The 72,089-nt window shown below is 42.4% G+C and overlaps 2 protein-coding genes across 2 annotated transcripts; both read right to left on the bottom strand.

The window, feature by feature from the left end:
* Positions 1–316: 316 nt before the first annotated feature.
* Positions 317–11,275, bottom strand: alkbh3 (alkB homolog 3, alpha-ketoglutarate dependent dioxygenase). The gene is made up of 10 exons (XM_070907578.1): positions 11,186–11,275; positions 10,599–10,679; positions 10,288–10,397; positions 10,127–10,161; positions 9,933–9,980; positions 8,375–8,478; positions 6,429–6,517; positions 5,999–6,208; positions 4,257–4,355; positions 317–1,676 (listed from the first exon to the last, which is right to left on the bottom strand). Exons 2-10 carry the CDS (start codon positions 10,672–10,674, stop codon positions 1,551–1,553), a joined length of 897 nt encoding a protein of 298 aa, XP_070763679.1. The 5' UTR covers positions 10,675–10,679; positions 11,186–11,275; the 3' UTR covers positions 317–1,550.
* Positions 11,276–11,919: 644 nt separating this feature from the next.
* Positions 11,920–31,181, bottom strand: hsd17b12a (hydroxysteroid (17-beta) dehydrogenase 12a). The gene is made up of 11 exons (XM_070907034.1): positions 30,961–31,181; positions 20,018–20,064; positions 19,319–19,394; positions 17,603–17,710; positions 16,631–16,695; positions 16,477–16,521; positions 15,998–16,032; positions 14,977–15,058; positions 14,736–14,801; positions 13,657–13,806; positions 11,920–13,285 (listed from the first exon to the last, which is right to left on the bottom strand). The coding sequence occupies exons 1-11, from the start codon at positions 31,136–31,138 to the stop codon at positions 13,145–13,147; spliced, it is 993 nt and encodes a 330-aa protein (XP_070763135.1). The 5' UTR covers positions 31,139–31,181; the 3' UTR covers positions 11,920–13,144.
* Between the last annotated feature and the right edge of the window lie 40,908 nt (positions 31,182–72,089).

The following is a 72,089-nucleotide window of genomic DNA, read 5'->3' on the forward strand; positions in this document are numbered from 1 at the left end:
ATGATTTGAATAAAACCATAATACGAAATGCTCAACGACTGTTTTTCATTAAACAATCTAATCACATCTTTTGTGTATAATTACAACAATGGTTGCATAATGTCTGCAGTCTCAGAGATCTGAGAGAGAGCAATTCACTGTGTCCTGTATTTTGCAAACATTATGCACAGATTGCAGCATATTTTCATGACAAACTTCCTATCACAATGTGGTATTTTGTTTGAACTTGCCTGTCCCATATAAAATCTGGAGCCCTGTTAAGTGAAGCCTAATTGACAAAAATCTTCTTTTTGGAACATAAGACAATAGAAGAGAATTCAGAGTAATTGTTTATTTCAGAACAGCAATCAAGGACACGTCTTGCATCTCTTTAGAGTTACAAAATAAACACAATATCCCATCATGTGGGCAGTTAAAGTAGTGTGTATCCCCCCTTCAGACACATGCTTTCCTCAATTGCAATTTTAAAGTCAATATCATGTTGAAATACAACACAAAGTCTATTTTTCCCATAAAAAGTTGCTCTGGTGATCTTCCAAAATACCAATAGTGTGCGTATTGTTGTCCTATCTGTTACACTAATGTGCACTTTCTGTTTCTTCAGTTTATCATGTTTATTGTCAAGCTCCCTTTATGGCAGTGGGATTCTTCTGAACCTTTACCGCTGTGTGCCATAGCAACGGGTCGCTATAGCAACTTTTTGATGTCTCTGTATTATGCATGGCCTTCTTGATTTAGTTTGCACTATGCAATGTGAGACTGGAAAAAAACAGTAATCCAGTAACGTGACAGCACGTCTTTAACGATTCTGCTTCATGAGATGTCAGAGGTGAAAAACATGAACTACCTGTTTGAGGGACTGGTCAGACAAATCCTTGTTCAACAGGACAATTAACTAATTCCAGTCCTGATGGAGCTGTAATTGGCCTAAGTGGCCACTTTACTCATTCCTTCCCTTTTTAGAGCAATTACATTCTCTCTAAAAAACTCCCCAACATTAACAAGAAATCATTTACATTTTAGAGCATTTCACCAAAAGCCACTGCGCCGTGAGCACTCGGAGCGCTGTCCTTCATAAAGACACCTTTCTTGACATTTGGGTCAAAATGACAGTTTGGCATACTAACCAAAGATTTGATCAATTGTTGTCTGTAATGAACAGAAACAACAGTCTGTGCTGAATAAATAAATCGCAGAGCTGACATGTTATCGAGCCTTCATTATCACCCAGTCTTCTGCTTAGCTTCTCTGAAAACACTGCTATCTGATAATCACCACTGGTCACGACTGCAGTGTTATTATGGTTTGTGTATGAGACAGGTGAATTCAGGCAGAGCTGTTGGAGGACGCTGTTATTCATACTGTGGCCTGTAACTCAGTGACGTGTTGTTTCAAACTGCTGAAATTGCTTGCAAGCTCACTGAGAAGGACGCCAGCGTTCACACACTACCTAGCCTTGTTTGGCAGAATCTCTCCATCGTTCATTGGCGTAAGTCTTGTTCACACTCTCACAGTTTCCTCAGCCTTCAGTACCTGACTCTGAGGGGAGTTTACGGTTGCTTGGCTGTGAATTGTAGCTTGGTCCCTGCCCTGTGGCCCTCCGGCTCTGGGTAGATAGTCCTGAAGGTCAGGTTGATGCGTGGGCCTCGGTCATGGTACTCTTTAGCCACTTGATGCTGGTGGAGACAGACAGACACATAAAAGATGTATTTTACATTTACATGTCACATGTTATGTGTTGGTCTTTTATCCAGAAAGAATCTTAAGAGTCTTGCTCGGAGACTCTAAAGTCGCACATTAAGGAGAATGATCTCAAACGTGCACACACTACAAGATTTGAAAATAATGGTGCATCACACACTACAGGATATTATTAAGATTATTGTGCCAGAGGGAGCAATGCACCGCGTCCTCATGTAATCTCATGTGATCTCAAGGGGAAGCAGACAAACGAAACGGAGACTGCAACAACTTGCTCTAGTGATGCTTTGCAGTGAGAAAAAACTAAAGCAGAAGGCTAAACGAGAAAATGGCTGGGGAGACGCAGTCAACACGGGTTGTCTATTCTTCAGCGACAACTGGAGGTGCGATTTTAGTTTCAATATCTGTCAACAGCAGCATGCTAGCTAACGTTAGCCTCAAGGGTTACAACAACACCGTCAGCTGCTCCAGGACTTATCTAGACTGGTCTCTCTCATTGGCTACTGTGGTCCTGCACTGAAAGTCCTGGATCTGTAAACCAACTTCCATTCAAGAAAAATAATCTATACGGTAAAAAGTAAAGTCTGTTGTTACCACAGACTCATACACGCATTCAACTGAGATTAGAAAACAAACAAATATGAGAGCACAAGGAAAGAAGATCAGTAGTTTCCAAAACACAAGGGTATTTTTGTTTTGCAGCTGACCTCTGCACTCAACACACAGGTCAACCAGAAACTGTGAAAACATACAACAAACACCATTTTCTTATCATTTGATATTAAAGTCACTAAAGTCATTTATTGCCCTTTGCAAAAAAAATGCTAAAATGACACAAACACACAGTCCTCCCTCACCTACATCTCTAAAGGCGGTGAAAGGTTCACTTACACACAACAGTTTTAAAAGAAAGAGTCCGGAACAGGCAGAAATAACCCCGTATCCTTTTTCAAAGCAGTGAAGTCCTTCAGCAGGATTGACAGGTTTAGTTAAATATTTAGCACTCACTTCCAAACCTCTCTAACTGAGCCAGGAGGTTTTATTAGGGAGACTTCGACTGCAGTGACAGAGACAGAATTAATGGATGGTGTGATCTTCTGTCTCTGGAAGATCTTTAAAGGAGAGATGAAACCTTTGTTGAGATTCTCAGGGAGGTGTCGCCATAAAACACCTGTGACCTTCTCCCTTTTTTCTCGTGTTAAGCTCAAACCTCTTTCACTGTCTCTGTAGTTCTCCTCCCCCCTTCCTCTTTGTTTTTGTCCCACTCCTTTTAATTTCCACTCACTGTGACAAGCTACATTGTTTTAACACAAGACATTGCTAAAGCAGCGTATGAAATATAAAAAGCCAAAACTATGACTAACTTTCTAACTTTTCCAGCTGCCAACTGAAAAACCATGGCAACAACACTAACAGCAAGAAACCTTTTCACCACCAAAACTGTGGGGTGGCTCTGGCAAAGAGATCGGGTGGTCAAATCTTTTCAACATAAACTTTTATGGATTTTGTGACAACATACACCAGTGGTGATACAATTTTAAAATATGTTCATGTTCTGTCTATATGTTTACAATACAACAGCTCGCCCATAAATTCTGCCTTTACGACATTTACAATGTTCAGTTTTTGTTATATTTATATCAATGACATTATTGTTTCATCATTTATGTTTCATCTTGTTTTTATGACTGATTTTTGTTTTTATTTGAAGTAAAAACAGTGTTCCTCTCCTGCACAACAGTTTTGTTTTGCATCCTTGCCTCTTTTTTTCTGTACAAAGTTTAAAAAAAGGTCAAACTAAACAGGATGACCTATTTTAGACAGAAGTGAAGCTTTTGTCTGAAAACATTTAGTAATCATGAAATTCAAACTATTGTAATATAACATATTCTCACTGTCTCTATTACAGACACAGACTTTTCATCTTCTTTCATGCACTCATATAAACCTGGCCGCTGTCTCTGACTGTAAAACAAATGACTCTCATTAAATCTGAAGCTCCGCTGTTCTCTCCGAGCCACTTCATCTATCCTCACTGCCTGTCGGTCAGGGGAGGAACCTGAGTGCCTGGAACATGTGTTGAGTCAGAAGCACTTATACACCCACCCACACACACACTCATCACTCACAGACAGCAGCAGAGCAGGTGAGGTAAGTCTTCACCTGACCTCACCTGGCTGAGGCTGTCAAGGTATTTAGTGCACAACTATTTACTGTAAATATTGAAGGTTAAAATGAGGTAACTGATTGTGTCAGGGTGACAGGGAGAGCTGGAGTGACTTAGTGTTTCCTTCATTTTGGTCATAATCATAATTTTAGTTGTAGTAAAGTAATGATATATCTAACATTTCAGTGATTTCACTCAGCTTTTAAATTGATTTCCTGAGCATGTGGGGTCAGGTAACCAAAAAACAAACAAAACAAGTATCTAACACCACTTATAAAGCAGTCTTTAATTTCGGCCTGATTCTGAGCCGTCTGTATCCAGTGGCCGATGTTTTTATGAATGGCCATTTAGCCTGCGTGGGCCCTTGCATCTGATTGGTGGAGCCTACCTGCCAATCGTCTTGTGTGGCTCCTGTCATTAGCAGAAGTGTCCCGTGAGTCAGAGGAACCCGAATCCGCTCCACATAAGTGTAGTCACCATTCTCCTCCTAATGCAGAAACACAAAGAGAGTAAAGCACAATGTATGATTGTCTAATAAAACACACACACACACACACACACACACACACACACACACACACACACACACACACACACACACACACACACACACACACACACACACACACACACACACACACACACACAACTGGAACAATGCACTGTCACATGACTAAACACACATTAATCAAGACTAAATGTCAATGCAACTCGTCTACATCGTGACTGACGAGGCCTGCCTCCTAAGAAGTGTTTACTTTAACAGACAACTATTAAACACAGGCCTCCAAATACTCTGCTGAGTCTAACTTAAGCCTGACTTAAGCCTTCCCTCTGTGTCCAGTTTTTCACTACCTCACCTTGGCTGCTGTTCTGCACCACAGATATAGAACAGTAGATGTGACGTGTCATAAGAACTTGCCATTCCACGATGGAACCATATGGCAGCCATCTTACCTGTGCCCAGTTTTAAACGAGCTGTAATTGGAACCTATGGTGAAAGAGGTTTATGTTGTTTTTATATTCCTTGTGTTCTTCGACCAACACACCAATACTGTTTTTTATTCAAAGTAATGAGTGTAAGACAACTGTGCCTGTCTAGAATGTATAAAACTCTTGTAATTCAACACACACTGTAGGCACAAAAACTGTAAGTCACTTCCTGTTTTGCTGTTTTTTCTGGTCAACCAGCATGGGTTTGTTTTGGTGGTAAGAGGAGAGGGTGAAGATCCTGAGTGTTGTGACTGTAAATGTTATTTTTGTTGATAAAACACATTTTGTTTTGAAAGGCTTACTTTGTGCCGTAATGCCTTCAGCAGAACTCCTTGTCAACACAATTGTCTTTCATTCTCAAGATATCGTTAGTGTCCATAATAAAAATGTATGACGTTAACGTTACTAAATCTTACCTTTGAGCTTTTAGCAAAGCTAACATAAAGCAGTGTTAGTTGGTTATAACTTATCTGTTCAGCTAACAGATGAATGCTGTTGAGAGCTAACTTGTTAGCAATTGGCAATAACTTTAGACCTCAGCTGGTCCGCTACTTGGTAGCTTAAGATAAAGTTACCTGGTTCACTAACTTTTTGTAGTTTTAGTTGACCCATATGTATAGAATAAATCTCTCATCTACTCTATACTGACGTGTGGACAGTGATGCCAGCCTTCCTGCTCTGTTTGTCCTTTTAGAAAAGGAGCCAGACAGCTGACAACCATATTTGCTGCCCACAGGTGGCGATTATAAACAATACCCAGGTAAGATGGCGGACGGTTATCCCATCAGTTATGACGTAATGTCACATCTACTATATCTATATCTATGTTTTGCACTCCACTACCCTCAGTCACTTCTTTTTTATTAAGATTTACACAGCTGTTCTGCTTTATTAAGTAAAAGTAGAGGCAGGAGATGTGAGCCAAGTCTTACAGGTTTTAGACGGCCAAATCAAATACTTTATGAGACCACATTGATGAAAACCAAGAGCTGGATTTCAGGCCAAACCTCTAAATTCTTCAAAATTTTCATAGCAAGCAAAGGTGCTGGAACTATGAAGTATGTGAACAACACACTTGTTATGCTGTAGCAAGGTACAGCAAGGTAAACCAGGTTTCCTGCTCTACCATCATCTCACCGGTGGAGGCTGCTTTCGGAGGCTGAACACTCTGGTGTCGCCCAGACTGAGGGAGGCGATGGCGGGCTTGTCACCCAAGGAGGCCTCATCGTCACTGTGCCAGCCGATGCTGTCATGGCCGTCCCGATACAGGTTACACAGCAGCGAGTTGAAGCTGCCTCCGCTCACCTGTTCCACTGCCTCGCGAAGGGTTAACAGCAAAGGATGCCACTATGAAGAAAACAAAAGAAAAGAAAGAGAGTTCAGCAGATAATTAACAAAGACAGAAAGAACAAACAAAAAAATCCACCATGATGAGAAATAAAGAAACAAAAAAGAAAAACATAGAAACTAATGTAAAATAAATGTGTGGATAATGTTGTGTGAGTAGTGAGAAGTGCTTGTTTTTCTTTAGTCTTGGTGGCTTAGAGGTTTACTGAGTTTATCTAACCTGTGTGTTAGCAGCCATGGTGGAGCGAGCGTATGTATAGGGCAACTCTCCATACCAGCAGGTCAGCCTGGGCTCCTCGTATGCCTCCCCTGGAACAACACACACAAACAAAAACAACGTTACCTCAAAAGAACCAATTGAGAACACGGTCAGGACATTTTGCAGCCTGAATCTGTAACCAGGTCTATTGTATTTGCATATAGTTCTCAAAATTGAAGCCATATTTCCCATAAATCCTTTATTTACAGTCACACAGAGTATATTGGTGAAAATGTAATACCCGAGGTTTTGTACTAAAAAAATACTTACTACAGTAAATTACTGTATTTCAGAAGTAAAAATGTCAGATGTAAAAGTCTGACCAAACATTCAAAGACAATTTTTCATACTGCTACTACTACTACTATACGTTTTCATGCTACGGTTGGTACTCAAAAAGTATTGAGGTTTGATATCCAGCCTTTGCAGTGATATCTGAAAATGAATGCGGCAGTGATTTATTGATCGAATTAAAAAAGGCCACGCTGGTGATTCTGCATGTTGCATCCATTAACAGCTGATGTAGTTCGCTTGGCTGTAACGTGAGTAACTTTTGAGCATCAAACACATCCATCCCTACAGTCTATATTGCATCAGTAATTGGGTCATGACAATTTTAACTTCAAAAGAGAATGGATCCATTCTGTTTTCATAGGTGCCTCTTTTTCTAAATGACAACTATAAGTAGGGCAGACTGCTGACACAGTTTTATTCTTAATGTATTCTTTCTGATTATCTGCTGAGGTAAGGTAAGGTACGGTAAACACATAAATCCAATTTCTCCCTGTCTGTTATCCTCTGTTGGTCTGGGTGTATCTCTGTTTCTCTGGGAACAACAAGATCTCTTCTAAGAACCAATTCTCTGTCATTAGTGTATTCTGGCCAGCCCTCTGGTACGAGAACACGGTGAAACCAAAACAAAATGCTCAAGCAGACATTGCTTTTTATGGAACTGAATTATTCAGGGACTCCGGAGTATACTAATAAATATGTGTGGTCATTTATCAAATTTCAAAAGCCTTACTATACCCATAAAAAGATGCTATCAGAAGGACAAGAATAACAAAACCTTAACCCATTCACAGGATCCAACTTAGAGGCCAGTGGTCGGAAAAACTGAGTCAAGAGGGTTTTAAAACAAGACAGGAGAAATGACAGAGGACGTAGGAGAAAAGACTGGTGAAGGGTTAACATCCTTTTTCCGCTACTTCCTCTTTAACCCAAACATCACATGGACTATGTTGACAAAGTCTGAGGAGTGATGGATTGAGATTACACAACCTGCCGCTTTGCTCTGTGTTTAGAAATCATCTTGGTCACTTGTGTTTATCATGCGGTTTGTCTGCTACAGAGCTATCGCAGAGTAACACACAAGATGGACGAGAGCCAGCTGAGAGAAAGGCCGATTCTGAGAGCAAGTCTGGCTGCAGCTCAACAGCAGGCTCGCTGTATATCGTCTGTCTGGGTACAATGTGTGAGTTATTCTTTCCTTTAAAAAAAAGGAAAATGTCAACTGTTTAAAGCCTTTGCACAACTTAAGCATGAGCAAGGAGAGAGTGGCTTCAGTTCTGGCTTTTGGCAAATTCTGCAATCTTCTTAAAATATACTGTACTAACATGAATGAAAAAAAACAGGCAACAACATCTACCTCTCACTATGCAAATCCAGATGCACACTGAAAATGTCTAAACATACTCTGTTGTTAAAATAACACATTTAGAGGATTTTGCAGCCTTGGCAGAAAGGTGCACTCTATAAGTACTTTATAATTCCTATATGTACCATAAAAATGTCTCAAACATGAGAACCAGCTGCAGTGGTGGGGATACCCTGTCCACCCTCCACTTTACATTACAGGCTCATTTCAGCCCTTCCATACTGCTTATTCTTAAGCCCCTGGTACCCACCCTGTCTGTAGTTGGTCTTCTGGGACCAGGGAAGCTCTGCTAACAGCTTACTGAACATCCAGTCAGCCTCTTCTGGGGGAAGAAACGCAGGCAGCAGCTGCAGTCTGGACAGATGGAAAGACAAAACACACACACACACACACACACACACAGAAAAGTAAGGTGGATATATACAGTATGTAGCTCACATATATATAGTGCTTCTACAGGATAGTCCAAAATGGGGCACCCTGGCGGCCTTTGGGTTTAGGCCACCAATCAAAAAGTCTGCACGTGGACCTTTTCCTGTCACCACTATATGATCGACTTTCTGATAAAAGGCATAAAATTCCCCCAAAATAATTTTAAAAAGGAAAGGAAAGGAAAAATACATATGCAGTGGCTTGTGTGCAGGAAACTAACCTTTCATTCATCAGCCAAATACTGGTAATAGTGGTTTCAAAAGTTCAACATTCCCTTTCAGTATAACAGCATAATAGCTGGTTGTTTAGCCACCACAGTGTTTGATTAAATGGAAATCAAAAGTGTTTACAGTTGTTCTGAATCGCTACACTGAGTGAAAAGCTGGTCAGTTTCAGAGCAGGGCGAGGCATCGTGATGATAACGACAGTCTCTCCTGGAAGACATTCATCGTGTTGCACTCGGTTGTTCTTGAGGGAGAAGAAGTTCAAACCCTGAACGTTGGATTGTTGGTTTCGGAAAGTTCCATAAATGGTCAGACATGATTTCCGAAGGTATTCCATCATCCGTCAAGCAGTTCTGAAGAAGCATACGGCCAGTATCCTTTAGTGTCCCTTGGTGCTTAAATGCAGCACGTGATCTCAGGTTAGCAGTGGGATGAACCTCAAAATCTTATCCAGCTAAGATGTGGATGCAAAGCAGTTTAAAAAGCTAATTTTCATTACTGTTAAGACTAAAGATTAGCTGTTAAAACTAGATTAGCAAAAGAGCAATGTGCCCATTCTAGAGAAATGTTTGTCCCTTGCTCAGGGGCACTTTGGCACAGAAGGTGGCCACCAAAGATGTAAATCAGAACTGAAATATCAATCACTTTTTTCGTTTTCCTGTTTCTCTTTTCACACTTCTAAGTTTCTCTCATACATGATCAATCCAGGGTCCCAGTCACAGAATTAATCACAGAATATTAACTGTAAGGTTTTTATGGCTCTGAGTCTTAAGTTTCCTTGCTCTTGGTTGTCTGTAATTTTGGTGGCTCTGGGTATTTTTGTCTTGATGAAAGAATTAGCTCAATTCCTAAAAAGCAAATGGAAATATTCCGGTTGTCCAGCATGCACGTTACTACATATTCAGAGTCTATTAAAGACATGGCTCACTTCCATGCGTCCTTCCAAGTGAGGTAGGAGGCATTCACTAAAAGCTATTCACACTATTGCTTGTGAGATGACTGCCATCTAGTGGACTTAAAACTCAATCACAGAATACTTGTCTTTACTAAACACACTGGTTTGGTACAATCACTGTTTATTCTTCTCTTTTCCATTTGGTTTAACCATTTTTATCTGGATTATAGATTCCCTCTGAATTACACTGTACTCACCTGGACACTCCTGATGGTCCATGGCTGATCTCATGATCACCTGCCTGTCTGTGCAGAGCAAAATGATGTGTGTTAGCCAACCTGTGCATAGCATACAACCAAATAACAAGCCAAAAACAGAGAGAAGAGACAGACACAAAATAGTAACCTTGAACCTTGAAAAAGTCCAGTGACTATAGAAATGTGTAACTTACTCTATCACCTTCTCTGGTGGAACATCTCGAACTGACTGCAGTGAAGAAAATACAGAGAAAGAGTAAGAACTTCCTCATAAAACATTCTAACAGGCTGTAAAAGATCAATTGAATTACCCCCAAATTCAATGGGGACTTATTTTCTCATGTTTACAGTCTACCTTGGTGGGCTGGTGAAACTCAAATGTCTTTGGTGTTTTCTGTGGCCCAAATCCCCAAGAAGCAGCAGCTGGGTGGACACTTCTGGTTTGTTGGTTGTTTGGGACAGCACCTGGTAAAAAAAGATTTCTACATATCAGACAGACTAACAGGACTAAGAAAATGTGTTTCAGCCAGACACAAACAAAATGTTTATATCAGCATCCGGGGCTACAAATAATTAAATATATGAATAACGATCTCAGTCAGTGAGGAGCAGGCAGAGGGAGTCATATACTACCAATACCACAGTACACATTGACCCTCAAAGTACCTGCTGGTCCTGAGTGTTTTGGCAGTTGTTTGGCCCAGGAGCCCTGGACTCTGGCACGCTGACGCTTATCTGACATCACATCTGCAGGGTGAGAAAGGAAGAAGCAAGCTCAACATACCAACAGAAATATAGACAGCTGATCACTTGTGTCTCGCCTTAGAAAATGTGCCTTTGGTATTTGTTGGTAATGCTTTAGTTGTGTAGTCCTTTGTGATGGTTAGTTTATGATGTACCAGCAAAATACTATGTGTATTGTCGTCATTTCTACACTCGCCGTCGTTGACTTTTCTCATAAAAGGTCTCATTATGTACGGTAAAACAGTAATGGGGTCTTAATTAACTATTTAAACTTTAAGGTACTGATAATAGTCACAGATCATTTAAGAAATCATTATCAGTCAATAGGTATTTCAGCTAGTTAGCTAACGTTAGTGTGACTAAAATAAACCTAGCTTAAGATAGCTAGCTAGGTTAGCTACACCTTCGCTAAGTTAGCTAAATCTACTTAAAGTTGCTTCAACACACTTTGTAAAGGTCAGAATTTAAAACAAATACTGGGTTGACTACTGTTGAATTGAACGACTTACCAGAATTGCTGCTAAAACGCAACACTACATCTAGCAGGAAAGGGACAACTCTACATAAGCTAGCATGTCTGTGATTTGACAGCCATGGCGAGTGTGTTACAGAAAAATAAATCCTACCAGGAACTGAGATGTGAAAATATGTTCCGACCCGTTCTTTGTCTCTCTCTGTCTCTGAATATTTGGCTAATGTAACTAAATACATTTACTTAAGTAATGGACTTAAGTACAGTTTTGAGTTACTTGTACTCTCCACTACATTACACATACAAGGAAATATTATTTTTCACTCCACTACATTAACCTAGTTTCTTTGCAAATGTTTAGTTGAAAATATATCATAGGTTTTTGAAATATGATACATTGCTATAGATTAAACTACCCAACAGTATCTAAAGTACTTCAAAGTAGCTCCACCTTGATGACCAACAATATTCATGCTATTGCAACACTAAAAATAATCCAATAGTATGATATATACAGTGAAACACTCTGAAAGAGGCCACTCTGCATGAGTACTTCTACTTTTGGAAAAAGTACATTTTACTGATAATTATACACATTTGCTTAAGTACAGGACTTTTACTTACCCAATAACATTTTTACTTAAGAATATGAGTACTTCCACCACTGTCCAGATCTCACTTAGTGTTACTGAGCCAATAACAATATCACAAAAAGTCTGTCATTTGATTCAGCTTTTAGAAAAAGAAAAAAAAAAACACATAATACTGTGCTATATGCCAGAGCTTTTATTAACAAACGGTATAAAACATAAGTTGCCAGCAAGACAAATGTAAACAGTGCATTTTACATGTAGAAATTCAAATCTTAATTTCCAAGCATATTAAAAGACTCTTTACAGAGGAAAAGCATTCACAGGGCAGCTTAGTTGAGGCACAGGTCAGACCAAGTCATACGGGGTATTCAATTGCGCGCCAACTGTGTAAAGAGGAGCAGTTCTCTTGTTTTGCAGCAAACATTTGGTAGTATGTGAACCAGTCCGCAAGTAAATGTGAAACCACAGCTACAGCAACGATGTAAAATATTCTCTATCCCTGTTAAATCCTTTCAAAACACACCGGATGAACAAAATTAGGTTTTCCTTTGTCTGTGAAAGGTTTACGTTTTGATTAAAAGAGGCAGAAAATGAAGCAACTGTGTACTTCACATGCACATAGCACCAGTTGAATTACATCCTTTCATAATACATTTTTAACTAGTCGATACCCACTCATTGAATCTGACCAGTTCCAGCATTAATGTCAATGGAAAGGCACTTGTGTTTAATGAAACAGTGAATGATAACTATAAACTTTGGTTTAGAAATGACACATTTGTGCAACAACCCACCACAAAGTATCATATTAAATATAATGTCAACACACAATATTATAGAAAAACATAGAGCCAATGCATGATGATAACAGTTCAGTAATGCAAGTAAACTGACAATAGGAAGCAGAAGTCGCCATCTTTAAATGGCTCAATGCTTTGTAAACAGGTTGAAAGTAGTCTAAAGGTCTGCGTTTGGCTCGTGTGTTCATATGAATATAAAATAAATAATTATACATATATATAAAAAAGATGCCCACCACCATTTGCCACTGCTTACAACAGCAGGGTTAACAAATCACTAATTTTTTGGATGCATTATTTCCACCATCAGTGTCAGTGACAAAAAGTATTAATGTCTTTTGCCAAGAGCAGCATTTTATTATCGTTTCAGCTCCCGACGTCTTTGGCCATTTCTCTCCAGACAAATCACATGAGGGCAGAGGATGCTGCTCTAAACACAAAGTCATACACATGCTTTGATGTGCACATTTACTGAAGGCACAAGGTGAAATCTCAGGCAACTGGAGGATCAATCGCTCAGATACAAACACAATCTCTCTTCTCCTTAAACGCTGCACCGGGTCAGAACAGAGTGGCGGCCTGCAGATTCGTCAGCCGTCTTTCCTAATCACTCTTGAAATTTGCTCCGTTCTTCTGCTCCCGCAGCTTCCTCCTCTGCAGGTACCCGGTGCGTTGCAGACGGTTCATCCTGGCTCCCAGGAAGATGACTAAGCTGCTCGGCACCAGCTTGGTGGTCACCCAACCCTGTGAGGAAAGAAACAGCACAACAAAAGAGGCGCATGGATTTATAATCAGTTTAAACTTTAAGGCTTTAATCTTTAATTAAATGATTTGGCTAAAAATCTTTTCCAAGACGTCTTGAAAAAGGTCAATTATATTAATTTGTAGGACCTGAACATTGTTTAAGTCAATCATGACGTACAGTACATCCAATGCTCCTAATTCGATATAATAATTGAATATAAAATGTCATTAAAAGTCATCAAGGGGCATTACAATTAAGACTAAACTATTAATCAGTAGTTAAGTCTAACATTTCATAACCAAGAGCAACATTGAAGTTTACTTAATGTATTCTTGGATAGGTTCAGTATTTTGAGGTTTCCACTTCTTACCATGACAGCGTGGGGGAAATAGCCATTGGTCTGGCTCTGCAGACCCACAGTGGCGAGCTCAGCTGCCACATAGCGCTCTGGAGTGGGCTTGTCCAGGGTGGGCTTCCTGATACGAGTCATTTTCGTGGCCACGAAGAAGGGCAGCACGCTCTGCAGGAAGACAAAGGGAAACAGTGTGAAATGGTCTTCAAGAACATCTAAAAACAATAAAAACCTTCCACAGTTTAAACAAAGTTCAAATAAAACGAATCCCTTGTTCTTCCTCAGGTTAGAATAAAGTGTCCCGTTTCCTCATTTAATTGACAAACTTCAGTTGTATGATAAGTTTTGAAATGATGGCAAATCGTGTCACCACCTGAGGAGGCTGACCAATGGCACTGTAAGATGCACTTAAAATACATGAATTCTTTGCTGTGAACTGGTCTGATGACTGGGGCTGTCGGGTGAAATTACACTCCGGCTTTGCTGAGGTGAAACTGCTGTACACGCTGCAACCACAAGGTGGCACATGAGCGACTGCTACAGAGGGTGCTAAAAACAGAACAAACAAGCTTCAAGTGGAATAACATTTTCAAAAATACCTCTGCTGTAAAAATGTATATCAGAGGCATCATTCATGCATGTGTATTTCTATGTATGTGTATATGCACTTCACTTCAGGTGGGACTGACTTGAGCAACAGTTTGGATTTTGTATTTTCTTTTAAATTTAATCTGGGAGGGAATTGAATTAGGAAGCATCAGATGGACAGATCTTATATATCCTTTTTTCAGAGTCTAAAGCAAAACTAATAAAAATGTATGGATCATGTTCCTCAATTATATGATTTCCATTTTTGTTAACCATTTTAAATTTAAAGCCACAGTCCAAACTTCGAGAAGACTGGGTCTGCAGTGGTGTGGTTTGTGCTACTGTCTCTCAGAGTTCGAGCAGGAAAACAATGTTGTTTCACAGTTCCCTCATCCTAGCATCTGCCTGGCTCAAAACACTTGACTGTCCTCACAACTGAGAACACATCCTTGGGCAAAACATCCTACGCAGGGAGGAGGACTCATCTCATCAGGTAACCCCCAACTTACCTGAATGATGATGCCCTGACGCCTGTACTCCTCCTGAAGGCCACGAGAGAAGAAATCCACAAAGGCCTGCACATAGAAAAGGATGAAAGATGGATTTTAAAATGTTGGTCTGTTATCACATCCTCCAAATGGGGCAAAAAAGGGGGGGGGGGTTGGCTTGATGAAAACAACTCAGTTTCCAGAGAGAATTCTTGCTTGTTTATGTATTTAAGTGACAGACAAATACAGGTGTTGCACATACCTTTGTGGAAGAATAGACTGTAAGCAGAGGGACGGGGTACATGCCGCTGGCAGAGGAGATGTTGAGGATAACTCCTTTGGACCTGAGAAAAACACAAGGTAGATTTAGATTTTGTCTGTGATGCCAAGACAACATTTAGGGCTGCAACGGTCACATTTCAGCGTTTTCACTGAATGAAATTCCTGGACTCAAAACTATTCCAGACGTTTCACGGTTCACTTCGGTCAAATAAAGTCAGTCTGCCGTAATCCTCAATTTCAACACTGCTGCCATAACAACACAATCTACATCACAGGGCTTTCCTGAAGATGTGAAGCACTGATCCAAGAACAGTGCAATACATTTATTTTCATAAAGTCCTTTTTGGCGGGCATTTCTGCTCAATTTGAAAGGACAATAGAGAGAGGCAGGAAAGGTGGATTCAAACCCTCTGCGGAAAGGACTCAGCCTCGATATGGTACGCACTCTACAAATCCACAAACTTTCAATGATTTTCCAGGCCAGTGGGAACCCTGTGTCTATACACATTCAGCACACTGACAAGTACACACAAAGTGACATTCCACACACTCAAACTAAAAACAGTGTGGTAGTGGCCGTGTGTGTTGCCATGGCAGCCTGTTGCTGCAGTGATGTAGTGGAGCGACGCTCCTGCCTCACACGGCACCAAATGTGCCTGCTCTGCTATTGGCCAGCAGGAGTCACATAGGAGCAGAGCAGCCAATCTGGTGGGAAGAGCACTTTGTGTGAATTGAAAGCTTGTCAGCATTGCGAACAAAGGAGGAGAGGAAAAGAGATGCAGTGATGGAAAAGGCTTGGTGAAGATTTCTTGTCCCCCTTCCTGATAGAAGAGTCACCTTTATAAAGTGTCATCTTCCAAAAACTGTTCTTGGAAAACAAACAAACAAAAAAAGGTTTCTGTTTAATTTGAGAGATTCCCTGTGCCACACTGCTTTATTCACGACACGGATATTCGACTGCAGTCATGTCGCAAAACATGGAAGCCCATCATTTAACTCACCTCTCAGCCATTCTGGGCAGCACCAGGCGGGTCATCTAAAAGAACAACAACACAAGCTCAGTTAACGGCAACCATCACACAAAAAACAATGACAAAAGTCAATAAGAGAAACAAGAGGAAAGAAGCAAAGAGTTTTATTTAAAAAAAAAAAACACAGACTAAAAGTAAGAGGGAGAGAGAGAGACAGGCAGAGACCGGCAGAGAGAGAGTTGCGTGGGTGGCGAGTACAGACAGCGTTGGTGTAGTCCACCGTTGCTTTGGGAACAACTGAGACACTGCAGGTACCATGGTAGAAACAGCAGAAGAGGAGAAAGAAAAAAGAAGAGAAGGAGAAGAACAAAAAGGGGGAAAAGTGAGGAGGAAAGATTCCCACGGATCAACTTTAAACAAACACTTGGGACGAGATATAAATATGTAGTTTGTGATGACTGAATATTTCCTCCCTGAAGAGCAAAAGTGGGCACGACAGAGAAACTTACCTGGCACACTGAGGTCATGTTGACGTTGATCATATTTGTGATAAACTGAAACAGAAGGCACCGGTCAGCTAAACACTCACGTATAGAATGATATGTTCACACAGCAGAGAGGAAGGAAGCAGGTGATGGGCAGAGATGAAATAAGTAAACTCACATTGTCCAGATCAGGAATATGGAGGTAGTACTCAGGATAGGGGTAGGACACACCAACATTATTCACTGTTGAAGAGAAACAAAAGGAAAATAAGCAATTATTCTACTGTTTTCACAGAATAACCTGATGATGGATTTATCAAACTAGCTTAAAACTTCTACCATAAGGTGGCAGCAAAAGCAAACAAGATAGAAACCGGCATTTCCTCCTCACTAGACACAGCCACACCTCACAACCAGTGGAGCACAATTGGCATCATAAAAAAGGACAAAGAGTTCCTTAAATGTTCAACTTAAAAGTACAATGTGAACTCTTCAGTCTAAACGTCTGAAATGTAGACCGACAGCTGGAATTTTACTGCATCTGTGTTATTAAGATGCACTAAAATTCCAGCTGTCAGAGTCGAGATATCTGTGTCAAAATTGTGTTTTCTGAAAAGTCTCTAAAGCTCGGACTTTTAAAAAGATGCATGCCTCAAAAACATTTTTCATGCACAAAAAAAAAAAGAGAATTCATCCTTTGGGTTCTCCTTCAGTACGATGTCATGATTATTCAACCAGACCTTAAACATGACCTCAGTCAACAAAGTGCACACTGCAGTCAGTTCAAGCATCTAAATGTTGTGACTTTAAAACAGAGGTTACTCTGTTACTGTTCAGAGAGAATCAGATCACACCACCTTACATTGAAACACACCCTTCAACCTCAAAATTATTTTGAATACTAATGACTCTACAAACGTCTCACCTCCTGCTGTGAACACAATGCATTTCATGCTGCTTGAATATACAAAGCAAGTGAATGTCAAATATTTATTGTTCAGTAATGTAGGTTTTGTCTTGTACTGTCACTTAGGATCTTCTCATCTTCTCATCTTCTTCCAGATATGTCGACATGCAAATGGTGCCTGTAAGTCATCCCTGGACGGAGCGCTAGGATGGATGAACACACCGACTTAAAATCAGCTCTTACCAAGAACACCAATCTCTAGACCAGTCAGCCCCGCCTCGATCTTGGAGTAGATGTCTGCCTTTCCAAAGTCCACTGCAATGGTCCTGGTCTTCACTTTATACTGCTCCTCTGTGAAGGGAGAAACAAGTGTCCATTAATCACAACATTTTAAAATGATATCTGTGCACGGCAATGGAGCAATGAAAGTTATATTGTACAGTTGTGATATCATCAAAGCTCAAAAGGACGCATGTTTAAGATCATTCATCTTCAATCATGCATTCAGTGTGTCACAAGTCAGCCAGCATTACATGGCCCAACAACAGAGCAATCCCCCGTTTCAAAACCCTGGATTCATTCAAATGAATGGAGCATGCAGCCAGTCACTGGCAGACTTGAACTGAAGAGGGCACTGCGTACCAACAAACCAGCCGAGCGATCTTGTCCCCCTCCCCTCCTCCCTCCACTCCCTCGTCATGTTTGACGCGCCTACTGCAATTAGAATTTATTGTCCAAAGACTCGTTTAGCTGATAGGTGGCGGGGGGAGTTATAAGAGGAAAATTCCTGGGATGTGCCTCGGTAAAGTGTGTCAGTGTATGTTCAGAGTTGAGACAAGATAAACAGGAGGGGGGGGGATGTGAGGTGAGTGTGAGTGATGGAGCCTCCCTGCAATGTATATCCAGTTCAGATTGTTTATTAGTGATCACAACCACTGTGAGTCCGTGTAAAAGAAAATGATAAAAGCAGCTTCGGAGATGGTGGCAAAGAAGCAGAAATAATAAGGCTGAGGTTGCCAAATTGGAGACGTAATTTAGGGTTGCCAGGTAGGTGCGATCAAGAGTCAAATGAGATGCTTGCAGGAGAAACATTTACGACAATGAAATTATAGGTGGGACAGGTTGGGTTGCCGGGTTACATGCTAAGGAGGGCGGTTTTGTCAGACTAATCGTGAGGGAGGAGTGCCAGAGTTTGGCACGCCGCACCTTGCTCGTGACTACCCATCAGCCCCCTCTGTGGACTTGAAGCACGACAGGGGAAATTGCGCTGTGGGATACGTCAGAGACAGATGGAAAGAGAGCGAGTCAGGGAGAGGGCACTATTTGAACAGGAGGGGGGGGCCCTCACCATTCAGTCTCTGTTAAAATCTGGACACAGGCCAGCAAGGAAAAGAAAAAAAGTTTTTCCTTTCAAATGGACGCTCATTTTCTATTGGTTTGTTCATTCTGTGCAGACTTGAATGAGGAAAGCCTGGCTTGTTTTTAAACTAGGAGCAGGTTTCTTCAGGCCAGATATTTAATCTGGATCTTCACACTAACTGTGAGGCCGTAAAAACACAGCCTGCTTTGTTGGCTGCATGTTTTCCAATTCACCTGCACTCAAACAGAACAAAAGGCATGACTTGGCAGGATGCAAAGGAGTGTGAAAAAAAAAAAAATGGTATTTAGGGAATAAATGTGAATAGTGAAACTACTCACAGAATGACAAAACAGCAGAAGTTTATTTTAGATGTTTCACTCTGTGTTGCAACAAAAAGATGCAGATCTACTAACTTTCCTAACTCGTATTTGTCCTCAGGACAGACGCAGTGATTATTTTCAGGCCTGGGAAACCCTGTAGCCGACGGGGTGGGAGGTTGCGCGTCACTGGCTGCCCCTACACACATCCTCTTCAGCCCACTCACTGTGCTCTCAACCCCGAACAGGTTTCCATGATGTTCTGCACACACACACACTTACCAAGTGACCTGGCCACGTCATCCAGCTTGTCCTGGGAGCGACTGATCAACATCATGGCAAATCCTCGACGAGCCAGCTAGAAAGGAAATACCCGTTAGTAACAGATCAAGTTTGACTATATTGAGGGCAACGTCTTATAACTACAACTACAGATGGCAATTTTTAATTTCAGTATCCAGAAATCACATATTTTTGTCTCACTGCTGTGCATCGAGCAAATCTGCTTGTGCAATTCGAATTATTTGAAATGATGTGCTTAAGAGCACAGAGGTGGATTCATCATGTTGCATGTGAGAGCAGCAGTCACGTCGAGCGCTTCTACATAACCAGTAACATGCCTACAAACCCTGCATGACGTAATACACTGGATAAAATGGTGGCCTAGCGTTGCGTGACAAGCGGCTAGCTCCACTGTAGCACCAACAGCAACAGCATGAGTCAAAGGTCCTACATGACTACATTATACAGCCAGCACACCCACACAAGTATGGGCAAACACGTGGCAGGGTAGCCCCTATTCAACGTGTGCTTGTTACCTCCGTATGAGCCCTTGTTGACGAGCCTGTATTGAAGTAAGTGTGTGTGTGTGTGTGTGTGTGTGTGTGTGGCCTACGAGCGAACACGGTGTGTCTGTGTGTATGCATGAGTCACAGCTTTTCCATGAAAGAAATAAATAAAAAAAGGGTCCAGGAGCCTCACCTCCTCCGCATAGGATTTCCCGATTCCATCCGTGGCTCCCGTCACAACTGGAGAGAGACAGAAGAAAGAGAGGTTGGTTGGAGGTTGGTATAGGTTCTCTTCACAACACTCACATGATATGTAACCGGGCGAGGGTCAAGTCAATTTCTGTTCAACTAATGAGGGAGTAGCTGTTCTTCAAGGCCCCCCCAAAAGTAAAAAAAAAAAGAAAATCCCAGAATGGTTCATCTTCCTTGAGAGTAGTTGATCTGAAAGAAACCATGGCTCCACTTCTTATTGTGCATCTTGGTAAACTTACTCCAACCCTGTCAAATGCCCTCAAAGTCACATTACATCAGCAACACAACAAGTCACGCTGCACTGACTCATTACTCTAGCACATCCAACAATCTTCACGGTTTCTGTTATCTTTGCATCTTGCGACAGTCGCACATGAAAACACACACACAAAGATATGATCCTCTTTGTTCAGAGGCTTACGACACAGCTTCACATCAGGTTTGACCACTTCCAGCTCAGAGCTTTAGGAGTTTAGCCCGTGGCTCTTCACATGTGACAGACGGGACAATCGCATGAAGGCTTTCATCACGTTAAGCAAATCCGTTGGTGGACACACCCGGCAATACTATTCACCTGCTATTTAGGAAAGGCTCTCTCTCAGCTCTACAATGACAACTTTTTCCCCATGAGTCAAATAGCGTTTTCTTTTGGATGAGATGCTTACAGGGTGTCCATTCTCAAAGTGCACCCAAAAGAGAGCGTGCAGGACGATTTTGGAGCAGAGATGCATATAATACAACCCAAGATAGAATAGATAGGAGTCAAATCACAAAGATTACGCTACAAAGACAAAAAAGGGACGGAGATTGTAAAGAGGCCGAGATAAGATGGTATAGATTGAAGCAGAACAAAGACAGAAGGCAGTATAGGATTCACAAAGCCCTCAACACCCACTGACACCTCACAGGAAGCAGCTCCTGTGACGCAAGACAATATGATTTTCTTTTTTTTTTTTTTTTTTTGCACATGAACGCAGTCTTGAATCACTTTAGTATACTGGCTAATCCGATTGGAAAGGTTAAATCAAGTGTATCTGTAGTTCTGCAGGACTGAGGACGGACCACAACAGTTTGGTAAAAGCGGAGGAAAGATTTCATAGAAGCACAACAAAAGATGGTGAAGTGGCCGCAGCGTGGGGAGACGAAGACACGGAGAGGAGCTGATGTTCTTCTTGTGTTCAGAGTTCTCCTCACCTTGTCAAGCAAGCAGGGCTATTTTTAAACCTTCACTGCCCATCAACCCCAGCTCCTTCTTGACTGACGGAGGATGGAAGGAGGAAGGGAAAGAAGAACAAGGGAGGTGGAGTAACGGACACAAATCAAACAACAAAAAGGGTGGTGGTGGTGAGGAGGGATTGAGGGTACTCACATATATACACGCACACACATAGTTGTGCATCATGAATATGTTATTAGCAAAGCTTGATGAAAGATTAATAGAGGTAGAGGACATTCTCTGGCAAAGAGCTGGAGAGCAGGAAAAAGAGACAAGATGAGAGAGGGGATGCAGAGAGGAGGGAGTGATGACGAACATGGAGCAGGAGAAAGGAGGAGGGTGAGGTGGGGTAGAGAGGGTGGGGGGGGGGACGGGGGGTGAGGAGGGATCCTAGGGGCGGCTAAAAATAGAACTGGAGCGAAGCAAGAGAGCGAATGAGTGAAGGAGAAAGAGACAGAATAGAGATGGCAGTGGAGGAGAGGAGGAGGGGGGGGGGGCAAGTGAGTGAATGAGAGAAGAGGAGGGAGAGCGAGAGAGAGAGAGAGTAGCACAAAGTCAAAAGTGAAAAGAGAGCAGAATCCCTGGTTATTTTTAAACCTCCCCCGTGTTAAGAATGAAATGCTCCGTGGCAGAAAAGCCTCAATGGGTCCGGGCTGTACCAAACCGGGCTCTCGCTGCAGATGCAGGTGGGGGCAAACAGAGGCAGGGAGACGCTTCACTCGCTGCAAAGTAAAATGGCTGAGGGGGGAAAAAAAAAAAAAAAAGACAACAACCACCTCGACATAAAAGTCTCTTTTTCCTAATATAATCTAGAGAAGTGACTACAGCTTACTGGTTTTAATGAACTACAGGGCTCATATTCTACACACACCCACCACACAGATGCCAAAATGACACTGGAAATATTACATATCATGGCTGGCAGGTGAAAACCACATCTATTACACACTGTAAAAATCTTTTCAGGCGACAATCATGCAAGTGTAGAGTTTATCTGATGAGCGTAGAAGGAGTGTAACGAACACAAAAGGAGAGGAAACAAATCTACACGACTGGAGTTACAAGGTTGCTAGATGGCAACAGCACGACAAGCTCGGAGACATCTTGTACCAACAGGTGAAGAAAAGACCTACGATTCTTCTCTAACCAGGCCTCACATACCTTCGAGGAAGAAATGACAGACAGTGTCAGCTGAAACTCACAACTAGAAAGAACAAAAAAAAAGACAACACACGTAGAACACAACAAGGGGAGCCTCGAGGCACCGGCCACATTCCTGTCACATGGGACAACACGTAAACCACACAGAAAGGCAGCTGGGACGCATGCCGTTCACCTGCGTGCCTGAGTTTCTGCACCTGGTGTGAGAATGTGTGCAGCATCACAGTTTCAGCTTCAGCCCTTGTGGAGGAGAGAGCGTGCAAGAATGTATTATGTGATTAAAATGCAGGTGCAGCATCACCTTTTGAACTTAGACATGACAGTAAAGAACAAAAGGTACTTAGCGGTGTGTGTGTGTGTGTGTGTGTGTGTGTGTTCAGGCTATGCATACTATTCATCATTCATTTACCATTCATGAAATCTAAAAAAAAAAAAAAAGGACGAGGGCTTTGATTGGCTCATCACTAAACAACGACTAAAATCCTTCCTGTTAGCATTTCGAGTGGAAAACCTCTGCCGGTCTGTGCCATTGGAATTAGTGGAGATGCTGCTGTCAGCCAATCAGGGCTGTGGATTTGTTTGTTTGTGAATAATCCCTCCATCAACTAAAGAAATGTGAACAGCTGGATGAAACAAAGAGAGAAATAAACTCAGAACATCAGAACTCAGGAATGATTGCCATCGCCACTAAGGACTCCACTGTGCATTTGTCTACCAACCCCCTCCTTCCCCAGGCCTAATGCCCCCTCCCCACATCCCTCCCAAATCCTCGTGCTTTACTTATGAATGACTACACTCCTCCCACTCATTATATAAAAGTACCATTTTCTCAATAAACGTTGTCTAGGGAGTGAGTGAGAGTGCAGTGTGTGTTTATGTGTGTGTGTAACAAGGCGGGGGGGGGGGGCTGGTACAGTGGGACGAGGACACGGAGTTTCTCTCGAGTCTTAATACATTTCCTTTTTCCATCTGAGTTGCTATCAGCCATCATTAGTGCAACGAATACAAGAACAAAGAAAGTATTCTGGGAAATTCTAAGCCAAGTAACCGATAATAATTCAGGGATTTATGGGGAAAAAAAGACAAGAAATTATCATGAAATTTGATGCCAATTGTTTCACCTATAATCATCATCATCATCACTGAAGGGTTGCCTTCAATGATGAAGAGACACTGCGGAAATAAGAGGAAATATAAGTCAAATATAATTCAACTCTTCAACTGATGTACAAACAGAACACAATGTCCAAAAATACCACTGTTCAGTTCAGCCACACACACACACACACACACAGATTTAATTCCCCTCACGTGAGCAACGCATTACATGTGTGACACACACAGATGTAATGTAACAAAAAGGGTCTACGCAAGCAAGCACGTGACTGACAGCAGCACTACTGACGCTCGGGAGACGCACACACACCGACAACAAAAGGTGAGTGTTGATGGGGCAGCCAGGCACCACAGCGAAGAGCACAATGACATAAAATGTGACAGAGATTTCTGAGACCGTGTGAATCCATGAACGTATGCGTGTGTGTGTGTGTGTGTGTGCACTGCTGCCTTTCATTCATTCCCAGCAACACCGCTCTGAACCCAGTTTCCCCCATTTCAACGCCTCTGAGAGAACTGGTCCACCATGCTGGCTCTGAAGCGCCCTGACGGGGGCGCATTTGCGCCGCAGCTCTGCTGTGCTTAATACTGCACATCACGTCCAGAGGTATTGACATCCCCCAGCCTTTTCTGTCTCCCTCCCTCCCTCCCTCCTCAGCAGTGGAGCAGCCCCTGCCTGCTCACTATTCCGAAGGTCTAAAAAAAGCAGCAGGAGGAGTAAAAATAGCAGCGCGGCTGCACTGCCTCGTCTGGGAGCTGCCTGCCTGCCTGCCTGCCTGCCTGCCTGCCTGCCGCAGCACCTGAATACCAACAAGATCCCCCACCACCATCATCATCACCACGACGACCAGGCTGCTGCTGCTGCTGCTGCTGCTGCTGCTGCTGCATCCTTAGCCCTCCACCTAAAGCCCAGATGCCAGCATGAGTACTGCAGGCTGGGAGAAAAAAAACCCCCAGAACATCTGATCTGATGAGCAGTGGAAAAAGAACAGGGCGACCACGAAGCTCTAACTGCTGATACTCGTGAAAAATCTTTGATTCAGATTGACGTGGGCTGCATGAGAAGGCACGTGTGTGAGGATGAGCAGCTGACATTAAAAAAGACAAAAGAAAACCTCAAATCTTTATGAATATGGAGAGTCAGATTTCTATTCATTCACTGATTATTGGCTCTGGAGATGAAGGTGTGCTGATCTAGTGTTCAGTTGTAGAGAAAGCTGGCATGGTTTTGACTTTGTTTTTGTTTTTTTGGAAGATTCAACTTCCTATGCAAAGAGAGCGAGACAGAACTAAAATGATCGCAAAAAACCCCTCCCCCCTCAACCCTCCCCACCACCAAATCCCCAATTAAGATTCTCAGTGAGGAGAGACTGCGGTCCTTGTATGCCCCGCTCTCGTTACGTACTGTTATGTAATCTGTCGCACCCCAAACTCGCCTATCAACGAGCAGCCCCTCCTACCTCAGAGGGAGAAAAAGAAAATGATGGGGAGGGAGGGAGGGAGGGATGCAGCAGAAGATCCAAAAGACAGCACCACCACCCCCCACCCCCACCCCCACCCAAACACACACCCCATTCTCCATCCGCCCACCTTCTACATTCAAACACACACACACACACTGCTTTAAATAGCAGGGGAGGAAAGTCACATGGGTAATATAAAAGTCGACAAAAATAAAGCTTGATCGGGCCGGGGGAGAAACGAGGGGAGGGAGGGTGAGACGGAGAAAGAGAGAAAAAGAGAACATGTACTTCAGAGCTGCCCAAGATAGAACCAGCATCTATATTTGGGTACAGAGCAGAAATAGTCGCGTCCCCCTCCCTCCTCCAGTCACATGCCTTGTTTTAAAAAAAAAAATCAATATTTTCCTTCACCACAACTATTTGGATTGCGACAAGGTGATTTTTGAGCAGGAAGCAAACTTTGATATTTGACCGTGTGCCGTTAAGGACAGACTGTACTGTGTGGAGGTTTTCATTTCAAAAGGAAGCCTTCAGCAGGTGATTTCACTCTATCAGTCCGTCCTCTCCGGCTGAAGGTGTTAATCAGTGAAATCACCTGCTGGAGTCTCGGCCGGTGAACCCGCATACGGCTGCATGACTGACCAGGTCTATTGTACCATTTACATCCCTAACATTTGTGGAGTTCATCTACAAAACGTAATGATACTTTTAAAAAAGGTAACTTGTATTCAAAAGACTCGTGTCCTGAAACATGTCTTGGCAACAAATACACCTGCATCCATGATGTCATGTTATGCTGCTGATTTCTACTCTGAACAGACAGTTCATCCATTAAGGGTTTCTACTTATCAGCTTACAGCCAAATCACATCACAAACTATAAATAACCACACAGCAAAAACAAAGTTCTAAAGCGACATAAAGCTCTTGCACACCAGCGTTCTTATGCACGAGTTTGTCCAAACTTGTATTACGTGAAAGATGTTGCTTGTATCTTCTACTGAGGTTAGGTGACGACATCACACATTCTTCTTTGCAGGTTCGTCCAAGAATGACTGACGCAAACACCTCAAAGTACATTTCAATAGATACTCACAACTGAACAACCTGCCTTTCTGGCATGTTGGACTGCAACCAATGCAGCAAGGTATCACTGTACACGAGGCAATAAACCACAGACTCCAAATATGCTGGTGGTCCAGTATTGTGTGTTTAGATCACTGAGCAGCTACTGTACACGACGCCTTGGAACTTGGATTACGTTAAACAAAGCTCATAGTAAGAACGCATGGTTTAAAAAGGCCCAATGTGCACATAACAACAGAGAGGTATTTTAAGAGGTGCTGGTGCTTCAACTTGGAATAGTTTGTGAAAAGGGTCCATTTCTGGGAACGCATCACATTTATCTGCAACTATTTTAGTAATGAATCAAATTATTTTTCAAGCAAAAATATCAAACATTCCCCGTTTCCAGCTTCTCCAACTGTGAGGATTTGTGGCTTTTCTTTGCCGATGAGAGTAAACCCGATTATCTTTGGGTTTTACACACCAGCAATCTGAAGATGTCATTATGGGCATTTGGAAATTGTATAGGCATTAGGAATATAATCGGCTGATTAATTAACAATGAAATAATCATTTGTTGCAGGCCTAGACCTCATCTTTCGTTTAAAGAAAGTTAAAAATAATGACCAACGTCAATCACAAGTTACTGGATCCAGAAATGACGTCTTAAACTGTTCATGTCGTCTCAGCGGTAACAAATAATTTTAGAAAATATGACAAAGAAAAGCATCATCTTAGTGTTTGTGAAGCTACAGTATTAAGAGTTAAACATTACAAATAGATGTCTTTCTTGCATGTTGAATTGGAGAACAAACTGAATGGGGGGGGGGGGGGGGGGGTCACAGGACACTGAGAAGGAGTTAGATGAGCTAAAGGGAGACGGATGGAGAATGTGAGAAAAATGAAACTGAGACGAGAACATCCTCAGAGGAAGATGGTACTGTAGCCTCAAAGAGAGTGCAAACAGATGCACACACTGGCTGGATGGGGAGCTGGGTGAGATGGAGCAGGGGTGGGGGTGGAGGGAGGGGGGGGGGGTGCGAAGAGCTTGAAATGAGGGAGATGCAGAGGATTTTTTTTTTTTTTTTTTTTTTTACCCAGCATCCCCGGCTCCAGCACGTGTCACAGAGCGTGTTCATCACATGAACAGCAGTGTTCTCTCTCTCCGCCCACACACACACACACACACACACACACTCTCACTCATACAAAGCACTAGGGGGAAGCACATTCACAAGGATGAAGTGGAGACCCTGCCTCAGTTGAAACACACACGGACAACTTTCATTCACATATGTGCATTTTACTGTGAATGAAGCCTAATTCCTATTCATAAAAAACCAACTGAAAATGATTCTCTCATAATTAACACCGCTCTTTAACTCCGGTTGGCCCGCAGCTTGTGTTACTAAACTCGCACGCCTTGAATGTTTATTCCTGGAGCCGAATCAAACTCAACTAAATTCTTGCGTAAGTGCTGACCCAAGTCTTTGTCACTCTTGTGCTGTCCTGATGAATGGCTGCATCCGTCTTATATAATGGGACCATTTTCTCAATAAACTCTAATGTCAAAAAGGGAGGAGGGGGCACTTCCAGGGCGCATGTCACATCACTACCCACCCACCCCCCTTGCAAAAAGCTCCCTTTGGTCTAATTGACTTCCCTATAATGGAGTTTTACTCACACGCAACAGAACAGACACTGGCTCCCTTATATAATAAGGGATGCTGGGGGCTAAGAGGGGAGTGAGCGGAGAGGAGAAAACTGGGCACTGCCACACGTTAGAGTGAAAAGCTGCTCCACTGGAAATAAATAGCATAAATATTGAACACTGCATCATAACAAAAAACTGCAAAAACATCATGAAATACTAGAAAGAGCATTTAGAAATGTTAACTCAATGACTAAATGCATTTTTGAAATCCAGATTTATGCACACTGCTAACAAAAACTGTAGGATCTCCCCTTTTTTCTGCAGGTCTTTTCCAGAGAAAGACTAAAAATGTGTCGTGCTCTGAAAGAACTGCCATTCCTTCGCTCAATGTTTAAAAAAAAAAGAAAGAAAAACGGAGCTGCAGACATGGATTGAGCTGGCAGGGAGGGTGCACAGTGCAGCAGAGAGGCTGGGGAAGCCGCCTTCTCCCATGCTGCAGTGCTCCTCTTCTACCACTAGGAGTCTCATCCACTGAGGGGAAGACCAGTCATTGGCAGAGGAACTCCAGAGAAATCCCTGCTCTGCTCTGCATGAGAGAGCTGCAGAGCTTCAGCCCAACACAAGACACAAAGATGTACATGAAAAGCTCTCCACCAAGAATTTAAAAAACAAACAAACTTAAAATACCAATTTCCTTTACTTGCAAAGGGAGGAGGGATTAACTCTTATCTGGCCTTGTTTTCGTGGTTGTTGGGCAAACTTCAGCACACACTCAAACCTGTCTGACCAGGAAATACCAGTCGCCTCCTGTGTTGTGAGAGCTGGACTGTAAAAAGCACATGCTTAAAGGATGAGCCAAGTCATCAAACGTGGCACGTTGTTTTCTAGAAAGCACGTCAGTCTAAGAATGTCATTTCTTGGAGTGATCGTTTACTGGTTGTTTGACTAGCAAACCTGTTCACATAGTCACATAAATTCAACTAAAGTCAGTCATTTCAAGTCTAAATACAAACCTTATTGAGTCCAACAACGGTTATTTAAAATCATGCATTTAAAAATGACAACACCTCAATTCAGGTGACGTATCACACGAAGAAGCATACACACAGACGCTTTATATCAGTGATTATTAGCTGCCATGGATACACGAGTTGAAGGTTTGTGCAAAACCTTAACCTGCACTGTGATGCAACTGCACAGCTCTGATTCAGGGGAGATGTGGAGGAAAAAAAGGTAAAATGATTGAAGATTGGAGCAGCTAGACACTACAGCTCAACAGGACTCCACATATTACTCTCCTGCTGCTTATTGTGCATTAAAATAAAGAGACAACTACGAGCCTGTTCAAGCGTTAGAGGCTGAACTTGTTGCAACAGGTGCTTCAGTGAAAAGGTGGAGACAAGGAGTCGCACCTCTTGACGTGTGGAAAGGAAATCACACCACTGCCTAACCTGGTCAGACCTGCACATCTGGTACAACCAGCTGAGGACACACACACACACACACACCCACCTCACCCCCCCACCCCCACCCCCACCTCCACCCCCCCTCTGCCATGGCTCCAACTGTTGTGATTGGTAATGAAAGCCAGACTTGTCAGACTGGTGGCAGCAACTGGTTTCAGGGAGTGGCATACAAGAATAAATGTGGCTGGTGTGGAGAGGTATATTGTTTAGCCTTAGTTGAATAACCATCCTTTCTAAAAAGGTTTCTTTAATTTAAAACATTTCTAAAAACACTGATCCTACAGCATCACAGGGATTACATGTGACCCTTTATGAAACCTCTAAGAAAGCTTCTTTACTGCACCACAAATGAGCAGGAGGAATCATTTTTGGTGTAAGTGCAAGAAGGAAACCTCTAATGCGAAGTTAGAGCTACATAAGACAAGATACTGGGGGTGCTGGAGGTGGAGTGAATGGGGAGGAGGAGGAGGAGGAGGAGGAGGGGGTGACAATTTCTATATGACCAATGGATGACGAGGCGATGAACAAGCGCATGACTCATCGGTGTGCACCGGTATTCCTCCGCATATTCCAGCAGAATCACTAAAAAAGGTACATTAGTCATTCCTAAAGGCACCCTACCTTTGCGTCATGTGTTTTTCATCCCCTCTTATGGCATCAATTAAACACCCCATTCATAAAAAAAAAGAAGACGATTTGTAGGCAAAGTGCGTCACGATGCAGATACACATCTGGGTTATTGAAGAAAAAAAAAAAAAGACATATCATCCGGGTCGCCTGGTTTTTGGGGTGTTAAAGAGATTATCAACCTATCCCGATGCGAAGGGGAGCGCTCGGCTGATTGCGCAGCAAGAGGCTCCAGACGCAGCAGTCTTCTCCAAATAAGAGACTGGAGAAGTGGGTCAAGCCATGGCAGGGCGATTCCTGAGAGACTAGTCTCTACCAGACCAAAATACACTTCGATTTGACAGGGGGGGCTCGCTCCTGTTTGGCCAAGCACGTTGTGAAAAGTATATCACAGAGTCAAATCCAATTAAAGACGTTTTAATCTCATCCAAGCAGATGTAGACAAGGAAATGTGACAAGCAATGACTGGAAAGACACCGACGACAGAAACAAAAGCATGACAAAAAAACAGCGCCTGAATACATCAATGCACAAAGTGAGCGGACAGATCGTCAACACGAGAGTCACACTGTGGGACAAACTACCGATGAGAAAAGCTGTGGAAATGATCGAGATGTAGGTCACGTTTTAATTGGGCATATGGGTTTGTCATACATCATGCGGATGGGCTAATGTGGTTCAGTAGTGCGCTGGCTGAGAGCTCACCCACATAAAACAGCTCTCTGAAAAGTGCGCATAGCCTGCGCAATTTGGCTCCTGGCTCACCAATGTGGGGCATCCCCCTGCCGCTCCAAATGTGGGTGAAAACGCTGACTGGAGCTGGCAGCAGACGGTGCTGTGTTTGACGCGGGGAAAAAAAAAGCCAATTGAGCTAATAAGGAGCATTATCTTGTCAGTCAATCAGCTGCTTACCTGCGTTTGTTACGCAACACCAGCCTCCCCTTGAATTAAGGCACAAAAAACGCACCGGAATGCAGCTCTTCTTTGTGCCAAAGTGAAGTTTGAGCTCACTAACCTAATTCTGGTGTTTGCACGTCGGCTCCACCTGCCTACCTCTGAGCTGCCCTCTTCGTGACCGTGATGTAGGTGGCGTGGAAATTGATGTGACCCAACTCACCTGCCCATTTGCCCAGCTTCGGAGACAGCAGCTGCCCGTTTCCCAAGACCCAGATCCTAATGCCTGAGAGCAGCCTGTAGAGCAGCCACAGCGCCAGGGAGGCCACAGCGAACGCGCCGACCCAGAAGAGAGGCGTCTCGGCCCTGCGGAGCGTCTCCTCAACGTTCATCCAGTTCATGGCAGCGGCTCCCGGTGACTCGGCGTGTGTGAGAGTGTGTGTGTGGAGACCTCAATTTTAGGCAATGTGCTCTAATTTCCAAGCCACAACGTGAGAGAGAGTCCCTTTATAAGGAGGTTGTAGCATCACACACACTCCCCCAACTCCCCCAACACTTGTCTAGCCTGATTTAAAGTGCACCGCCCACCTCCTACTCCGCCCCGCCCCCCCCTTCTCTGCTCTGGCTGCAGTAGCTGTCTCTCGGCCGATCCGCCGCGCCGGTTGGTGCATTTGCATGTCAATCAAGTCCAGAGCTTCCCCCATTCATTCGATTTTCTGTATGAAGCAGGGTGGGTCAAAGGGAGACCGGGATGAGGAGCGATTGGGCAAACATTACGGCAGCCACCATCCGGAGGCTGTCATTGGCTCTCGCCAGAGCAGGTTTGTCGGTTTCAGTCAGGATTATGAAACCCTCCAAACCCACGCTTTCGGAAAAAAACTGCCCACACCACTTTATGAATGAAAGGATGCTCTCATTGGTGAAAGATGTGCGCGTCCTCCCGCCCCTTGGAGAGTGCTTGGAGACAGTTTATTGGCGAGAGGGATGCCAGTCTGTGAGGTCAGCCTGCTCCCACCTAGACATGAGTCACTCGTCTATTTTAGGTATTCTGCCTGCATCATACTGCCGATAACCACCGAAACACGAGCAAGCGGGTGCAGTGAAGCATCTTAGCGCACAGATTCCTCCGTGTTGCGCCAGATTACTCCTCCACACTCGCCTCTGCCGCAACACGCGCGACTACAGGCGCCCCAGGAGGAAGAAAACTACAATCCCCAGCCACACTCTCGCTTTTCAGACACTCTCGCGAGATTGTCCCCATCGTAGTAAGTTCCTCATCCCAAACACTGAGGAGGGGGGGAGGAGATGTGGTGTGTGTGTTACATAAACACTGAGACAGGCATGTGAATTTCCACAGCTTTATTTTGAACTTTTTTTGAACATTTCATGCACATGAATAAACCAGTCATGCTTACAGACGCTGGAGGTTTCAGCACAACCGGCTGTCACGATGTTCTGCTCAGCAGTACGTGCTCTCTGTTCCCCTCTCCGACCCACAAGGCTATTTGCAACAGCATTTTTAGTCTCCAACACCCCCCCCCCCCCCCCCCCCCCCATCCCCTCCTCATCTGCCGCCATGCTCTCAGTCTCTCTCTCTCTCTCTCACATCCAAACTAAACATGAAATTCTGACAAACCGAGGCTCTGTGGCACAAAGCAAAGCATGTCATGTACTCAGCAGAGGGACGAGAGTATAAAACTGTGTCTGCACGCTGACAGTCATCATGCAGCTGCTCGCATTCTTTGACACAAGTGGAGGGATCGTAGTCAACGTGACACCGAGAGGAAGGAGCAGCAAGTTGTGTAACAGTTTCAAACGGGGAGAAATTAAATGTATATCTGAGCAGCAGTCTGTCAGCAGGAGTTACAACCTGCAGAGGAAAATATAGAATAACGTCCACAGCACCAATGATATATTATTATACATTCATCCACAATTAAAACAACATTTATCAACTTACAGCCTCTGATAGGGAGCTCGTTTTTACACACAAATAATAGTCATATTAAAAACACCACACACACACACACACACACACACACACACACACACACACACACACCCTGCCGTGTGTGGACGTTTTGAGAGTCCACCTTCACGTCTCGGTTGTGTCCTCGAAGGCCAACAGCTGAAATCAAGAGAGAAAATGTGGATTTAGTGGTGCACAATTTTCCCTGTGCAAATATCTACGTGTGTGTGTGTGTGTGTGTGTGTGTGTGTGTAATCTGCAAGACTTTAAAGACAGAAGAAGCGCACACACACGTGAGAACATCAGCTTGTCCACCGCCTCTTAACACAAAGGATATTGTATTTATTTATGGGGATATTTTAATTTGAAAAACACACGAGGCAAAATAGAAAGCTGAGTAGTTTATATATATAGTTTATATTTGTTTTGTTTTTACCAGCTTGCGCCTCAACGACACCACAAACTACAGTTTCTACAGTTTTGTCTTTTGTATACACGAAAAGTATTTCCCCCCCTCCAGTATCGATAGCCCAAAGAACACACACACACACACACACACACACACACACACACACACACACACACACACTCTAATCCCAGAGTCCACTTTGACACCGCAGGATGACAAACCAGTTGCGCTGCCCGCTGTCTTACTGGTCTCCTCATAACCTTCGTGAGTCCAGATTCTGACTAGTATTTCCTTAATTCTACTAATCATGAAACAAAAGTTTCCTTCAGGTGAGTAAAATCTAAAGAGGTCGGAAGAGTCACATCAGGGCAGCTGATAATTCAGAATAACTGACAAAATAATAAAAATAAACATCCCGACTGTCGTCTCTCATTTCAACCACTTTGCTTTTAGAAATTACGTGAATATCTGCTGAAGTTTTGTTGTATATATTGTAGTTTGTACACAGACTTTGTCCGTTTAGAGGACACTCAGTCAGTTAACGTGTTTTCTTGTTCCTGTGTGCGTGTCGACGTCTGCGGTGCTGAAACACGCATTTCAGCACCGCAGAGGTGGACAGCGACACACAGACGCCTGTAAAGGATCGACTCCTGCCCCGCACAGCGGTTTCCACATCTGTACCAGCATCAGACACACAGCTGACAGAGGCCAGCGAGCAGACCGCTCCTGGCCTGCACACACGGCCGTCCAGCCTCCACAGACAGCAGCGAGCTTGTATCAGCCCAAAGAAGAACTTCTGCTTTTTTTAAACAGAAGCATCCCAGCAACATTGACAAAACACACACTGCCAAATTCTGTGAGAGAAAAAAAAGGGCTCGAAATGAGTTACAGGAGACCCCCCAATAAAGTCTTTCCTTTCTTAACTACAAAACAGGACAGCTCCTTTCACAAACATCTGCCCAGTGAGTCATATTCAAAGCCTTAAAAGTATCTGACAAGCGACACGGGTTCAGTGAATCCTCTCAACAAATATCACAACAGACGTTCACAATTATGGATTATGTTTATTTTATTTTATACATACTTACAGTCCTGTTTCATCCGAGGACCACGGCAGCATTACAGCAGCTGCATCTGAGGACACAGACAACAAAAATGAGCTTAATTTTAATTTCAGCAGAAAGACAGAGCAGCAGTCTTTACAAAAAAAAAAAAAGTCTAACATTTGAACCTCTTATTTTATATTTTCACGTCTGTAACTTTTCAAAAATGACTGACAAAGACGACTGAGACGTTACAGCAAATGTCTGTCAGTCCTGACAAATATATCAGCCTTTTAAATACATAAAACACAATACAATTTTCACTCAATGGCAACTTCAATATACATTTTAATACAGTGGGAGCTGAGAAACGTCCTCACTTGCTGTGAGTGCCGTGTTGGAATTTAAAAGATGAGTCTTTCAGTGGGCCTCTAACTTCATAAAATTAGTCTCAGTGGTATATTTTCACATCAGCTGTGGTTTCTCTCCAAATTATATTTCACAGTTTTTCTTACCACCCAGTAATTAAGTGATGAAGCAGAATGTGTCTGACACAGTGTACAGTATATTTTGTTATCTGTGATTTGCTTTTGTGTAACATATAACATGAAGCATGTCACGTACCTGTGAGTGTGTGTTACGTCCAGATGAGTGTTGAACACACACAGCTGCCTCACACGGAGGCTGCTGTCACATCCTGCTGTTCATCTGTTCGTCCTGCAAGACCAAAACACAGAGATCACATTACAAACCCTTTAAACCCACTTGTGTCACCAGACGGTAGACTTTTTATAACACACACACACTGACAAAGTCAAAACACACACACACACACACACACACACACACACACACACTGACAGGCATGCAAAAAAAAAGCTAAACAAAAGAAGCTCAAACACTTCCACATTTAAGTCTTGCCATCATGTCCAAAGATTTAAATCAAGATACATGTTTAAGTCCAGCACACACACATATACACACACACACACACGTCTCAGTCGTGCACGTATGAGACTGATCAACTCACACTCTTGTCAAAAAAAAACCGTGGAGACACATACATGTGCATGTTCATCCGCACAAACACTCTCACACACTCTGCAACACATGTGACGCTCGAGCTTGACTGTTTCTGCAGCGAGTCTTTAATATAAACAGTTTAAAAATACCTGCACATGTAGACTGTGTATTCATCAAAAATCATCACAAATGAAAATGAATTAAACATTTGCTTTATCAAATCCACATTGATATAAAACGGGGGGTCATTCTGCCTAAATCTGAGATTAATAAGCATGCAGAGAAAATGTCCAACTGAGTTTCCTCTCAGATGTCAAATATAAAATACGTTTTACATTTCAGCCTCACGTTTGTCCCAGTTTTGCATGTTAGAATTAACTTTATATTTTATAACATCAAAGCTAAAGTTACCGGCTTCCACACAAGCTGAATTAAATCATTAAATATAATATATTAAAATGTAAATGTCTCTTTATGGATATCTATAGTTGTTGTATGTTTAAACAACTGTCTCTCAATTTCATTTATTGTGGATGATACATGGACACACACACACACACACACACACACTCTTCCAGATGTTACGAGTGTGTGTGTGTGTGTGTGTGTGTGTGTGTGACTTGAGTGCATGTGTTTGTATCTGACAGCTGTCTCTTCTTTCACATATTTAAAAAAAATTGAACTAATGCGACACACGTGGATCATGTGTGTATGTGCGTCACAGCTCGATATGTCTTTAAATGAACCTACATCCATGTTACACCCCCCATAACACACACACACACACACACACACACACACACACACACACACACACACACTCACACACACATATATATATATATACATAAATAAAATCAGCCACACACACTGTGCCCAGTTTCTCATTTATGTGCGTAGATGCTCAGAAACACTATCAGACCGTCACACACACTCTTGTGATAATAAAGCTGTTAAATTACAAATTAAAACCACCTCTACTGTCAGAGAGAAAAAAACATGATGTCCAGTTTAAACTAAAATAATGTTCTGTGTGTTCAATACTTTATCAAACGTAGACTTCACATAACGCTCCTCATGTATTGCTTTTTGATATTTCATGTTTAGGAGTCTACATAACGTCATCACGCTGCATCACCTCCCCTCCCTGCAGTCACTGTGGGGAATCTTTAAAATGACGCACATCCCAGCGAGACGCCTGCCGTGGTCGACACCACGCCTCCAAGTCAGCAAATACAAGCTTCTAACACACACACAAATACTGTATATACACACACACACACACACCTTAGGACCAGTGAACTGGATGGATCAGAAGTCTGAGATGTTACCATAATATTCATATATCCCCTGATATTTGCCTTGAAATGAAAACATGAATGTGAGCCTGTTGACGTCATCTGTCTTTTACTGAACCAGCTTTAAGGTTTCACTCTGCAAAACCTGCTATCAAGTCGTGTGACTTACGATGACATCACTGCTGTGAACGACTGAATATTCTCACCATCAAAATGATCACATTTAAGGGTATTTAATAAGCACTCAGTTACCACTTCATTAGGAACTGATGCAGTCTAACACAACAGACCTGCAGTAAATCCTGCCTTCATGAGGGTTATAATCTTATATAACAGTTTTAGAGACACGAACACTTCACGTTACATTCATGTAAAGTCTCCACGTCTGACTCGTTAAACTAACGCACTATAATCTTTGCACATTTCACACATTATTTACACTTGACACTGTGAGCATTTTCACATTGCCTGGCCAACATTTTGCACATTACATCCTCTTCGTTCTAAACACTGCACAACTCTGTTTAAAGACAGATATATTTTACACATGAATTATATTTTTTTCATATTTCCTATTTCAAAATTCTGTTGTATTTATGAGTCTTGACCTTAGTGCTGTATTTGTTTTTTTTGTTGCAGTACTTTTATTTTTATTTTCTCTCACTATATTTATTGTTATGCAACAAAATACGAGAGCAAAACCTGATTCTGACTCTGATTCTTGATTCAGCTTCATGATCATTTTGGAGGATGTAGTTTGTGATGCTGCTGAATTGTATTACACACTCAGGCATGTTTCTATTATTTTGTCCACCCCGTCATTATATCAGTGAGGGTAGGCTAAATAACAGAAACACTTAATGTTCGACAGCATCACAAACTGGAGCCTCCAAAATGATCATTAAGTTGGATCAACACGTCTGTAAAACAACTAAAACTGGACATTATGACCTCCCTGAACGTAAGATTTACAGCAGGACTGTTGTATTAGACTGCATTAGTTAGCTTGGTGTGCCTAATAAACTGACAACTGAGTGTAAGCAAGCAACAGATTTAATCCAGAAACACTGAGCGTCCTATCAGACAAACTCTTATTAAGACATTTATACAATTTTAGGAGAAAATAATGAATAATTGGGGCTAAAGATTTACCCTGCTGATGTTTACATAGCTGAGGAGGGCTGCGGTGCTGTTTAGTCCTAAACCCTTAACAGAGATGTGAGAACCCCCTATGGAAAGCCGTTAGTTATATTATTATTATACTATATACATTATACTATTAATACACACCTTCAATATTTAAGAGGGGCCTCCTGGAGTCCCCTCAAGGCCCCCTGATAATTTCCTGCACCCTGGTTTGAGAACTATTGAGATAGTTTAAGATTTAGCCAGTGCTGCTGTATATAACCACGACATCGTGATAAAATCTCTGGACGCAGCAAAGTTAAAAACACAGCTCCAGAATCTGCCACATGTCACGCTGGTGTCACATCAGATATGCAACTGAAATGGGAATTAATCAACTTGCACTGTTTAATTCTTGAACTGTTTGTGATTGTGGTGATTCATAGAACTCACTTATTCTGCTGCTTTCAAGTTGCAGCTAAACGGTGGAAATGTCAAATATCCTGACAGGGTCTGCGGAGCGGTTTAAATCTGGTAGGAGCAGGTGTGCTTTTAAGATCAGCAAAACGTTTCTGCATTCAAGGACGCGAGCTTGTGGGTTGATTTTTTTAACTGAAATGATTCACTGAACTGTACTTGTTGGAACTTGACCAGCCTTTCCCTTTTCCTTGCTCCACCTTTCTGCTTGTCTTTCCCATCTATGTTCCTTTTTTCCTCCACCTGTAGATACACAGGTTTTATGTAGACAAACTAGAGATCAATGTAAGTATATTAGCCCTTATTTAACATTTCCGGACAGATTAAGTAAAGTAAAGCCTAAAGTCAATTCTAATCTACCTTTAGGAGCTTCTAGTTCTCACAGTAAGTTTTTTGAATGAAGACCTTTTCATGATTTCACAGTGAAAAAGGTGTAAAGTTTAGATTTGTTTCTGTATGTATAACATTTAGTATTTTATGTGAAATGATGATGTGTATTTCCACCAGGAATAAGACCCGTTCATACTGAAGCAATCAAAAGTCCCACCCATTTACCTTCCCACACTGGGATTAAACGACTCTCTCTGAGGAAAGGGGGGCAGGTGTGGTCCACTCAAACCGGCTTGACTCTCAGGGTTTCGGGTGGGGAAAAAAAAGGTGTCGGTTGAAGGACTCTCTCGCCGCCCGGCCGCCCGGCCGCCTCCTCCCCCCCTGCTGGGGCCAACAGTCTCCCTTGTTCCTGCTTCTCCTGCTTCATCGGCTGTGTTAGGTTCATTTCCTTTCTTCTCACGATCATCATTTCCGAAGAAAATGGTCCTAAGAACACAAAAACACAAGAACAGATTCAGGAAAACGTACACACACCTTTTAGTGGGTTCAACAAGTGACCTGCAACGCTGAGACAAAACACATGAAGACGCAGGAGACGTTAAATACTGGATGCTGTCAAACACTGACTAATGTTTGTTTTTGTTTTTTTCCCATAACCTGAAGCAGGTATTTAACACGTGCATGGAGTCGGACCTGTAATTAATAGAAAGGCAGTGTGTGTGAGTGCAGGTAGGAGGGGTTCCACTCCTTTCTGGGGACAACAGGACAAAAAACAAGAGTGGCCCGCATTTTTCAACCCCTTCGGCCCACAAGACAGACTGCTCACAGTTCCCCTTTATGGAAAAACTGTTTCTGCATCTGCTGCAACGTTATGGTGAGACACACACACACACACACACAATTAGTAAGAATATATCACAAGGAGACTGTACACACACTCCTTATCATGCATACAAACACAAAGAAGAAGTGTGGTAATGTCACATGTCACACACACACAACGATAGTGCAGTAAATTAAATGTTACTTGATTTACAATCGACAGTCGTAGCACATTATGAATATTTGCACTTATTATATCTGTATTTATCTGGACTTCACTGGCATCAGTGCAGAATACACACTGACCCTGGCCTCCCCTGTTTACTTAGTTATATATATATATTGTAATTGTGAATTTGTCTGTTTCTATTGTGTTATTTTATTTGATCTTATGTCGACATTTTGCTGTTCTGACACCTGTACACGTGTGTTCAGTGGATCACGTCTGATTCTCATATTTGAAGCATTCACTTGTAACATTTTCTTATAAAACTTTGACTTCATGTATCTTATATCGGTCCCACATTCTTTCTCTTTAATGTAAACCATGAACTTTAATCACTGAGGTTTCAGATCAGCCCCAACATAAGTTTCTGTGTGTGTGTGTGTGTGTCACTGTTTTTACACAGTTGATGGTTTTTCTTGTATATTTTTTTCCTTTTTTTTTTTAACATTTTCTTGTGTTTCATTTATCATATTCTTCTGTTCATGTTGTTTGTCGCTTTATGCATTTTAACATAAAGCACACTGAGTTCACTTGTAATGAAAACTAGATCAATATAATTGCATTGCCTTGACAAATAAATGACTGCACAGATTAAATTTTACATAAACAAATTTGTATAATCTGTGTTAAGATGAGTTTTTCTAATTCCCTCTTTTTTTACGGCATGAATTGTCTGAAATACCATCATTTTTAATTCCTGAGAGTTTGACATTAACCACCTGAGCTTTCTGAACAAACAGCCTATGAGATGCAGGATGCTGCTCTGCCTCTCTGCAGCTCTGTGCCTTCAGCTGTACAGTCAGCCATTTTCTGTCAGACATGAGGAGGCTTCACTGAGGCTGCACTGCTTATGAAAGGAAGCCTTTTGTGACCACTTTTACCTAAAAACACACACACACCTACAACCAGACATGGAGAAAAACACATGTAGATGTGAGGTAAACAACAGCACTAATGACTTAAAGGAGGTTTTCATCATTCAGTTAGTCCTCTCATGCCTGACTGCAGAGCCAATGAGTGATCACAACAAAATGGCAGACCTGCATCTTCCAGACATAAGTTTAAAGAAACATGTGAGAGGTAAAGTTAAAACGCAGAGAATCTAATTCCACCTGCATGTGTTGCTTTTACTGTTTAGTTGTTTCATGTTGAACTGACTCAACCTGCAGTTTGTAAGGTTTTTATTTTCATCATCAAACCAAACACCAGTAATCTGTGAACATTAATCTAAATCGGCTTGAAGAGAACTACATGTGCTGTATATGTGTGAGTGAGGGGGGAGACAATGAGACGATCTCAGTGAGAGACAGAGACATTTCAGTCCAATTAAGAATCATGTGAAATTTGCAAACTGTAAACTGTAAACAAAAAGTGTCCTGATGACGTGAGACGTGTCCAGAAATAACCTCGATGATGTGACAGACGGACAAACGCTGTTTACAGGTTGACCGAGTGTTGCCCCCCCCCCTCTGTCAAAGCAAGAAAAACATCTGGTCACATCTGCACAGAATCACAGAAGTGTATAAGTGCATGAACACACACACACACACACACACACCGGGTATCCAGGTTCTCTCTCTGTCATTCAAACACACAAACATGACCGTCCATTAAAATTGTTTATTGTACTAATTTAGCTGCAGCCACTAAAACAAGAGTTTGAGAAAGAGGAAGAGGGAGGAAGAGGGAGATGCTGCAGGTCAGGAAGTCAAGTGAGAGCTGAACGTGCAGACGTAGTTTGAGATGGTGAGAGTTTGTGATCATTCAAAGTTGATCAAAAGTTTATTTTTTGTGTCTGAGTGAACTAAATTAGCTGCTGATCAACACAAAGATCAGAGATTAATTGAAATTATTTGAATATTTGCACAACATTTTCTTTTAATTTGTACTCATTTTTTAAGAAATACTTTGTCGGAGTACATTCTCATGTCAAGTCAGTTTTATTTATGTAGTCCAATGTCACAAATCACCAGTTTGCCTCAGGGGGGATTTACAATGTGTACAGCATCCGACAGCCTCTAAAGACCCTCGACGTCGGATTCTTCCCTTCAGTTACTGACCATCATGGCGATCTGCGAGTGGAACTTTTGTTTGGATGACGGCTACATGAAGACATTTGCAGGGATTATTATTAGCATCATATCACTGTGTTGACAAAACGACTGACCGAGTGCCCCCACCTGCATACAGACATGCAGACTGTAAGTTCGGTGACACAGTTGTTTTTTTCTCTTTTTTCTGTGTATCTGACTCCAATCAATCCAAACTGAAGCAAATGAATGAATCATTTTAAACTGCTGATGTGCAGTAAGTAAGACTGGACTGTTGAGAGTCAGTGCAGCCTTTTATTGTGGAAAGATGGTAGAAGATCAAACGTGCGGGCAAAAGAAAGCAGATTTGATCTGTTAATTTTCCAATTTTAACCAAATGGAGACATATTGATATTTGTTTACATTTTTAATCAAAAACAGGTGTAAAATAGATCATCTATAACAGCTTCCTCCTTGATCCCTGCTCTTTTCACCTCTCTGATATGAGGATAAAAGAACCTAAAACACAATAGGAAGATAAAAAAGGAAAAGGTTGAAACTCCCTGATACAAACACTTCAGCAAACTGCTTCAAATTGAGCTGCTTCTGAAGTAAAAATGTACACGTGACCGTGAAAAGGTGTAAAATTTGAAACTCACTGGCTTTAGTCGTGTCTTAATTAGTTTAAACACACAAATAAACAGTCACAATTTAACCAACAGTGTCCTTCTGTTAAGTTCGGTGACACTTTGATTTTTGTTCTTTTTCTTTGTGTGTCGACATACATCTGACTAATATCCAAACTGCAAATTTAAGCAGAATAATCTTAACTGTCTGTTGTGCATCATCAATATTACACACGTTTGGACTGTGAGAGTTAAAGCCGCTGCCTGTCAGAAGACATCGTGACCCTGTTTTTGTGGAAAGATTAAGAAAGAGCCAACGAGCCGAGAGGAGAAAGTAGAGCTGATACATGACTTCATTCTATCGCTATCAAAGTAAAATCAAGACTTTAAATTTGATGAAACATTGTGAATTAAACTGCCTCTAATTTGATTTTCCTGTGATTTTGACACAGTTTGTTAAATGTAGTGCTGGTGAAACACACACACACACACACACACACACACACACACACTGAACTGTAATTGTCAAGAATATAAACCTTTGCAGTTTGAATTTGCAGTTTGAGGAATCAAACTTATACTTGCTGTGATCTAAAGTTGAAAATATGTTTTCATATGTTGAAAAGGAGGAAACTCTGCAGACAGTATTATTAGTGCATCAGTCAATTAACTGTAAAATACAAACTAACAAAGCTCCAATGTTCAGCTAATAGAAAAATAGCATTTAAATCAACACAATCTGGGGAAAATTATTTCAGAACTACATTTCACTCCATAACGTGTGTCATAATTGTAAGAGTCCGTTTTAAATTCAACACTGGTAACAACTGTTGTGATTTTCATGTTTTAACATCAGTTGCTGGTTTACAAACCAAACTCCTCTTGAGGTTGAGAAACTTGCAAAGCACATTTTGTAGTTACTAGAATTTCCTCTGAAAGCGACACTAAAAATATCTGAATGCTGTTCATATGTTTCCTCTTTTCCTTCCTCGCTCCAACTCGGATCTTCTGTTTTCTACAGATGTTCAAAAGAGAAAATATGGAAACATGAAAAACAGGAGTAAAATCAATGTGTTTGTGTGTTTGGTCAAAGTACACACACCTTGATTCTTAAAAGTGTGTTTGTCTTACTTTTACTGTATCTTTACTTTTTCCACTTTGTCTTCTATCTGTGTCATCTAAACTATGTCGGATAGAAAGACAGATTTTACTAAAATACAGCAAACTGGAGAAAATCATTCAGATGTTTTAGCTTAATACAATTTCTCAGTTGTCTATATAATAATACTTTGTTTGAAAAAAGGTTTTCTAGATCTGTAAAACATCAAATGTTAAATTGTGCTTCTGTGACTTTCATGTTGTTTCACAGAATATCAGATTACCTTGAGTTTCTCACAAGGTCACCTGTTATGCAGACGTGGCGAGACTGACTGATATTTGTTTTTTATATTTTTAATTGAAGCTAGTTATTGTATATGTTTGACATATATATATATATTATATAGAATCTATTTCAGCTTCGTCCTTGTTCTGTAAAACAGAATTCAAACGTATGTCAGTCTCAGAATTCCTTCAAGTGCCTCTGAAATGTACAAGTGACCTTGAAAATTTCTTAAAGAAAGTAAAAAAGTCAACAAACTTTCCTTTTCAGGTGTGAGCTGAAAAACAAAAAGCTGTCACTGTTCCTGAAAGCAGCGTGTACATTCTGACGTCGCCTCATCTCTGACGAGTGAATTCCTTCCAGTTAATGGTTAATATTAATTTAAGTCACAGTTACTGTCTTAACAATTTACACGGAAAACCACAAAGCATGTAAATATGCTAAATGTTCAAAATGAATGAATAATGAATTACTTACTGAATGCAGCAGTTTAAAACGTGTGTTAACTGTCCATTCAGCTCTTGTTAAATATGTGTCAAAAAATCTTTTTGGAGTATTTTTATATCTAAATCAAAATCTTTTCTCTTCAGGTTTTACATGATGAGACGGTCACATTTATGCATCCACTCAAATGTGTTTTGGGGTGATGTGTGTGTGTGTGTGTGTGTGTGTGTGTGTGTGTGGACAGCTAGCAGAGCAATATTCATAGTAAGAGGTGTGTGTTTCAATTTCGGCAGGTAAAACCTTTGTTCACGTTTCCAAAGAATGTGGTTGAGGTCAGATTCATTCATTTAAAGCTCCTCCTCCTCCTCCTGATCTAACAGCGCAGGTGAGGGAGGTGTGTGTGTGTGTGTGTGTGTGTGTGTGTGTGGAGGCCAACAGCTCCATATGGCGATATATAAACTAAGCCCTTCATTTTGTTTTCCCGCAATCCAATCAAATGTAAAGCATTTGATTTAAATCCCTCTCGTGAATAAATCACATATGCTACTACTACTTCCTCTCAGGCTACAGCCCCAGCAACCTTTACCAAAAGACGTAGGACAGCCTTTATGTCGCCTGAGAGGCAAAAAACACTCGCTGCTGCTGCTCCTTACGCTCATTGTTTTGAGCGCAAGGTTCAAAAGTGAAGGCCACTCAGATGAGTGTATCAACATCTCATCAACTCAGATCTTCTCTCGTCTGGATGGTGGCGGCTGGACAGAACAGAAAACACTGTTCAGAGAAACTAAGAAGAAGAAAATCAACCTGAAACTGATCATCTGTCCCCTCATCACCAGTGGAAATTATCGGTTGAAATCATGAACTACAGTGAGAGGTGAGGAAGAAGAGGAGGGACCCGCTGGTTGGGAAAGAAACGTCAGATGACCTCGAGGAGGGAGGAGAGAGACGCTCTGCTGTTGGATTTATTTAGTTGTCTGATGTGGAAATATTGAGAACATCAGCAGCAGTAGATGTTACCGACCTGTGTGTTCACTTCATGTTTAGTTTGTCTGAAAGTTAAACGTGTGATTTTTCTTTGTGTGCTCGGTTGCTACATAAGATAAAGCATAATAAATAAATAAATGCATCTTAACTACAAACCTTCATATGTCAGCATGTTAGTCAGGACATAAGAAAGAGCTGAAGATGCTGTTGCTTTCAGGTGATGTACAACATCCTCACTCTGGTGTCTTAATGGTGAGACTTAAAGACTTTTTTATGTTTATGTTGTTTTGTTGTCATTTGCTCGTACATTTACTTTGCTGCTGCTTGTAACTTTCTCTCTATGTCTGACGTGTGTTTTTGTGTGTTTAATATTTTTAGTTCTAAAGTTCTTGGTACGTTCTGTGAGAAACTCAAAAACAACAGTCTCTTATTGTTTCACTCAAAAGCACTTTGATACGCTGCACAAGACATGAGGCTCGGCTCAAACTTGACAGTTCAACTGTGGTCCGACTTGATTTTAAACTGATTTATTTTAAACATACTACTTTAGAGGTCATAACAACGCTAATGTTTTCACGTGGTGTCAGACACATAAGAAAAGCTGTTTCTTACATCTAAATTTGAATGATTCATCTGTAAATTATGTAGAATTTCTCTGCTTGAAAACAGTGGAAATTCACACTATTATATGTACTAATATTAAGTGTGTTTTTTATTATCTTCACACTGAAAAATGAGAGAGAAAGACACACTGCCTTTGGGTTTTCAAATAGGGTTGTTTTAGCATCCTGAAACTAAATTCCACTCACCTCCTTTATGTCGGGGCGCTGGTTACAGTTTCAGAGGCAGATATCTTATAACCTCAACACATAAAACCAAATCTATGTTCATGGCTGGATCTCATGGCTCATCTGTCTCTCTGTTGTCTGCACTAACTGCAGGAATCAAGGAGCCATACTCTCCTACTGCTGATGGGATGCATCTGGCCATAAATGAAGCAATAAATCCTTTAAAAAATATTTGATATTTGTTGTTTTTTTTAATTGGGACGTTAGCAGTAATGTTTTAAAGCTGCAAAGTTTGACATCCTCTCTGCAGACAATATGCAGTTTCCCAAAAGTTTTAATTACATTATTTTCTTGCCAAAACATGTGATAAAAATTGGGTTTTCTTGTATTCAAACTGCCAAAGAGTACACTGTCAACATTACATCGTATGGAAATGAATGGAGATGGTTTGGCATTAAGGTATAAAAAGTATTTACTTAAACTGAGTTAATAAGCTTCACTTTTGCTTTTATTTCTGGCATCATTAGCAGTCGGCTGTGAGGATGAAACCCTTTATGGTGCACATGAACACACTTTAAATCACATGAGGGCACTTAAAGGCTTCAGCCTACTGAAAAGATCTCCTCCTCGGTTTTGTTGTTGTTTTTTTTGTTTAGGAATGTAAATACCACTAAAATAAGCAAGTTTTGTGACATAACCTTCAGTATAAATAACCTAAACAAAGTGTGTGATAAAAAGAGGGTTTAATGAAGCGTATATTGCGGCAGCTACTGATAGTTTAGAGATAGACAGTAAATGATTCACTGGTCTTTGTGAGTGCACCAGTTATTTGTGTCTGTATAAAGCAGCTGATGAATGTAATTATGTTGTATGATGAGTTTTATGGATGAAGAGGAAACATGAGGATTAAATAATAAAACAATAGTCAATACACTTTTCAAGCATTTGTGATTTCATCTTGTTATGATTATTATGTTCATGTGTTTAACTCTATTTTTGTGCTCATATATTTGTGCGTATTTTACTTTGAATGAAAAGTTAATAAAAACTTTAAGAACAAATACAATAGCCACGTATTTACATCTGCTTCATTTCTTTGAAATAAATATTACATATAGAAACAGACATCATGGTTCTCAGTTTCTTCATCAAATTACAAAACCACACATTCATCTGCACCATGTTGTAGCTCCTTTATTTGGGTTTCACTTCTAACATAATGTGATGCTGCTTCTAAAATGTGCCTTAAATCTGAATCATGAAAATAACGTTATTTTTAAAAGAGCTTCACGTGAATTTATCAAAATGTTAAAGAGGAGACTCAAAAAGCTACAAAGACAATTTAAATCTCACTGTCGAGCTTATTCAGATCCACGAGCATAAAACATGGCAGAGTAACTTCCGTTTGTTAATTTGGCATTTTGTTTTGTTTACAAGGTTTGCAGAATATTTCGATATTCAAAATGTTTATTTGCGTTTGTCTGCGTTCATGTAGATAAACACGATTTATTTTGAAAATATAAGTGGAGTGGAGAAAAGCAAATGAATGACGAAAACATGTTTGGGGAAAGTTTGTGTTTGAGCAGGTTAATTAACAACTGCAGGGTGTGTGTGTGTGTGTGTGTGTGTGTGTGTGTGTGTGTGTGTGTGTGACAGACAGTAAAGGAGAAGAGAAAGTGTGAGAGTGAGTCAGTAAGTGTCAGCACGAGTGCGTCAGCATACGAGTGAGAATTTACTTGTGAAATTGTGTATTTCTGACATATGCAAGTGTGTGTGTGTGTGTATGTTTCTATATACAGTGTGTGTGTACGTGTGTGTGTTTACCAAAGTCCATTAACTGTGAGGACAAAGTGAGGAACAGAGTTTGTAATCAATTTCAATTTAACTTGTTTACGAAAAGCTCATGTTGAACATTTTAGAAATAAAATAAAAAGAGATATAAATTCACCTTAATAGAAATAATTTAAAGGTGTAACATATAAACGGTTTGAGTTTTACTTTAAAGTTTAAATTGATTAAATTAAAAATCAACAAAATCAACTGAAACAACTTCATTAGTTGTTTTGTTCCATCGACAGTTCAGAAGTTCTTGAACTTGAAGTAACAAACCAAAGAAACTATTATTAGTCCCACACCGTACTGTGTGTGTGTGTGTGAGTGTGTGTGTGAGTGTGTGTGTGTGTGTGTGAGTGTGTGTGTGTGTATTCATGTGAGTTTGTCTGTTGATGTTTTGACCAACATCGTCAGACAAATATCCCAGGAACTACACATAAACATGTCACGTGTGTGCGCGCAGTTACAACAGCAGGAAAGGATGTTAGGTATTATTTATTAATATTTGTGTGTGTGTTTGTGTGTGTGTCTGTGTGTGTGTTTGTGTGTGTGCGTCTGACTGTGTGTGAATTAAATGCTGTGATGCTTCATTTACCGACGTCTACGGAGCCACAGAGGCAGCTCTCTCAGCACTGATGACGTCCGGACGTGCACTGCTGTGTGTGTTTTGTCTCCATTTGTGTGTATTTTTGTCCGTATAAGTGTGAGTGAGTGTGTGTGTGTGTGTGTGTGTGTGTTTCCTACGTCAGGGGCCACAGAGTTACCAAACCTTCACTTCGCACTTTGCTGCTTTCTTTTGACTCGGACACAAGTGTGGTGCAGTGTGTGTGTGTGTGTGTGCTGGTTCATATATACTGTACATCTAAAAAGTAAAAGTATGAAGAGATGCTGCCACAACCAGGAGGGTGGAGTCTGAAGAGAACAGGAGCCTCCGATCCAAACTGACATGGCATTTTGCCCTCCGGTAGCGCGCGCACACACACACACACACACACACACACACACACACACACACACACACACACACTACAGTCCGGAAATGTGCCCCCACCACACCGCTTCATATTTTGGTGCAGAGCTCGGCAAAATAACTGTTAAATGTTATAAAAATAAGAATCATCTCCTGAATCTAAAAAATGCTGCAACGTACATAATTACATACATAACATACATAAAGGAATACTCCGACTTTACAGATTTGACGTCTGATAATATGGAAACTAAAGAGTTTGAGTAACTGGTGAAAAACTTGTCGTCTGTTTTAATTTCACAGATCATCGTAATCCAAAATGTACGCCTGTTTTACTGTTTCATGTACAAGAACTACTGATGTAGACAGTGTTCACAGTATCAGAAAATATTAACAAGTCAGATTTATCTGATTCATCTGACAAACAACGGGCCGTAATGTCACGTTACTCTGTGAACCTGAATCTGCCACATGAAGAGTGTTTACAGTAACTGGAAACTTGTTGCTGATGAGATGAAACTAATCCTGGATGGGAGCACGACAGTATCTGTGGACTTGATGTCTGGACAGAGAAGGTGTCCAAAATAAAAGGAAATGTAGCTTTTATGACTATTAAAATGTTGTTTTTTCATTGTGAAGTTATGTGACTGAATATTTGAAGTGAAATAAACATGTAAAAAGAGAATTTGTGGCAACTGGTTCAACCACTGTAGGTGACGACAAGGGTGACAATAACAATGAGGCAGCTGTTTGAGTTGCCTCATTGTTATTGTCACCCTTGTCGGAAACCACAACAAGGACAAATTGACAAACAAAAACAAAATTTTAAAAAACTGAACATTTTATGGTTTTACTGAGATTGCTGATTGAAAACGCTGGTTTTGTAAAGCATGTCTTTTGGGGGACAGGAAGTTGAAGCTGTGACATATTCATGTGTTTTACAGATTTCTTGGGAGACTCAGAATATCTGGTCGTCCTAAACTATATAACTAAACTATACTTAACCGTTTCAGTATATCTACTGACATATATAACTTCAACTCAAAGTCAGTAAACCGTGGAGGGCTTTCAGCCACGATGGCAGTCATCAGATGGAGCTCAGCAAAGGCTGAAGACAGCTGATTGATTTCTAAACTTGCCAGTTTGCTCTCTTTACAGTCAACTGTCTGTTAAATGTGAAGCTACAACCAGCAGCTATTTATCTTAGCTTAGTGCAAAGACTGAAAACAGAGGGAAACAGCTAGCCCGGCTCTTTCCAACAAGCCTTCCAGCATGTCTAAAGCGTACCACTTAACACGTTATATCACACAAAAACCCATGTAAAAATGACAATTCAGGAAGAAAAAAAAATGTACTGGCTAGCTGTTTCCCCCTGGTTCCAGTCTTTGTGCTAAGCTAAGCTAACTGGCGGCTGGCTGTAGCCTTATATTTAACGGACAGATATGAGAGAGGTGTTCATCCTCTTGTCTTACTCTCCGCCAGAAAGCATGATCGCCTATTTCCTAAAATGTTGTTCATTCTTATCAAGCTGACAAACCAACCAGTTCACAGTAAAAAGCAACTGGCTCTGTTAGCTACGTCGGCCATTTTTCATATTACTTTGGTGTGTTGATAAAAACAGTTTACATCAAGTGTCCAGGGTCCCATTGTTGCCACTGCACGATAATAGTTTACTCTCCATTTCAGCTGAAACTCTCCTTTCCGAATAGTCAGTAGAATCAATGAGCAACTCCGTTAAAGAGTTGTTATACCTGCAGTCTTGGTAAGAACGCGCTCTGGTCCACAGACCGCCAAGTGTCGTCGCTTCAGTGCTGTGGGATTGCTGTCACCGAGTCCTATGTAAACAAAACAAAAAAAGCATGGGATATGAAATAAAAATGTGAAAATCATTTTGCAATTGTAGTGAGATTTAAATATCAAGAGACCAAAACTGGTTCACACCCAATGTAGCAAATAAATAAATAATAAATGAATAAATTCAAAGTCAAAGTCAGAACTGAAAGTGCGGTTGGAAGGTTTACATATCTACTCTTTTCCATCAGCGGGACAAGATGAGCGCTTATTTGTGCAGAAACAGGACATGGACACCCATGTTGTTAATATGCGTCTGCTGAATCAAACAGACGGAGCTCATGGGAGTTTACTCATCCAGTCTACATGTGTTTTGTGGACTCGGAGAAGGCTTACGGCCGTGTCCCCTGGGGAGCCCTGTGGGGGGTACTGCAGGGGTATGGGGGTACCAGGGCCATAGCTACGAGCCATCCGGTCCTTATATAACCGGAGTGAGAGCTGTGTCTGTATTTTCAGAAGAAGTCAAACAGGTTTTCAGTGGATGTTGACGTTGTCCCTTGTCACCAATCCTGTTTGTAATTTTCATGGCTAGGATCTCAAGGTGCAGCTGGGGGAGGAGAGTGTCCGGTTTGGAGACCTCAGAATTGTTTCTCTGCTCTTTGCAGATGATGTGGTTCTGTTGGCTTCATCAGACCGTGACCTTCAGCGCGCACTGAGGCGGTTTGGGTGTGAAGCAGTCGGGATAAGAGTCGGAGACCATGGTTCTCTGCCAGAAAACGGTGCTCCCTCCGGGGTGGGAGTGAGTTGGTGTCCCAAGTGAAGGATTTTTTTGGGGTCTTGTTCACGAGTGAGGGGGAAATGGAGCGTGAGATCGACAGGCGGATTGGTGTGTGTCAGCAATTATGTTAGAGTTGTACCGGACCATTGTGGTGAAGAGGAAGGCAAAGCTTTCGATTTGCCCGTTGATCTACGTTCCAACCCTCACTTATGCTCATGAGCTTTGGGTGGTGACTGAAAGAATGAGATCGTGGATACGAGTGGCCGAAATTAGTTGGCTGGGCTCAGCGTTGAACGGAGCCAGTTGAGGTGGTTTCGGGCCTCTGATCAGGATGAGCGCCCTCCATTGGAGGTTTTCCAGGTATGTCCAACTGGTCAGAGACCCCGAGATAGACCCAGAACACGCTGGAGAGATTATATATCTCATCTGGTTTGGGAATGCCTCAGGATCCCCCAGGAGGAGCTGGAAAACCTTGCTGGGTGGAGGGACATCTGGACTAGCTTGCCCAGCCTGCTGCCGCTGCGACACTGCCACAGATAAGCGGCAGAAAAAGGATGGATAGATGCTTCAATAAATTATATTTCTATGACATGCAGCATATTTATCTTTTATATTGATATATCTTGAAGAGGTTGGGTTTATAAGAGGAAGCCCACAAACTGAAAAATGCCTCTCAGACACAAGGAACCAAAGCTGACCAGGTCTGTTCAACCCTAAACCCCAAACCTGCTCAACAAGGGTTTAATTTATTTCATTAGTGTCGGACAAGACAAATGAACAAGTTTTGCTTTAAAATGAGATCTACCTTTACAGACATGACACTAACTCTTCCCAGTCAGTTAAGACTTCATTTTATTTGAGCTTATTTTAAAATACTGCTCATTTAAAGATCACTAGAAAGTGACTTAATACTTTGACTGGCAAAGTAATAATGCTGATAATATAGACTGTGAGGACGTTCCCAAATGAGAAATTCTACATCTTTGGGATTTTTGAGTGGAACTGGAAATCTGTTTCATGTAATTCAAATATTCAGACTTAAACATACACTCACCAACACTTTTTACCTCTAAAATAAAACAAAAAACATTTAAAAGCTGCCTCTTGTTGCCCGAAAACAAACCTGGAAGGGACTGAACAGGAAACACCCGCTAACAACACACCAGTCAAACAAATAAAACACTCAAATCTATCAGATATAACATACACACTAACTCAATGTAACACCTTTATACCACCTGTCCTGTGAGTGAACGGAAAACTCCCTATTTCACACTTAATTCACACTAAATTTGAAAATTTAGCTTGTGATGACATTATTTTTCTGGATGTAGCCGTGTATCATCTGACTAGAACAAAGTTCGGGATTCACTTTGGGAACATGTATTTACTGTGCGACCATTCCTCCGTCTACGAAGTCCAATCTCCAGAAGCGTTTTTTCATATTTGAAACGCTTGTTAAACTCTTCGTTTTGTGTCTTTTCGTCTCCACAAACTGCTTTTAAACACCTTTGTGACACATTTCAGGTTTCATTTGTTCTGTAAAAAACTAAACAAAATGTAAAAACAATTGTTTGACTTCGGAGGCTTGAGTGTGTGTGTCACATGTAGTCACCCACATCACATGCAAGTATCTACGAGAGACCCTCCAGGGGAAGTGTGGATATGTCTTTATCCTACAGCATGGGGGGGGGGGGGGCGATGAGGGGGAGGAAGAGAAGCAGATACACATGTTGGAGAGGAGGAGGAGGAGGAGGAGGAGAAGGGGGTGAAAAAGAAGAGGAAGAAGAAATAGAAGGTGCTCAAGGTGGAGAGAAGGAAGAAGACAAGATGAAGCAGGACGAGGTAAAGGATGAGGAGGAGGAGGAGGAGGAGGAAGAGGAGAACTCATCAGCCGGGTTTCAGTCAGTCAGGATTTCCCCTCTGTCAATCCTCACCTCGGGCTCCTGAGAGCAACAGAGTGAATGAGAGAGGAGGATAAAGACGGAGTGAGGGGGGAGAGACAGATGAGAGAGGAGGGAAGAGAGGGGAATCACAGTGAGACAGAAAGAGACGGGAGAAGCGACGAGGGTGAGGAGAAAAAATGCACAAAACATGGGGGGGGGGGGGGGGGGGGGGGCAAAAGGAAAGAAGAAACCAGCAAGACATTTTTTTTTTAAATCCAAGCAGGGAAGACGGAAGACAAATGGATCAGATGAGAGTTGCAGTTAGTATTCGTGCATGTTACCAGATGAGATGATGTTTCTTCTTCTGACTAAAAGTTAAGATCCTTTAGATTTTCATGAAATCAAACCCCATGTTTATATTATCTATGGTCTGCATTTTTCTGCAATAGCCATTCAGTGTATTCATATTTTTTTTTTAATTGGTATTGGCGGAGTCCGCCATCCCCACTGATTGTCCCTACAGAAGGGATTCACAGGAGATGATGGATAAATGTAATCCAGTGCTCTTTAATCTCACTGATATCAGCCTCACTGTTTCCTCTTCAAAGCATGTCAGAGCGGTTCTTTACTTCATTTTCCACTTTATTTTATTTATTCATTTAGATTGTTTTCATTTTACTTATTTTACTTTGTTACTGCTAATACAAATGGAATATTTCTACTGCTGCAGCTTCACATTTAAAGTGTTCAACTGACAAAACACTTTTATTGTGAAGCAGCCACAGGAAACACTGTGTACTTGTCACCGTGGTTAGCATTAACCGCGATCATGCTTAAAAAAACATGTGTCTTCAAAACACGACAACCGCCATTTTCTGCATATTTCCATCTGAGGATCATTTTAATCCTTGCTATGGAGTAAGAGAAGAAGAGCGAGCACAGTGAGCTGTTTCTGACAAGGTATCTGCGGTATTAAACTGGACTTGTTGTTACCACGGTAACCACGGGTGTCGCCAAATCAACCAGGACTGAAAACTTAAGGATTCCAACAACCAGTTTCACAATTATAACTGCTTTCTCCAAAACACAAGGTTTCTATAACTTGAGCCTTATTATACTCATTATCTCAGGAAGGGTGATGACCACTTTTATTTTATTTGTTTTTATGTTGTTTCCCAGTTGTTGAAAAGAACAACGGGCTTGTTTGCATGACTTTTTTCTCAGTTTATCACCTGGATGAACTCTTGCAAACATGTTTTGGACTGTGCAACATCATGACAGCATGTACTGTAGATAGGGATTGACTCAGTTATCCCTGGAGGAGAGCCAGCCATGGCTTTATCACTTTGAGTGTGCAGCTGAAGTTGGACTACTTCATACTACTACTTGGAATACTACTACTACTTGGAATACTTCAGCTGGGTCAGTTCACCCAAAGGTTTTTTCACTTGTCTCTAGCCATGCAGATCGGTTTTCTTTTATTTGTTCAGGTTTTGAGATATCAGTGTTTGCGATTTCTGCCTCCATGCACCCTAATACAATGAAGGTAAATGGAAAAATGTAAATAAAAAAATTCAAAGCATCTTTTCAGAAATAATGTTCTATTTATTGTGAGTGGTCCGAAGAACTCATCATGAACAATTTTACAGTAGGTAAGACGTACTTTTTCAATGCTGCGAGAAACACAATTCCATTTACCTCCATTGTATTGAGACGGAGGCAGAATCAGGGACAAATATCTAAAAACCTGGACAACTGAAACCAAAACTATCTGCATGACTAGATACCACTTGGGGTAAGTTTGTAATTCTGGTGAGCCGACTCGTGTAAAGAAAGAAAAAGAGACAAAGGATGATTGAGGAGAGTTGGTACTGATAGTAAACCTAGAAGTCATCAAACTGATAAAACCCACAATAATTTGCCCAAAAACTCAAATGTTGCTAAGCTGGGACAGACGCTAGTTTTCAGAAGCACAGAATTAGTAAGTAAGTAGTACTGGTGATGTTGCTGAAAACAGCTTAAAAAGATTAAAAACAGTCCTACTTTTCCTCCATCAGCCTTTTATGTTGAAGTAAAGTGATTTGCAGTGCCTTCCGATTATATTAAGGCTCAGATCGAACATGCTTTATTTTAATGACTTAAAAAAACACTTAACATAACACTTAAATTTGAGCAGGTTAATGACAAAAGTGTGAGCACAGCGTTCAGCCCACTAAGCACTAATTTGGTATTTTGCAGGTCAGAAAAAACGAAATATGGCTGAAATTTCTTTAGAAGTCTGGGTCTCATATAACTGTTGTTTTGACAGCCATTACATGTCTGTAGTTCAATGTGAAGCAGATATTAACCAAACTACTTTTCAAATATATCCTGGTTTTAACCTACACATCAAGATGTCTTTTAACCCGCAAATCACCAAATCGATGCCTGGTGAGAGTCTACGACTAGAACATGTGTTGTCTTTTCAGTCTACGACTCTGGCCACTTCAGCTCTTTGCATGTTAGGTCACAAAACTTATATAATAAATAAATTATTTGTTAGAAATACTGCAGAAAAAAAAATAACGTATTCAAATCGTATCAGCAAATATTATCCGTTGTAACCAAACTCCAGTTTCTGTTCACATGCTGATGCAGCTGAAATAAGAGTCATTTGATCAAACTACTGTATCTGTTTTGACATCATCAGGCGCAGTTATCTGCAGACAATGCAAAGACAATGTAGGGGCAGGCTGCGGACACACACACACACACACACACACACACACACACACACACTGTGACATCTTAGAAATGTGAACTTTGGTGTGTATGACAGAAAAGGTCTGATTGACCTCTATGACTGACGGACAAAAACAGAATCAAAGAAATAAGAGTGTGTGGATAAACGGAAGCATGTCCTGCGTCATGTATGTGTGTGTGTGTGTGTGTGTGTGTGTGTGTGTGTGTGTGTCATCTTGTGTGCAGGCCTACAGTTCAGGCGTATAAAACGTTGCTCAGCTAAAAATAAATAAAGGGCTCGGGAGAGGAGCGAAAAGCATTGTGTGCTGTGAGTCACGACCAGGAGTGGTGGTGACGATACACCCCCCCCCCACCACCACCACCACCACCAGCACACACACCAAATCGCACACACACACACAATCACACCTTCTACTCCCCATTCAGATACTGACAGGGAGAATACCAGTTCTCAACACCAAGAGATCAAGACCTCCAGAAACTCCAAAATACTTTCCTCAACACACACACACACACACACACACACACACACACACACATAGCATAAAGCCAAAAAGGAGGCAGTCTATAATATCCAGTCAATGATCATCACATGACAAACGTTACTGAATTAACAGAAAAGCATTCCCTATTAAAGGTCCCCATTAAAGTCAAACTGACACCATTCTCATGCTACATAAAGAGATTTATAACATGTTCACATATAATATATATACAGATATAAAGCCAAAAAAAAAAAGGATAAACTGTATTCAACAAAGAAGTGACGTGTGTGTTATCCTGATTTTGGTGGGTTTACTTTCCACAACGTTGCTGTGTACGTACTGTTTACAGACACAAACCCGACTCACGCACCAAAATTAATAGAAAATACAAATCATATTACTTCCACAAAGGATGAGTCATATTCAATACATCTGTCTACTGCGAGACAATATAACCAAAAAAAAGTGTAATTATTCAGCTATATAGCGATTTGCTGTGTTGCCACTAAAGAGATATTTCATCACATTTTGTTTTAGCAATTACTCTGCTGTTAATTGAACGTGTCTCTATTGCCAATTAATAACACAGTATTGATTGCTTCTATGCAGTTAATGAATGCTTTTATATCAACAGACAGGTGAGTCTTTCCGGGGACAAGTGTCACAAAAGAACATGAAACGGGACAAACCACTAAAACACACTCACACTGGAGGAGACCAAATGTGAAGAAGTTAACTGAAGTCTTTACGTGGTCGTCATGTGACAACGTTAGCTGTATAGTTAAAAGTCTGGACAAGTAAAACTGTGAAAGGTTTGTCGACTAAAGCTGTTTGGTTAAGGACACAGTGCCGATTCAGTCATGACTGCGTGAGGTGTAAGTAGTATGTGGAATCTGGTCCCTCTCTGCCCAAACTTTCCATCAAAGTGTAACAGCCATTTTAAAAGTATGAGACACTGTGTATATTTAAAGCAATTTAGGAGAACAAGCAGGTAAAAGAAGAAAACTCGTCCGTTACCTCATGTGACTGACTAAAACCTCAATTTGTCCCGGGTTTGGTTAATGTCAGACTCATGAAAAAATGTCAAGCTCTGTGATTAAAACCCTCCACTCCAGAGCTTGTCCTCCTCCAGTTTTCAAAGTACTCATTTTCTGATTTAATAGGGAAATACCACTTGCATGAAGAACTAATTTATTACTCAGTTATTCCTGTGCTCTTGGATTTGTCAGCATGCACATCTCAAACCATCTCAAACCAGAAACTAGAATGAAAACACCAGTGTGATCTGAGGTTTTGCTCATCCATTTAAAAAAAAAAAAGAAAGACATTTTCCGTCCTTTTAATGTCAGTTATGTCAATTTCTGCATGTGTGTAAACATTTTTATGTCAGTTTTTCAAAACCAGTTGAGACAATTCTCCATCTGCTCCAATTCCTATGTTTTTCTTTCCAAAATAAAACCACTAACTTGAGAAAGATGCCTCCACCAGTTTCAGTCTGAAAAATGAAATAGAGATGAATGCTTGATTTCACACATTCACAGGTTAACGTTTCAATCAAACACTAAACACAAACCTTTAGTGTATTTATATTATATATCAAGATCTGTTCAATTCAACACAGCACTGGCTACATGGCAAATAAAGTGATTTTTACATCTATATAGAAAACTTAAAGGTGCCATTTTATTCAGCGTTCACTTGATTTGGATCATACAGAGATTTCGAATGAAAAAACAAATAAATACTGTTTCGTTACAAACTGAATTTAATCAGTTAAACTGAGTGAATTTGAAGACGAAGTGCTGACTGGCCGACATCAGCGCCTCATCTAACTCAAAGGACATAAACCTGCTGAGTGGCAGATTTTCAGTCCAACAGCTTAGTGAGGGAGCCAATCAGGAGTGAGTCCAGATGTGATGCGTTCACAACTGTTACAGCCCAAACAAACGGAGCCAAGCTTACAAAAGTCGTGCCAACAAATCCCAATCAAACACCTCAAGTTACCTCATGCATTTTGTTAAAATTTGATGTCAAACTCGCTGCAAAGATGACGACCAACCGACCGTTGGCGTGCACATACAGGATGTTCTGCACCCGTGACACCAAATCTAGTCCGTCGTCTCTGTTCTTGAGGTAGAAACAATGGTGGAAGGACAAACTAAAGACTAACTAGGTAAACAATGTCATTCCACGGTGAACCTGTTTCAGTCTCGTTGTATGCTGGAAATCTGTATTCAGAATGTGGTTAACAAGAAGCTGCCGCTCTACAGGTGTCGTCATGCCATGGTCCTTTGTGGAAAATGAAGAGGAGGAGGAAGGAGGAGACCACTGTAAACGTGTGAAATCACTCATTTGCTAAGCTAAACGGTCAGGAAGCTCTCTCTCTTGCTGACTGCCTCCAACGTCAAGTCAACAGTGAATGGTGCCATACTGAAGACTCTACAGCAAACAAAGCATGTATTACTTTTGATTTTTTTAGTGACAAATTGACGTCCTACACTTTTTTGAGTACTTTGTGAGAAATCTTTGGTTTGATTGCTGATGTTTAAGTACATTAAATGTCATTTACACCAATAGGCTACCTAAAACAATGCAATCCAATACAACAGCCCCCCCCCCCTGAGCCTGGCCCTAAGAATGATCCAAGAGCTGAATCAACACCTCTCTGACACAGAGTCAACAAGAAGGAAACACTCTAAGATTAACAAAAGCAGCAGTATTGTGTTAGACTTCATCAGATTGCACAGGCGTTGCTTTTATTGTGTCCAACCCCTGCACATTAAAACCACGTCCGAAGAAAGAGAACTAGACACTAGAGCGATACGTAGCAGCGTTTTCTGATCTGACGCCCAGAACGAAACCGTCACAAATCACTGCTGAAAAACAAAACAGTGGTCCAATATTTTCTCCCTGCGCGGTCTTTGTCGCTCTATAAATACGTCCCCTTTTTTCCTCCTTCGCTCCGATCATGATTAGTTTATCACTTGAACGTAAACATACGTTGTTATGGCGGCCGCTCGCTGAAACAACTGATGCTGTTGTTCTTCTTGGGAGGAGCAGTCTTGATGAAGCGACATGAACCTCAGCATAAGTACACCAACAGGGGTAGTTAGCAGCAACGTGGACTGCAGTGTGAGGGGAACTGGCCCTTCCAGTTGGCTGAAAATGGGAAAGTAGGGTTGGTTTTTATCAAAATCCTAAACTCTGGAGGAATTCACCACTTTCTTGGTCCTCGCTGGTCTTTTTGAACTTATAAAGTATCCATCAAATCAGTTTCTGGATATGTTTTTGTGGAAAGAAGTGGTATGAAGATAGTTGTACATCATTCACACCTAAACAGCTACGTTTAAGAGCGCAAGTGTTGAGAGGCGCGCATCAAATCACAGCATCATCTAAACACTCGCCACATGGGCTCAGCTTCAATCCATCCTCAGCGGATGTTTTCCAGACCAAAATCTCGTACGGCTCGTGAGATGTCGTATTCAAGCTTCACAACGTTAAAGTAAAGTAAAGCCGTTCAGTTCATGTACGTGGAAACATCAGACCCCGAAATGTTTGTTTTCTGCCACTAAATGTCTAAAATACTGTAGGCCATATGACTCAGAAAACAAACAAACAACACCAACAAAACCCATGAAAACACCAAATCCAACAGTTAGTCAATCTCTCAATTCTTTCCGCGTTCCCTGTTTGTGACACTCAGCATCAAGCCCATTGGCTCAAACTGACAAATATGTGGTTTCATATTTTTTTTAAAAAGGCTCTGCAATGCCCTAAAACAGCTGGGCACTGTTGTTTTTATCAAATGTTACTCAAATACGGATAAATTGTGTATTTGTTGGGGACTATTTTCATTTGCAGATTGTTACACATGCGGCTCATTACAGTATTTTCGGCAGCAGGACAGTGTATATGGGATTGACTCAAAATAAACTACAGTAACCATGTTTGTCGTAAAGAAGGAACATGTCACCCAGGGCAACGGTGTGGCACATAGATGCGTCTTTAATAGTTTTCGGACAACAATAGAGCTCAAAGGCACAGAGAAATACGATATATCAGACTCTGGCTACACAGGCTGTATTTGTTAGTAGTATCAAGGCATTGTTGGTTTTTCTCTTTTCACTGTGTATGTTAACAGTAAGACAAATGTAGAATTTCACCGGCCTCTGATTTGGCAGTATGTCCAGTATCTTACATACTGAAAACCAAACGGCTGGTGGAATGTAATGGAGGACCCACCTACACACACACCAACAATCCCTCCACTCATTGATTAGCAAATAAATGAGGTAAAATGTTCCATGATTGTCATTTGTGTTTATGTTGATGATATTGGTCAGATTACTTTAAAAAAAAAAAAATGTCATCTCTCATAAATCCCCAAAAGATACAATTAAGGGAATAAGTCAACCGCATGAATTTTGGCTGCATCCACATGTGATCTTCAAGAGACTGCAGCTGGAAACATCACTGTAATGCCACACATGACGTTTCACGAGCTGAAAACAAACGGAAGCCGCAAAAATAAAAGGCACAAATAAATATTGTCAGTTTTGATCAGTTATAAAAGCAGCACGTTCTGTGTGTCGTGTTGTTAGCACCCAGATTCGATCGTAAGTCCTGCCTTCTTACATCTTCAAAGCCCCTTGGCCTCAGTTTTAACTACATGACGTCATCTCCCCAAATAGCTTTGCACTGGTAGCTCGTATTAAACAAGACAAAAAGATTGTTAGTGGATATTTAGGAACATGCCGTGATTTATCAAACGCAGGTGGAGATGACGTCAGGACATAAATGCTCTCTACACTTTGTTTCAGATACTGCATGTGGGCTTTTAAAAAGTCCCATCAAAGCTGTAACTTACAGTAATTATTCATAGAGCATATTTAGAGCTTTAGGGTTAGGGTTATAATAAGACGTCATGAGTCAGAAGTCATTGTGGACGCTTGTGATTAGATTAGATTGATCCTCTTCGCACTGTGTTACTGTATTTTGACCAGGAGTCAGTCAGTACGAGTTAAAACACACTGTGAGGATTTGAATGTTAAGTCGTGCCACAGTGTCACCACAACACCAACAGCTTGAACAGCAGGATACACAAAACACACCAAACGGTTCCAACTCGTTGGTGGTCGACCATTTTGCATCCCCGTTTGAATCATTGGTGTTGGAAACGAGAAGGAAGCAACGACGCGAGCGTCACCTTCAAAGTCGTCCAGTGAAGTGATTCAAGTCAGGGAGAGTAAAGTCAATGAAACACCCATAGCCCATTGACAAAACAAATACAAAACACACACACACGCTGGTTCTCACAAGAAAATCACACTTCTTTTTTTACAAAAAAGAAATTTCTCTCATTCACGATTGGTGGAAAGAAATGAGAACTGGGAGGACTCAACTTGGTTCAGCCAAATTCCAGATAAACATGTTTTTCCCGCGTGTCTCTCGTGATGTCTAGCCATGCGGATATTTTTGGTTTTATCTGTCCACGTTTCGAGATCCGTCTCTAAACACCCCCCCCCCCCCCCCCCACTGGCTCACCGCAGTGAAAAATTACATTTAGAAATGTAACAGTAACATATCTTTCTAGTGTCTGTGTGTCCGGATAATAAACAGACCTCGCTGTCAACAGTTTTCATTGAAACTACTTTCTACTGAAAAGATGCTGTTGACAGTGTGTTTTGCGGATTATCCTGATAAATGAGGACACTGTAAATATAATTTTTCAATGCTGTGAGCACCACAAACAAAATTCCATTCACCTCCATTGTATTGGGGTGGAGGCAAAAACACATATATAATAACTACCAAACCCAAAATAATAATTTCTCTGTGTTCCCTGCTTTCATGCAATTGTACACTTACAGCAGGCTTTGTCTTGAAAATGCACATTTGTAGTGTGTTACAAATTCAATGATATAGGACTTTTCACAGCACAATTGTAAAAAGTCATGTTTTCTTGTAGGATATTAACTGGGTTTTATTCACACACATACACACCAATACTAAAACATCTACAGCATCCATTTTGTTGCTGTTCCCAGTCAAGAGCATATGATTGTCAAACCTACTGTGCACTTCCTGTCTTATAAGGAGCACCTGAATGCACCATCAAATGCTTTGTAACAGGGATGCAAAATAGCTGCCGTGAAATGTCTCCAACAGTCTCCAGAGACAGCAGGTCAGGGTGAGGGAGGGACTTTTTGTTTTAGTAGAATACAGAAAGATATGGCCTGAATCTCTGCACCAGGTCACGGCGCCCTCTGCTCCCACTGGTAACTACAGCGTTATTACAAGGGCAAATAAATCTAAGGTGACGTCGAGGTGTTGCCTGAACTGTCTATGATATGATGACTCACACCGAGAGGTGACAGAGCAGGTATTTAGGAGCGGACTTTGCAGCTCTTGGTGCCAGAAACAAAGCGTGTACAGCAGATACAGTGGATGCTACAGTCAGTCACACCTGCTCACATATAACATTTAGAGTCACCGGATAACTTTTTGACCTTCATAGTTTTACATCCAACTCTGACTCTAAATACACAAATACAGCCGGTGACCCAACGAAGGCAGTACATCAACCAGGTGACCGGTTTTACATGTGGCAATCACAACATCAGCTTTAATGGCACGCAGCAAGCCTGTGTGCGGGCTTCCAAAATATAACAACATATATATTCATGTGAAACACGCAAAATGTCGTCGGGGGCCACAACAACAGTAAAACCCTGATTGGGAATATTATATATATATATATATGATATGATAAGACATGTGAAATATCAGGAAAACTCCCTCATACACACCCCAAGACCCCCCCGTGGATATTTCATAGGAATATTACAAGGCTTTTATTACTCAGGGATAAAATGACAGGCTACTACTTGTGCGCATCATTTTAGATGCCTTTGACTACAAATACTGAACCGCCTCAAACCGTCATCAGAACAAAAAGCCAGTAATTCAACATGTAGGCAACATAACGACGCTCGGCATGTATCATTTACAGACCTACAATAAGTTGACAGAAGAGGAGAGAAAGAAGGGAGACAATCCAGCAACACGAGCACCGAGCAGTCATAACGAGCCTCACGCAAAATGCAATTTAAAAGGTGATTTGGGTTTGACGTCATCCTCATCCTCTAACACATCTCAGGCCGTGCAATTACCTTTCTGTGGAGGAGCAAGAGGCGGAGGAGGAGGAGGATGAAGGTCGGTCGGACGGTCGGTGTCTCTCTCTGTCTCTGTGCGCACCTCTGTGAAAACATCCAAAACGTGGGTCCCCTTTTTTTCTCCGGCTCACAGCTGGGGGCTTCCACAGCAGCGGCAGCCCACCCGGGCACACACGTCACCTCATTTGCTCTTGTTTTTGTTGTCATTGTTCTTTCCTGCAAGACAGAAAGACAAGACACGCACGGTGAGATTGAACCGTCTGTAAAGTTAAGTCTTAAGCGGAACTACACGGTCAGGACAGGACAGAGGGGGGGGGGGGGGGGGGGGGGGACTTTGTGACCTGCAGACATCAGACTGCGCCACACAGCCATAAGCTGTTTCAGGAAAGTCTCCGTTTTACGCATCAGATTGATACAGATCCATACAGTCAGGCTTAAGAGGTGCATTAGTGCATTCACTTCCTGTCACATCAGAACCAGAACCAGCTTCTCGAATCCTGCACAAGAACTGTGGATTTCGTCCCACAAACAATAAAGAGAAACGCGAGGCGCCTGCACGGGTCAGAGGTCACGCTGCTTCCCTAGAAAACAACGTCATCTCCGTCCGGGTTTGTCTTTTTTTTACTTGTCTTGTCAAAGTTCAATAATGGCACGCGTCCTGCTCTAACATACGTTTCGGGCTCTGTGGCCTGCAGGAAGGCGTTGGTCCAGAGGGACGGGGGCCGTTCATTTCGCGGGCTGGGTCACATGTGAGAGACACACCTGCTGGGATTTTAAGCGCGTTCATCTCGCTCGCTGCACGTCATGAACTTTTTGTTGCCTTCTTAGTTTCCTTCTTCTTCTTCTTCTTCTTCTTCTTCTTCTTCTTCTTCTTCTTCACAGAGACCAGCCACGCTCTGGTTTCAGTTACGTCACTTTCTGCTCTCTGACGTGCGCGCGTTTCCATCCTGACAATCATCTTTCTTGCTTTAAACGTGAAACTTTGGAGTCTTGCAGCGCCTAATATTTCACAGTGCCTGCACTTCTACACTTGGCAGCTATTTGGACCTGTACTGCAAACATATTTGAGCATGGATTATGATTAGGAAGCCCCCCCCCCCCCCCTCCCAATGTGACGGGACATGTGAAAACAAACTGAGAGCAGAAAGTTGCATGTGCTTTTCTTCTCGAGGCTAAACTGATCTGCATCTCCTCTTGTTCTTTTTACTCCGTCCTTTGAGGCGGGAAACACTCATCTCTGGCTTTTATTTCCGCCGGTGGGCTCGCTCATAATTCACCTTTAGCTTTGGATGACAGAGTGTTGCTGTAACCGGAACTTGTGACTATATTTGACATTCGTCAAGCTGCAGAAATTTAGGGTTGATTTAGTTTTTTGTTTTGAATCTGTTGGGTCAGACTGAAGGGGACGTGGTCGTGTCCGGTTCTCCGTGTGCTCTTTGTGGGGGACGTTGACACGGAGCTGTGGAGGGCGATGCTTGAGGTGGATTAACTACTATTCACAAAAACTCGGAGGGAGACACGTGTGCGTTTCCACGGTGTGTGTGTTGAAGGGGAGACTGCGTGCATGTTCGCACGAAGGCCACACACACACACACACACACTCTCTCTCACACACACACACACACACACACACTACACGGTCAGTGTATGAGGCAGCGATTGCAGATGTTCCTTATTCCTCTCCATCTGCCAATCTGGGCTTCTCCCTACGTTAGGATGGCCTTGCTGGGGAATCCCTTGCATATGCACTTTGCTTACAGGGGTGTGTGTGTGTGTGTGTGTGTGTGTGTGTGTGCATGTTTCCAACATTCATTTTTTAAGGGGGTTAGGGGTTCAGTGACGTCCAAGTAAAGTGGCACCCCACCCTCCAAACACACACACATACACCACCCTCCACTGTTTTGCCCACGTGCAGCTTGATCATTGCAAGGGTCTCCCTGTGTTTACACTCTGCTCTGCTGGGGGCCACTGTCACTTGTTCAGTGTGGGACGGGGGCTGGGGGTGTGTTTGGTTGAAATTATGACTTAATGTTGCATGGCTCAAAGTTTTGGGTCCGACGACATGTTTGTTGACAAAAATACCAAAATGTTCGTGTTTTTCTGGACACTGAGGAACGCAAGAGTTTGAACAAAACTTGGGCGCGACGTGGCTGCAGAGCTTCGCCACAATTTTCTAACAAAGAAGAAAACTGTTGACTGGAAAAAAAAAAAAAAAGACACACGTAGGGCTAAAAAGCAACCGTGACAAAAACGCCACTGTTGTGGCAATGACGAAAATAAGAAAAGCAAACGAGGACAGCAATGAAGCGAAACAAAAATTCGAGCAGAAAAAGGAAACAAGCCCTTAAAAAATTAAAGATTGTAAAATTCCACGAGTGGAGTCTTCCGATGTCGATGTCTCGGCGCGGCGATTGCGCCCTCCGCAAATGCTTTTTGGGGTAAGGGCTTCCCAGATTAATAGTTATGAACAGCAAGCCCAGACCGCAAAAAGATTCGTGAAGGACATTATCTGCTGCTGCTGCTGCTGCTGCCGCCGCCGTCCGACGGAGACTCCGTGACACCCGGGGAGTCTGCTCTCTTTTCGCTTCCGTGAATTTATCTCCCATCCCGGCTCGGTTGATTGTATCTCCAGCCATCGGCAACCCGAGGCGAGTGTGTCCCTCCAACACACACACACACACACACACACACACACGCACACACACACTAGGAGGGGGAGAGGATGGATGGAGGATGGAGAGAAAGAGAGAAAAAAGGGGGGGTCTCCGGATGCCAAGGCTGCTGCTGCAACTGAGAGCTGTCCAAGGTCCTTTCGCTTTGATTCCCCACTCCTCCAGTTTGAATTCTCCTCTATCTCCCCTCTCGCCTCTCCTCCCTCATCCATTCCTTTCTCCTCTCCTCTCCCCTTCCCCTCTCTCTCTCTCCCTCATATTTTCCTCTCCTTTCTTTTCTTTTTTTTTTATCCAAACGCTCGGATGTGCAGAGCCCGTGTGATCATTGGGAGCTGTGCATCGATGCGTTTTGTTGTCAGTGTGCTCTCTCTCTCTCTCTCTCTCTCTGTTATATTCCCTGGTCCGTGGTGTGTCTCCGTATAGTGAAGCTCTGGCTCGCTGCAGCCGCTCCAGAGCTCTGGGTGAGGAGAGAGCAAGGCTGTAAACTGCTGGCAATAAATAGAGAGCAGGGAGGGATCTTATTGGAGAAACCGAACCTCGTCATCAACCAATCGGCGTCTCGCTCATATAGGGACCCCCCTTTTTGAAAAAAATAGACAAGGCTAACCAAATTGTGATCTATACCAGAGAAAGTGTATACTTATATGCATTGATGTGGGGATATGAGCACTTGATGCGGCTATTTGCTGATATGCATTTGCGTTTCGTGTTTTCCTCCATTTGTTTGCGTTTGCAGGGCGTCTCGCGAGGCTGTGAAACTGCCCGTCGCTTTAAATGATTGTCATCGTGATAATAACACTAAATTATGATGACAGTAATAATAAACACGATATGTGACAGTTTCCTCTAACGCCCCTCTTCACGGACCAGCGACAAGCGTCAAACCTCACGTGACGGGAGACGCAAACAGCGCGAGCAGAAACACGAGCGTGAAGAAGAAGAGCTGCATGTCGACAAAGTGTGAGAAGCTCCGCATCACAACACAGCAAGAAGCATCTGAGGCGACTCATGGTCACCTATAGAGTTCACCGGAGGGTACCACTGCAAAACCGACAGGGGGGGGGGGGTCTCCGAACTGCCAATTCAGTCCGGAGCCGCGATGGTTCAGTCATTGACGGCGGCTTTTAAGGTTGAAACCAGACACAATAACAATGATATCACCACCACGACATACTGCAACAGTTTACAGCTTATAGAGCAACAATGTTCAACTTAACAGAACAACAACAACAACAACAACAACAACAACACATCGCTGAGCATCACATCAAGAGTTAATCACGACCGTAAACCGCACACACCGCACACACTCGGAGTTCAAACTGTCTTTAATGTGTTTTGTTTTCTTGGTCAAATTTAGCAAATTAATAATCAAATAGAAATAACTTACCTGCTTTTTTTTTTTTTCCTGAAACAGTTCCATTAGTTTTTTCAGAAGCCCCCCCCCCCCCCCCCCCCCCTAACAACCCTCCACCTCCCCTTAACAACCCTCCACCTCCCCTCCATGGAGCTGCAAGTTACTGTACAGAGGTGGAGGCCGGGTCACGATCTGGATCCGGACCTCCTCTCTCTCTGTTCCCCCCTTGTTTGTACCAGGGTTGATCCAGAACCAACATATATCCCCCCCTCTCCTCCTCCTCCTCCTCCTCCTCCTCCTCTCCCTCCCTCCCTCCTCCTCTTCCTCCCTCTCATCCACACCGCCCCACTATCACTGATGAAACTCGTCTGCATTCAAGTTGGCTGCCAGCATGCCAGCAAGCAGCAGGGCTCGCACTAAAAACAAGCTTTGGGGGAGAAAGGAGATGTTTGGGATTGAAGGGGGGGGGGGGTTGTTAGGGAAATGGTTAGTGCATACCCAGAGTCTAAAGCCCACCACAGACCCCAGACCCCCACCCTTTCCCTCCCGCCATGCCCCCCTCTTCCCTTTCCCCCTCCTGGTGTGGGTATTTTTTTTATTGGGTGGTCTTTTCATTTGCAACCCAGTCAGTCACGATTCTCCCCCACCGTCTGCACTGCACAGTGACTGCCTCTCCTGACGCAGCCAACGCGCACATTACTCACTTTAGCAGTCACGACTCGGGAATCCGTGTTGTTTTCACCGAAATTACACGCTCGGTATTGAATTATTGAGCAAGATCTGGTCCCTCGAGTCGGTATTTGCGCGTTTTGACCGACGAAGAATTACAGGGTTGTTGTTGTTTTTTGCGTGTTTGGGGAGGTGGAGGAATGTATCGCAGGTGAAGTGCAATCGGGATTTTGCATGACAAAGACAGGTGGTCGATGTGGGGTTTCCCCCCCCCCCCCCCCCCATCTGTGGCACGTTAGCCTCGTAGCCTGAATTCAAAATACTGGGAAAATTGGCCAAAGTCGTGCACAGACTGGGATCGGGGTGAGCGCGGTCCTTGTGTCCCAGTCGGGCTGCAGGACTGTGCGGACGCCTGTAGCCTATTCATCGTCGTGCCGGTCCGGGTCGCTAATTCAACACTGATACCTTCATTGAAAGGATGATTCCTTCAAACTCTTTCTTGGAGAAGAAGCGATTATAGCGACGCTCCCTTCGCCTCTCCCGCGCCCTCCTCGTCGCTAGGACGCAAAGTTATTGTGATGAGAGCCCTGAAACCAGAACCTCATCACAGCTTTGAAGTTAGGCGCCTCTCGCTGGACTCAAACACAGAATATCTCAACTATCTGTGGTCGAACATTCCGTAAGCGCACTGCAAACTCGACACTGGCCACACATCTTCTGCTCATTTTAACGCGACGGCAAAGTTGCATCACTTCAGAAAGGACGGGGAAAGGAAGCAGACTGATTCCTTTCTGAGGTCTCAGGCACGAGAGGAAATGACTGGACTGACGTGAGCAGAAGAAGAGCTGATCCAAGTCGGTCCGGCTGCTGCCTCTCTCTCTCTCTCTGCCTGCCTGCCTATGGCATCCGATGAGGCCGTTCAAACTGTACAGGCGGGAAAAACTCTGTTTTAACATCTTTTCGAGCCAAATGCCCCCCCCCCTCAGTTAGCGCAGGCGTTTTAAAGGAGGCGGGGACGCTTCAGTGTTTCTCCTCCAACGTCGCTTTAGGAAAAAGGATTCACTCAGAATAGATGCTGTTGGTTTCCAAACAGGAGTAAATAAAGCTTTTGGCTGCCAGGAACAACACCAGCCACCCCCCTACACACACACACACACACACACAGACAAACACATCACCACCAGCAACAGCCCACTACCGCCACTTGGTGTGGTTTCAGCACCATTGCTGCTGGACAGCTCCCGGGTTTCCCCATGCGGTGCGCCTGGTCTCTGCTGCAGCAACAGCTCCTTCACTTCACTTCACTCCCTCCTCTCCTCCTCTTCCTCCTCCACCGCCGCTTCTCTGTCAGTACGACTCCTCTTAAAAACAAGAATACGGAGGGAAAGGCGTCCTTAAGCGCTCATCAGAGAAAGGGTCCCCTCGCTCTCGCGGTTAAGCAGGGGGAGAAAAAAAATAAATATGTGACAGAGACTCAACAGCGCCAACAGACAAAGGGAGTTTTTGCACTTGCTTATTTACCAAAAGGGGTGATTCCTACTCTGCAGGAAGGGTTGCTCTATGCTTCGGCTCTACAGTCAAACATGGCTCGTAAAGCATGCCAATAAAATCCATGCCTACGACCGGGAGTCAAGTGTTTTTTGCGTGCATGAGACAGGAGGAGGAGGCAAGACTGGGAAAAGAGAAACAGCACGGGCACTCGGGAGCATGCACTACCAAATACACAAAAGTACACGGAATGAAACATTACATGTGCAAATGTCTCACTCACCGTGGTGCAGGCACGTCCTCGCTCTAAACTGGAGAAAGAGAAACACAGAGAAAGATAGAGATTTTAGTGAAAAGCCGCAACAAGAGCCGGGAAGAAATGCAACAGATTAAGACCTCCATTTATTATCATGTGGGCTTACAGTGGCACGTCCAAGTTTGCTCAGGATCGCCTCCCTTTTTATACAAGTGATACCCGTCTGTCTATTTCTGGCGCACGATCAAAACTATGATGCTATTTTTAGGTCACAGTATGAGGAAGGGGAAAAAAAGCACTCACAAAAGGCATCGCTTAGGAACGTTACGTGAAGTGCATGTAATGTAAATTAATTTTGCCTCTCCAACTCTGCACAAGAGCCCCGATTCCCCTCCGTTGCATCATTGCAGTGATTTTTTTTTTTTGGGAACCCAATGTGCCTTCAACAGCAGCACCACCACCTCCTTCTCATCCTTAAAACACTCTACTTTCACCCTCAACAACTAAAATCTGGAACTCGTCGTCGCTGCCAATATCATCGACAATATTTGATGTCTTGTCGCCCTCTTCAGAAGCTTCTCGTCCCAGTGTCACTTCAGCTGCTGAAACTCAAGAACGCAAAATAGGTCCAAATACTGATGAACGCGGATTACCCGACGCTCCCTGCGGGATTTTCTTTTTTCTTTTAGTCGACGGAGCACTGTAAAATTGAGTAATTAAGCTTTGCTGACGAGAAGAAGAAAAATAATAAATAAAAAGCCATTTTTTTGTTGAAGGGCTGCGTCAGTTACTAGGCATTGACGTCACGTTTAGATTCTCTCACTTTACAGCCCGTGGAGCCTGATTAAAGACTCTGCCGCTCTGTGATCAGCTCTTCGCAAATGTGCCATGGAAAAAATGAGTGACAAAATAGGAAAATATTACAGGTGGATAATGTGGTGTGGACTCGTGGAAACTGCAGCTTTGGAGAAGGTTATCTCCTGGTAAAAACCCTCCTCTAATGCTGGAGCATCTGGGTTTCCATCCAACCTCCCCCCTCCCTCCTCCTCTCTCCCTCCCTCCCTCCCTCCTTCCCTAGTCTCTATATATCCCCTCACCAAGCGTTGGTGCTGTTTTGGTCTTGGAGAATTTTTATCCCAGCTTCCAGTGCATTTGGCGGGCAAAACACCGTCTCTCTAAGCCGAAGGAGAGGAAAACACAGCGAGCTGAGCCGCAGCCTCCTCCATCTCCTATAGTCACTGGCCTTGCCCACGCACCAGACCCCGCTCACCCACGGAATAGACCCACCGGGAGCTCACACTTGTCCATGCAAAGGCGCACAAACAAATCTCCCTCCACAGTATGCTCCGTCTCTCACCCCACCTCCCCTTCAACATCTATAACACCTTCACTGTCAGACCCTCTCCACACACCCCACGCCGTCCATCTGCACTCGTGCCGCGTGGAGATTCACGAGACTTTACGGGATGGGATGGGGTGGGCTGTTTAGAGTTGGATGTGGTGAGTATCCACTGAGTGGCAGCTACCTAGAAAAGTCGGCTCTGAGAAGGGAAAAGGGCTGCGCCCGTCGCATCGGGTTGTGCTATTTTTATCCCTGCCTGTAGGCCAACTGTATGTCCGTGACTGCTGGCGAGTGCATGTATGGGGACAGATCCACAGAGCGGATTCAGCGTGTCCTCTAGGACCGGCGTAAGGAATAAGAGAACACCAAAGAAGAAGAAGAACGCAGTTTTTATGCTCTTGATATTTTCGAATCTGTTACTGTCTGGCCCCCTTTTTTCATCAAGATCAAGGCAAAGAACGAAAAGATGAGACAAGAGTCAAATATCCCACCTACCTAACACCCCCCCCACACTGCACACACACACACACACACACACATGTACACACACACACACACACACGGTTCCCTGTAGTCCACAATCATTCAATCAAAGAGGGAGCAGTATCAATGGGAGTTGCAGACGAGGTTCCTCGGTGCAGTGCGCCAAGATCGCCGCGTGGTGTCGACAAACTCAGCCAGAGATCCTCCATAACCTACCCCCCCCCCCCCCCCCCCGACTAACACACACACACAGTTAAAAAAGTATGCACGCCTGACTCCTGCAAGTTGCAAGCCGCAGCAGACTTCTTCAGTCCGACTTCATCTCCGGTCTGTAACCACCTGCTGAGGCTGCTAAACATCGTCATGTCAAACTAAAGCAGCTCGAGAAGAAAACGCCCGTTTTGCCACTTTTCGAAAAGTACAACTGACTTGGGTGATTTTTGAAACGTT

This window comes from Enoplosus armatus, chromosome 6 (genome assembly GCF_043641665.1).
Source record: "Enoplosus armatus isolate fEnoArm2 chromosome 6, fEnoArm2.hap1, whole genome shotgun sequence".
Taxonomy (NCBI): domain Eukaryota; kingdom Metazoa; phylum Chordata; class Actinopteri; order Centrarchiformes; family Enoplosidae; genus Enoplosus; species Enoplosus armatus.

Coding starts and splice junctions, on each gene's coding strand:
- alkbh3 (XM_070907578.1), bottom strand. CDS start 10,674: ATGTCAGATAAGCGTCAGCGTGCCAGAGTCCAGGGCTCCTGGGCCAAA. Junction 4,356..5,998: donor TCCGAAAGCAGCCTCCACCG/GTGAGATGATGG, acceptor TTTCTGCATTAG/GAGGAGAATGGTGACTACAC. Junction 1,677..4,256: donor CCACACAAGACGATTGGCAG/GTAGGCTCCACC, acceptor TGTCTCCACCAG/CATCAAGTGGCTAAAGAGTA.
- hsd17b12a (XM_070907034.1), bottom strand. CDS start 31,138: ATGAACTGGATGAACGTTGAGGAGACGCTCCGCAGGGCCGAGACGCCT. Junction 20,065..30,960: donor GAAGCTGGGCAAATGGGCAG/GTGAGTTGGGTC, acceptor GTCTCTCTCCAG/TTGTGACGGGAGCCACGGAT. Junction 19,395..20,017: donor GGAAATCCTATGCGGAGGAG/GTGAGGCTCCTG, acceptor TTTCCTTTCTAG/CTGGCTCGTCGAGGATTTGC.